We start from the raw sequence: 72,089 nt of genomic DNA on the forward strand, positions 1-72,089 counted from the left end.
AAAGGCTATTTTACTAAGTGTTTCATAGGGAGATGGAGGATGGGGGTTTCCTCTAGAATGTACAGCACTTCACCTCAAAATCCCTGTTGAGGGGCTTCCCTGGTGGCTCAGTGGTTGAGAGCCCGCCTGCCGATGCAGGGGACACGGGTTCGTGCCCCGGTCCAGGAAGATCCCACATGCCGCGGAGCGGCTGGGCCCGTGAGCCACGGCTGCTGAGCCTGCGCGTCCGGAGCCTGTGCTCCGCAACGGGAGAGGCCGCAACAGTGAGAGGCCCGCGTACCGCAAAAAAAAAAAAAAATCCCCGTTGAAAATCTGGCCCCTTCTCTCCCTCCCTGGCCACTTGCTGTGTATCTACCTTCCCCCGCTACCCCTCACACTTCATTCTTGTAGTTTCACTGGTGTTTGGACCTGGACCCTGCTTCGCACCTCATCCTTAGTTTTTTCATAGAAACCACTATTGCTTTTGCTAATCCTCTCTTTGTTTTCTATTTCCTTAATTTCCAGCCTTACCTTTATTATTTCTTTCCTTCTATTTTCTTCAAGTTTATTTTCTATTGTTTTACTAACTCTTGAGATAAAAGCTAAGAAAGGTTTAGCTTTTTGTTTTCCTTTCTACTATATGCTTTTTTCCTTCCATGCCCCCTAGCTTTTGCTTTTAAAAATATATACATTTATTTATTTTGGCTGTGCTGGGTCTTAGTTGCGGCACATGGGATATTTAGTGAGGCATGCGGGATCTTCATTGCCACATGCAGAATCCAGTTCCTTTACCAGGGATTGAACCTGGGCCCCTTGCATTGGGAGCACAGAGTCTTAACCACCAGACCACCAGGGAAGTCCCCTCTTTTACTTTTAAAGTCATATGTTTCTCCCAAGCATGGTTTTAGCTTCTTCCCATAAGCCTTGATATGTGGTATTTTTATTATTATTCAGTTCAAAATACTTTCTAATTTCTATTATAACATTTTCTTTGGTGTATGGAGTACTTACAATATTGCTTAATCTCCAAATAGACTTGTTTTTGTTATTGATTCTCAGCTTAGTTGCATTGTGTCAGATGAGGTACTCTGCATGATATTACTGCTTTGAAATCTGTTGTGACTTGTTTTATGACCCAGGATGTAATCAATTCTGGTAAATGTTCCACATGACCTTGAAAAGAATGTGTGGCTCTGCAGTTGTTGGGTACAGGGCTCTATGAATGTCCATTAGGTCAAGTTTACTAAACATAGTGTTTCTTAATCTTTACTAATTTTTTGTGTTAATTTGACCTATTAGTGCCTAAAAGGTATTCTGTAATATCTCAAAATGACTATAGATTTATCTATTTTCCCTTTTATCAGTTTTGACTTATATATTTTGAAATTATATTATTTGGTGTATACAAATTTCAAATTATTATATTTTCCTGGTGAATTGAGTCTTTTATCATTATGAAGTATTCCTCTTTATGGTTACTAATGCCATTTACGTTAAAGTCTACTTCATCTAATATTAAAAATCTATGTCAGCTTTCTTTTTGTTAGTATTTGCATGTTATATATCTTCCCATTCTTTTACTTTCAATTTTCAATCTTTGTATAGTCTTTTGTTTTACATGTGTTCTCAGTACAAAGCATATAATTGTTTAAAAAAATTGTCAGATAATTTACTTCACTTATATTTAATATGGTTTCTATGTGTCGTCCTACCTGTTCAGTTTCTTTTTCACTCTTTTCTGCCTTATTTTGAACTGATTATTTTTTGTTATCCCACTTTTCCCCCGTGTTAAATTGGAAATTACACACTTTTTTTTTTTTTTTTTTCCGGTACGCGGGCCTCTCACTGTTATGGCCTCTCCCGTTGCAGAGCAAAGGCTCCGGACGCGCAGGCCCAGCGGCTATGGCTCACGGGCCCAGCCGCTCGGCGGCATGTTGGGATCTTCCCGGACCGGGGCACGTACCCGTGTCCCCTGAATCGGCAGGCGGACTCTCAATCACTGTGCCACCAGGGAAGCCCATGGAAATTACACACTTTAAAAAATTATTCCGTTATTGGTTACCCTAGAGATTATAAAATAAATTCTAGATTTGCAAAAATCTAATATCAATTGGTAGTTTTACTCTCTTTTTGAGACAATACAAGCACCTTTGGAACAGTATTTCCCAAACTTTAATGTGCATGTGAATCACAGGGAAGCTTGTTAAAATGAAAATTATGATTTAGTAAGTCTGGGGAGAGGCCCAAGATTCTGCTTTCTAGTAAGTTCATGGGTCACTCTATGACTACAAAACCCTCATAACACTTAAACTTTATTTACTCTATTTATCTCCTCCCTACTTAAATGCCAACCATGTACTTTAATTCTATTTATAGTTAAATCCCTCAATACATTACTGTAGTTTTTTATGTAGACAATATTAGCCTAGATTCACCCATATATTTACATCCATATATTTTTGTTGTTCCTTATCCCTTCTTGCATCTTTGCTATCTCATCTGGAACTTTTTCTTTTTGCCTTGAGGACACTCTTTAGCATTTCCTTGAGTGGTGTTCTGTTGTTGAAAACTCCATGTTTTTGCCTGAAAATGTATCCATTTTTTTTTTTTTTTGCGGTACGCGGGCCTCTCACTGTTGTGGCCTCTCCCGTTGCGGAGCACAGGCTCCGGATGCGCAGGCCCAGTGGCCATGGCTCACGGGCCCAGCCGCTCAAAGGCATGTGGGATCTTCCCGGACCGGGGCACGAACCCGTGTTGCCTGCATTGGCAGGCAGACTCTCAACCACTGCGCCACCAGGGAAGCCCTATCCATTTTTTAAAAAAATAAAATTTTAAATTTTGGAACAATTTTAGATGTATGGAGATGGATAAAGTTTCCCATATATCCTTCACCTAGCTTCTCCTAATGTTAATGTCTAATATTACCATAATACATTTGTCAAAACAAAGAAACCAATATTGACACATACTGCTGACCACACTTCAGACTTTTATTTGGATTTTTCTGGTTTTCTCACAAATGTCCTCTTTCTGTTCCAGGATTCAATCCAGGAAGCCACACTGCATTCAGTCACCATGCCTTCCCTAGTTTCCTTCGGTCTATGATAATTTCTCAGATTTTATTTTTTTCCATGATTATGACAGTTTCGAGGAGTACTGGTCAGGTATTTCCTAGAATGTTCCTCAATTAGGGTTTGTCTGATATTTTCATATGGTTATAATGGGGTTATTAGTTTTGGAGAAAAATATCATGGAGCTGAAGTGCCCTTCTCAATTACAGTTGAGGCCGGCAGGGCAGTGGGAAAGCTTTATAATGGAAAAAAAGAGAAGGAGTCAGGTATGCTCCAATTGTAGGCTCTTGGCATGAGGAAGCTAGAGATGGGTTAACTAGAAATGGGGTATCTTATGTGACTGGTGTGAAGAATAGCTTTTTTGAATTTGTCCTGCTTTGGAGGTGGAGGCAAATTAAAGGGGTGCTTTTGGTGCTTGACCAAGTCCTGACTACTCTAGGATGATTGCTGCAGAGACTGTGGTTTGCCTTCCTGGGCTGGTTGCTGCAAGGTTTGGGGTCAGAGTTCTATAATCATATATGGTCTGGCTAGTGTTCCTTTGTATAGTCAGCTCCTTAGACCCTGCCCTTTTGGGTCATTTTCTCACTTGAAAGAGGTTGGCCAATGTAGGGAAGGCTAGATATCCAGATCTTCACCTCTTAGGGATTGCTCAGTTGCCTTCATAGTCAATTTTATTGTGAGATCTTCTTAAACTTTTTTTGGTTTTATTATTATGGTAATAATCTGATGAAAGAGTGAGTATTCAGAAGAATTTAAGACTCTACATAGAATGCAAAGACCAGCATCATGACCATTATGACAAAAAAGAGTAAAAGTTCCTTTAAGATGCTTTAGAACCGGAAACCCAATAGATCCAACTCAGGACAAGACAGCAAATCCTACAGGTCATGAGTATCAACTTAAGACAGCTAATTAGCTTTTTCCTTAAAACAATGTATAGCCTTTTCTATCTTGGATTTTTTTATTGATCTAAGTACAGCAAGAATTTTAGCAATGGCACAGATGCCACCATGACTAGCCAATAATAAACCTAGAAAAATGCATTTGTCCATTACTACTCATGCCAATGAATTGCAACTAATTTGTATTCCATCTAGAGCAGAAATGGGATCATTGAAAAATTCTGCTTTAGTTAGCAACAAGTTTCTTACAGTCTTTTCTCTTTGTATGATTCTCACCACTGGGGACCCTGCCTGAGCAATGAATCAGTAATCCTCCCAGGTAGAGAATAAGCAAGCAGATAAAAAACAAAACAGGAATAGGGCAGGGATCTTTGTTCAATATCTTGGGAGGAAGCTATCTACTATTTGAGGTCATCTGCTTTTGCTGAAGGTCTTGAGTCAGCTGTCAACTTCCAAAGATTGGCTTCTTCTAGAAGATCCCTGAGAATCTTCACTTTGAGCTGCCTTATTGGAGTAATCTTCTAATTGCATGGAATTCTGAATTGATTCTTTAGTTGTGAAACTTGAATCCCATGATTGACTCTCTGGAGTAACACTGTTGTACTTGTTGTTAGCAGTTCCTGATAAGGTCCTTACCAATGAGGTTCAAGAACAGTTTGTCTCTTATATCTCTTCCAATAGCTGAAATCTCCTGGCCGAAGATCACGAAGAGGCTGCTTAGGAAGATGTTGTGGGAATAATGGCAAAATAGGACGGGGTATAGTACATGAGTCCCTGCAATATTTTCTCATATCTGTGTGCAGCAGGACAGAGACTATTATTAGAGGTGAAATCCCTAAATGCTTGGGCCTTCCAGTTGCCAATTCATAGGGGAATAACTGATGTGATGTGTGATGTGTCCCCAAGGGGATGGACCATATGGTCATAAAGGCTAGTGGGCGTGGGATTACCTTTGGCCAAGTGATGGCAAACTTTTCTGAAAGTTTTGTTAATTTAAATTTAAGGATGCTATCGGTTCTTTCAACATTTCCAGAACACCGTGGGTGGTAAGGACAATGTAGTTTTTGAGTAAGGGGTAATGCATTACAGAATTCTTTTATAATGATTACCATAAAGTGTGTGCTTGGTCACTTGATGTACAAATTGGTATGCCCCAGGTTAGAAATAAAAATCAAGGAGATTTTTAGTAGCTGTGAAGCCTATAGCTTTTTGTCAAGGAAATGTTGCAGCTCGTCCTGAAAGTAGACATACAATCACTAAAAAATATTTAAAAATAGACATACAATAACTAAAAAAAATTTGAAGATGTTCAAAAGGCTATTGAGGCTTTGGTTCCAGGCTACGTCCCACCTTTATGGTTTTTTTCAGGATTGCGTTGTTGATTGGTGACACATGACCTGAAAATAACCTCAGCTAACCTTTTAGAGTTTCCTGATCAGTCCTGATTTAAGAGAGCAACTGATTTGTCTCTATCATGATAAGTAGTTTCATGGAGAAATTTAGCTAATTTCCATTTGAAGTCATCTGATGCCACCAAGCAGCCATCTTGGGAGTTCCAGAGACTATCTGAGTGAAAGGTACAACCAGAGTTTTTCCATTTTTATCTTTCAGAATCAGGGGTTAAACACTGATATTTATAATGGCCTCTTTGAATACCTCCATAGATTGATGCTTTGAGGTTTAGATAGGATCATAACATTGGTTAAGGCTGCTTATTTGGCACAATGATCTGCTAGAGCATTTTCTTTACCATATTATCCCTTTTTGCATGAGCCTCCATTTTCATAACAGCCACCTCTCTAAGATGTAGGAATGCACCTAAAGTTTCCTAACTCATCCATTTTTTAAATGAGATTTCCAGTATTGTTTTCAAAGTCATGTACTAGTCCCAAAGCATACATTCTATCTTTCTATACATGCTTACTCTCTGGTCTTTGGTTAATTGACTAGCTCCATTAAGTGCAATAAGTTCTGGCATCTGGGCTGATTTTTACCTTGGGCAGAGGACTGCATTCCAAAGGAGAGCTTAAATTAGTGATAGTATATCCTGCTTGATAACCTTCAGTTTTGAGGTATGAACCATCAACAAATAATATTAGTTTGTGGTTCTCAGTGACATTCTCTAAGACGTTTGAATGCGTACACAACATTCCCTAGCAAAGGTAAGACAACTGTGAGGCTCACGTTCCTCTGGCAAAGTGGCAAATTCAGTGTTGGAGTGGTGAATAGTTAGCAATGCGAGACTACGAGAGTAACAATGTCATAGGAGGTTAATCAGCTGGCTGAAAAGTGTTGCATGTTCTTAGCCAGTAGTAATGTCTGTCCTGTATGAGGAACCGTAACGTCAAGCAAGGAGCCTAGAACTAGCTCAGCAGAACCTCAGCAATTATTTATTTATTTATTTTTAGCAGCAGCTATTACTATAAGACACGGGGAATAGATCTTTGCAACCAGGTCAAGGGTCTGGCAATAGGTTTTTGATGGTTCCCATGAAGTTGAATTAAAATCCCAAGGGCTTGTCCAGATCACTCATGCACATATAGACAAAAGGGAATTTTATAATTAGGAATGCCCATGAATGAATCTACTGAAGAACTTTCTTCATATTACAGAAGGCCTGTTCCATATCTGGGTTCCCAGAAAAGAAGGTCTCTTACTGAGAACTTAGTCAACTCATAAAGAGGCATTGCAATCTTATAAAAATTTGTCTGCAATATCCAGTTAAACCTAGAAATCCTGTCATACTGTTATTTTGTGAGAGGTCTAAGGTAAGTTTGAATAGTCATTTGTCTATCAAGAGAGAGCATTTTCCCCTCCTTAGATATCCCATGACCTAAATAATGGACTGTGCTTTGTAAAAACTGCAGTTTATCTATTGAAACTTTGTCCCTTTTCTTCTAAGACTTAAAGCAAGTAAATGGAATCCTTTTTCAAGTTTTCTTAATCTTTGAGTAAAGTAAGGCATCATCTATATATTGTATCAGAACTTAATAACACGGGAAATTTAGATCTGTTAAGACTTGTTTGAGGAACTGAGAAAAATAGGAGGGGGCTTCAGTGAACCTCTGGGGCATGACTGTCTAGGAATACTGTTATCTTCTTCAGGTGACGGCTAAAAGGTATTGACTGTCCTAGATGTGATCTAGAGGCACATCAAAAAAAGACAAAGCAAAGGTCCACTACAGTAAAGCAAGTAGCTTCAGGTAGAATTGATGCCAAGATAGTATTTGCATTAGGTATCACTGGGAAGTGAGGGATAAAAGTTTTGTTGATTGTCCTGAGGTTTTGAAGAAATTGATATCCTTATCCATTTGATTTCTTTACTGAGTGTTACAAGGGCTAGTGAAGGACATAAGAAGACCTTTGGATATAAGGCATTCAACTACAGCTTTGAAACCCTCCTTTGTTTCTGGCTTCAAGGGATATTGGGGATATTTGGTAGGATCTATTTACTGCTCTAATTAGTTTTCTATGTCAGGAAACTTTTAAGGTCATAGAATGTCATGTATGATGTCAAGACCTTTATCTGGGGTATGCATCAAATATAATAAAGGCAAAGGTATATCCAGAACAGACACAACTTGATTATAAATAGAAGAGTCCTCTGGAACGTTAATAGTCATTCTGTTGTGTATTTAATATTACAATTCCATTTGCAAAGTAAGTTTCTCCCTATTAAATTTGCAGGGTGGTATCACAGAGCAGGAAGGAATGTTTTTTATTCAAGGGCTCAAGTGTTACAGCTGAGGGCTAGGAGATAGGAAATATCTGTGGGTTATTTGAAAGAATTGTCACTTGTGTGTATGGTTACTCTGAGGAAGAGGTTGAACAAAGATGGTGTTTAATGTAGTAAGAGTAGCATCCCTATCTACCAGGAATTGATGAGGTTGACCATCTATATTTATTCAACTTGAATGTTTAAGGGTAAGTCAGGATATTGAAAGTGTTTTCCTTTCTCAGAGCACCCCCATTGATCAGAATTGAGGGATTTTCTTCATCTTGGTTTTTCTTTTATAGGATGGGACATTCTTTTTTTCCAGTGTCCTTTCTGTTTACAATATCTACCTTGTCAAAAATAGCTGCTTGGGAAGTGGGCCACCTAGCTGTTGAGTCTGCATGATTATAGTTTATTTTGGATTCTGTTTTACTTTTATCTAAAGCTGTTCAAAATGTTCTGACAGGCGTTTTAGTTCAGGCAAAGGAGCTATTTCCCATTCTAATTTATACTTTTGAACTAGGCTTCTAGTTTCAGGTTTAACCCCATTGATAAAATGAGATGTAAGGACTACTTTTACAACTGGAACCTTCATTAACTCCTGAATGTTGTCAGAAGGTATTTTCTACTAGAAAATCATGGAAATCTCTGATATTTTCATCATTTTTCTGTTTGTATGGTTCAATTATGGTCCAATAAATTTTTATTGGAAATGTTTGGGGATACTACAGTACTTTTAGGAGACTTTGTCCTGCTTTTCAAATATATATATATATATATATATATATATATATATATATTTTTTTTTTTTAGATCCTTTTTTTTGGACAGGTTTATTGTAGATAGAGAGATTCTGTAGATGTCTTTCTGGGTCAATCCAATCAGCTTTGCCATCAAAGATTTAGCTGAGGTTCTGAGGTTCTGACCAACATGTGTACAAGTTGATATAGGTTAGGTAACCCTGAATCATATGCACCCAAACTAATTTAAAATTCTCCTATGAATAGTTGCTGGTCTTATATGGCAGCAGAGTTGCTTAATTATAGCTCTTAATTCATCTTGGGTCCAAAGTTTAAATTATGCAGTTGCCCATATATATGGCTCATAGGAGGGATGGATCTTTAGAGGCAACTGGCATTTTGTACTCTTAGGAGAGTTTCTGGGAGTAGGGAGGGGGTGTGGACAAGAGGAAGAGAAGGGAAGAGTTGATGAGATCACAAGGACAAGGAAGAAGAGGGACATCTGGATGTAGGGAGGCAACAAGGATGAGGAGGATTTACTAGGAAAGGAGTCTAGTTTCTTGTTGCTTAAGTTTGTTAAATTGGGACTTCCCTGGTGGCATAATGGCTAGGAATCGCCTGCCAATGCAGGGGACACGGGTTCGAGCTCTGGTCCATGAGGATCCCACATGCCGCAGAGCAACTAAGCCTGAGCGCCACAACTACGGAGCCTGCCTTCTAGAGCCCGCAAGTCACAACTACTGAGCCCATGTACCACAACTACTGAAGCCCGTGCACCTAGAGCCCATGCTCTGCAACAAGAGAAGCCACTGCAATGAGAAGCCTGTGCACTGCAACGAAGAGTGGCCCCCGCTCACTGCAACTAGAGAAAGTCCACGTGCAGCAACAGAGACCCAATGCAGCCAAAAATAAATACATAAATAAATAAATTTTTAAAAAAGATAAAATCTGAAAAGAAAAGTTTGTTAAATTGCTCATTGGCTTTGGCTACAGAATCTTTTAGTGAAATACTTTTCAAACCAGAATTTCTTTTGGAGGCTTCTGCATACTAATCAAACACAGTTGCCCACTGGGCCTGAGAAATCTTAATTCCCTTTCTTTTCTAAGGTGCCTATCAAATAAAATATGTATTCAAGTCAAATGTTCCCCAGAGTGGCCTCTGAAGGCCCAAATACCCACTGCTGACGTTACACCATTTAGAGAACTAGGCACCAGTATTAGGATTGTAATAAAACTACACATAAGCAGCAGACATTTTTCCCAGAGGAGGAGAGGTTTTAAGCTTTGATGACCTCAGGAGAGCTGGCAATGGCTGGTTAAAAGTGATGTTTGTTCTCTTCATGTTTCAAGACCCCTCTGAACACAGACCCAACAATCTGTGCCCCCTGGCAGGTGGAAAATTAGAGTGAACTCCCTCTTGATCAAAGGCAAGCTCTCAGAACAAAAAATCAAGAGGAAAGGAGAACCTCATACAGTTTTACTGATGACTTGCAACGAAGTTTGTCCAAATGTTTGCCGGTCTAGTAAGAACAACAGACGCATCAGTCTGTGAGGCTGGCTCAAACAACAGGCTTATAGGGCCTATGCCTGTGTTCTACCCCATGATTATTCTTCTTATAACCACACTTTCAGACAGCTCAATACAAAACAGAAGTACAAAAGAGAACCAAAAAGCATGAAAAGGAATGGTCTGATTCCACCAAGGATGTCAAACAAAATCGGAAGCAATAACAAAACCTGGGTACCAAACTTAGAATAAATAGCTGAGGAACTCAACACAAAAATAGTGGAGCTCAGATTCGGCACTGACTTACCATGTTGGCACAGACTTGACAGCAACAAGGAGCAAGGCACTATGGTCTCTGTGAGAACCTTATCTGGCTGAAGGCTGGGGTCCATGGTGATGGACAGTGCAGTCCGTGTCTCAGTGGAGTCTTCAGGAAAACTGTGGAAAGTAATGAAGACCATCCAAATAACAGAGACTATTTATTCAGAACTTGGTAGTGCAAGAGAGTTAGTTACTACCACTTGCATTTGGCAGACTCAGAGACAGGCAGGGGAGTGGAAAAGCTTTATGGTGAAAAAGAAGGGTTCAGGTGTGCTCTGATTGGAGGCTGTTGGCAAGGGGAAGCTGTTGAACATCTATTACATAGTGTTCCATGCTGTGCTTTGAACACAGATGTCAAATATAGTCCTTGTCAACCAGGAGCTCACAGTCTAGTTGAGGAAGACAAAAAATTAACAATTGAAATGGAATTTGACAAGCACTATGGCTGATAAATGGCAGGATGCCCTGGGAACATGCAGTAGGAATAGTGGTGAGTTGGTACATGTTAAACAACTGAGTCCTAGGGGAGTGGTGTATGGGGGGAAGGTAAGAGCCGGATTTGTACAGTTTGCTGATTTCCACGGTGTAAATACTCCTACCACAGCCAGTTTCAAGCTACCAACATGATGACACTAAAAAAGGGAGTTGGAAAGAGATGGGCAGTAGAATGCCAACATGTCTTATTTCCACTATTCAGGTACAACAGATGTAAATAATCTCAAGAGCAGAGATAATAGTAAAATGTAGTAAAATAATTAGGAAGTGATGACTTTGAGTATTTACTACTTTTGCTTTTAATACAATTGGCTTAATTGTACAATTACAACTAAGAGAAGCTGTAATTAAAAACCAGCCCACAAAATTACTGAACATTTTTTTAACAATCAGCTCTTGCAACCAAGTATGAACCAGTGCAAGTGGGCCCTAGCATACCGCTAGATAAGAGTGATTTCAGGAATTACTGTAGGCTAGGAGGAAATCAAAGGCAGGGAATCTGCCTTTTCATTTCTGTATCTCAGGCACCTAGTGCTGGGTTGTTGAATAGTGAAACTAATTCATTAATTCAGTATTAAAAAAATTTTTTTAAGCCCCTTCTATATTCTGGGCACTTTTCTAGGTGTTCGTGGAGTATAGCAGCAAACACCAAGGCCCTGCCTTTCAGAGAGTTTACATTCATAGGGGTGTGTGTGTGTGTGTGTGTGTGTGTGTGTGTGTGTGTGTGTGTGTAAACAAATGTCTGTTATATCAAGAGGTGAATGATAAGTGCTATGGCCAAAAATTCTGTAATGCAAAGGAGAAAAGCAGTGGGGCACCACTATTTCAAATGGGGTCGCCAGGGAATTGCCTGGCGGTCCAGTGGTTAGTACTCCACGCTTCCCCTGCAGGGGGCACTGGTTCAACCCCTGGTGGAGGAACTAAAATCCCCCATGCCGGGTGGTGCGGTCAAAAAAAAAAAGGGGGGGGGGTTGCCAGGCAACTGTAAATGTTGAGATGTATGAGGGTAAGGATGAACGGTTCAGGAATCTGAGAAACACGACCTGAGTAAGACTGAAGCACAAACTCCCAGAGCTCATCATTCAACAGGAGTGGAACACAGAGTAACTTCAGAAATGTTTTCTTCAGAGACGCCACGCACTTGTCCTTGACTCCTCAGCCCCTCCTCACAGAAGAAACGTCCTTCCTTCAAGACGGTCTCAGGCCCACTAGGGTTTAACTGGACCAATCAGATGCAGGGAGGCGGGGCTCGTTTTCTGTACGGCCTGAAGCCCGCCAAAGGCCCTGACACCTCTGCGCATGCTCAAATCCTTCCGCTCCTGGCACGCTATTTGGAGCGATTTGCGCATGTGCGAGAGCGAGACGTAGATGTTTGTCCCAAGGCCTTCCCGTACCGTCTAGGCGGCGAGTCGCGTCCTGGTTTCGGAGTGTGTCCGGTGTGAGTCAGTTGTTCTCCGGCAGCAGTCGCCACTGCGGATATGAACCGCGAGAGCTTCGCGGCGGGAGAGCGGCTGGTGTCGCCGGCTTACGTGCGGCAGGGCTGCGAGGCCCGCCGCTCACACGAGCACCTCATACGGCTGCTTCTGGAGAAGGTACCGAGCTTTCGGGTCCCTCCCCAGCTGCCGCGCCCCCCAGGCTCCGGCTCCGCCCAGCGCCCCTGTTAGTTCCAGGACCTGCCTCACCCGCTCGTATTTGCTGGTTGAGCCCTGTCCTCAGAGTCTTTCTCAGATGGGCATGCCAGATGCCGGCGTGCGCCGCTCAGCTTCTTCTCAGCCTCGCCAGTGCTGCAAAAACCCAGAGAGTGTTATTAGGGGATGTGGGGAGTTCGGAACTTCGAGCCCTTTTTTTTCTTTTTTTTCCTAACTTCTGGTTGGGGAAGCGAGGGGAAGGCCGGCATGATTTACTTTTTTGTTTGCGGATAGGGCAAAGTTCGTGTCTTCCATCTTTCCCTACTCCTGGGGAACACATGATATTTATAAACTACGATATACTAACTCGAAGCAGGTGTTGCTGAGGAACTTCACAGGTCTCGTTCTTGCCAGCATCCTGAATTTTAATGTCACTAAAGTTTGACAACCCTAGTTCTAACACGCTGGTGTGAAAAATCCTAGTTGAAGATAAGGTTTATTCGTTTTCAGTTACTTTTAACTGCAGCTTTAAACCTGAGTAATCTCATTGTATGTATTTGTCATCACTTCTCGCAGCATTGTGTGGATAATTGTAATATAGTGTAACACAAACATTTTGCCATAACACAAACATTTTGCCTATTCAAAGTTTCTTCAGAGTGCTCAATTGATGTCTGAGTTTTAGAAAACAAGGAGCATGGCAAAATGTGCATGGACAAGTTTTAAAGTTCATTGAAGTAGGGTTCTGGGGAATGATGGTTTCTTAAATATAGTCATAAGCCTTTTTTTGTTTTCTTTTTTCTTTTCTTAAGGGCAAGTGTCCAGAGGATGGTTGGGATGAAAGTACACTTGAACTCTTTTTACATGAACTTGCAATCATGGATAGCAATAATTTCCTGGGCAATTGTGGTGTGGGAGAAAGGGAAGGGAGAGTGGCATCTGCATTAGTTGCTCGGCGACATTACAGGTATGATTTTTTTAAGTACAAAGCATTTTCTTTTTTTCCTTTTTTTTGTAAAAACAATGGTGGCAGTATTAATCATATTTAATTATAAAATGTCCGTTTGTAACCTCCTTCTTGTTTAAATGGGCATGTGAACTAGATGCAACGGGGAAATGGAAACAATGTACCTGAGTAGGTGCTTTTCAGGACAATAGGGTAAAAGTTCTAATATGAGGTGGTTATACCCTGTCAGCTTCTGGGTGATTAAGGATACTGGCTGTACGTTCTATTAAGAATGTTTGTACTGTCTATACATTCTGTTAAGAGTATTTAACCTAATAAACCTATTTGGTTGTTAAGAGTTTAAAATAAAGGTTGTTTATAGTTTTCCATGTTTCTTTTCTAACATGGCAATGGTATATTTATAGAACTTTAACGTCATTCATCTGCATTTAAACTGAATCCCATTTTATAAATATCTTGCTTTGTTGCAGTAGATGTAGGAAAGGTATATTATAATTTTAGATTATTAAGTCACTTTTTTCTTTTGCATTATTCAGAAAGCTTTTCATCAATTCTGATAACCATTTAGTTGTTAGTGGTTCCAAATATGATAATTTCTCTGTTTTCCAACCTTTCTGCGAAATATAGGTAAACTCTTTAAAACTCCCGTCTTCCATGATTTTAAATCATGATGAAATTTTCCTAGAAATAGTAGAATTTTATTTCATCTGAAACTATTGCAGTCAAAACTAATGACAATGAATGTATGACCTGGATGAAAAACTAATGGTTAAAAATAAGGTGATAACATTGTTGATAATATATGTAAAAGAATGCTTTGTATGTGAGGTTGCAGTGGTAATAGAGTGTGACACATGTTCTGTGATAATTCCAGTGTGCAGAATTTCTGATCTAGGCAACTATAAATGACAAACAGATTTTTGATTTTGAAGTGTATTCAGAGGTATCTTTAAATAGTGTATAACATGATCAAATTTAAAATGAGTGGATTAGCACACAATTTTCAAGGAGCATGTACTTCTTCTAAACTTAAGGCTGTATTTGAAACATCAGCTCATCCCTGTTAGAAGTTAGCTCACCGCTCTGATTAGGGAAATGGGAAGAAAGAAGAGAATTTAATGTTGCATATATCCTGGTTTTCTATTGCTGTATAACAAACCACCTCAAAACATAGTGGCTTAAAACATTTATTGTTATCTCTGACAGGTTACCTGGACTCAGCAGGTGATTATTGCTTCAGGTCTCTCATGTAGTACAGTCAGGTGTTGGCTGAGAGTTTAGTCATCTGACGGTTCAACTGGGCAGTTTATCCAAGTTGAGTCACTCTGATGGCTGGGAGCTCAGATGGCCTCTCCAAGTGGCTTGGCTTGGGCTTTCCGCAGCATAGCAGCTGGCTTTGAAGAGAGGACCCCCTTGCCACCCACCTCCCCTTGAGCAAACCCTTCAAGAGGCCAGATAGAAGCTGTAAGGCTTCTTATGACCTAGCTCAGAAGTTCCAGACCATCACTTCTGCTAGATTCTTCCAGACCAAGCAAGTCACTAAGGGCAACCCAGATTCAGGTAGAGAGGAATTAGACCCCATCTCTTGGTGTGGCAGTGGCATATGGGCATAGGGAGAAAAGGAATTGATGGTGGCCATCATTAAGACTATCTACCACAGCATACTTGATGAATTTGTTTTGATTTAATTAGATATTTTCACATTATTAATAGTCAAGTATAGTGTTTATTTGGTTATTATATTTGTATACTTATACAGTGGATTACTTAGAACACTGAATATTTTTGTCCAGTTGTTGGCCATTTTTTGCTTAGGTTCATTCATGGAATTGGACGATCGGGTGATATTTCTGCTGTGCAACCCAAAGCTGCAGGTTCTAGCCTTTTGAACAAAATTACCAATTCTTTGGTCCTGGACATCATAAAGTTGGCTGGTATGTACTGTATGAATCATAATATTTTTGGCTGACCAGTCACACAAACCTTTGCCTAATTTCTTTTATTAATGCTTCTCTCCAAAAAGAGTATAAATGGCTTTTGAAAAGACAAATATATATATACATATACATATATACATATATATACATATATATGTATATATATACATATATATATTTTCTATCTTATTCTAAAAGTTATATCTATATACATATATGTGTATATATATGTATATATATATGTGTATATATATGTGTATATATATATGTATATATATATGTATATATATATAAAACTTTTAGAATAAGATAGAAAATCAGGGCCATAAGCCTGGCGGATGAATTTAGCAGTGAGCTTCCTGAGTGTGAGTATAGAAAAATAAGCACTAAGTCTGTTAACTCTTTTTATTTGATAGAAGTATATCATTTCTTTAAGAAGGATGCTGTTTTTTCAGTGGAATAACTAATTTCTGTTTGTTTCCTTATTTGTAGGTGTCCATACAGTGACCAACTGCTTTGTAGTTCCGATGGCAACTGGTATGAGTCTAACCCTGTGTTTCTTAACATTACGACACAAAAGACCAAAAGCAAAGTACATTATATGGCCACGAATAGACCAGAAGTCCTGCTTTAAATCCATGATCACAGCAGGTAAAAGAAGAGAAGTAATATATATGTTTTTCAATGTCACAGAAAATTCAGACTTTTTATATAGAGCTAGATAAATGAAAAAGAAACTAAACCTGTTCCTATTCCTTCTTTTTATTGTGGTAAAATATAAACAAAATTTACCCTTTTAACAAAACATTTTTAAATGTATAGTTCCTTGACATTAAGTACATTCCTCTTGTTGTGGACCATCACTGCTATCTCTCTACAGAACTTTTTCATCCTCTGAAACTGAAACTCTACCTATTAAACAATAACTCTCCCCTCCCCACCACCCTCAGTCCCTAGCAATCACTATTCTGCTTTCTGTCTCTATAAATTTGTCCTTTTGTGACTGGTTTATTTGACTTAGCATAATGTCTTTAGGGTTCATCCATGTTATAGCATGTGCCAGAATTTCTTTCCTTTTTTAAGACTCCCATTGTATATATATCCCACATTTTGTTTATTCATTCATTCACTGGTGCACACTTGGGTTGCTTCCACCTTTTGGCTGTGGTGAATAATGCTGCTATGAACATGGAGGTACAAATACCTGTTTGAGTCCCTGATTTGAATTCTTTTCAGTACACACTAAGAAATGGAAGTGCTATGTCATATGTCCCTATTCTTTAAAATGGGGATATGATTACCTGCCTCAGAAGACTTTTTTCAGAATTAAGTGGGATGACATATGAAATGCCCAACAATAATCCTGGAGCATAAGAGATGCTTCAGGAATGTTTGTTCCATATACATGAGTGGAATACACATAAATAATTACCATGAATCAGAGTACAAGGATACAGGCATCATTGAGTATAGATGAGACAAAAACTAAGTTGGTATTTTAGTATTTGGCTTGGTTAGGTCAAGTTGAATTTGAGAATTTAAAGTTATTTTTTGAATGGCCTCAGTCTGTTGTATGAAGTGAACATTATTGGGCTGTAATTAAACTGTATAAATAATCCTAAAGAAACTCATGTAAAGGGATTCATAATAAGGACATATAGCAGAAATGGGTAGACTTTTAAAAGGTTTATTTTAAGTGGCATAAAGCTGTCAAGTCTGTTAATTTGCAAACTATTAACCAAAGAACTGATAACCAAACTTATAGAAAGATTGGCATATTGAAAAACTAGAAACTTTTTCCAAATTATGTTATGACTTGGACTGTGTTATGTTCTTAGGAAGCAAGATGGTTGTATTCTTAAAAAAAACCAAAAACTTGCATCATAGTTGTTTGAAAGCAAAAACAGGGTTGAGTGTAGAGAATTTGAGAAATAATAGAGAATTAACTGTCCTTAGGAATTTACTTGTTTAAGTAAAGTTTTCTTTGTTTTAATAGCTGTATAGATATGAAACCTAGAGTTCTGTGGACCACCGTATATGAATTGATGATTTTATAGTGGCTGAAGTTTTATATTTCTGCATATAGAATGCGGACAACTTGATGTGGATTCTAAAACAGAAGACTGCTTTCCTGTAACTTTGCTTTAAATTTCTGTGTGACCTTGGGGAAGGCACTTACTCTTCCTTAACTTTGGCTCCCTTATCTTTTTTGTTTGTTTGTTTTGTTTTTTTTGTTTTTTTGGGTTTTTTTGTGGTACGAGGGCCTCTCACTGTTGTGGCCTCTCCCATTGCGGAGCACAGGCTCCGGACGCGCAGGCTCAGTGGCCATGGCTCACGGGCCCAGCCGCTCCGCGGCATGTGGGATCTTCCCAGACCGGGGCACGAACCCGTGTCCCCTGGATCGGCAGGCGGATTCTCAACCACTCCGCCACCAGGGAAGCCCGGCTCCCTTATCTTTGAAGTGAATGAGTTGAGCTAAATGGTTTCTGACTCCCTCATAGCTCTTAAATCCACAAATCTAGCCTGCTGCTAGATCTGGTATTTGAGAAAACTGAAGATGTGAGTACATAATAACTTGCGCGCAAAACAATTTTTATATTTAAATTATAGAAGGCTTTTGTAAGCTATGAGATGGATCTACTAAAATGTCTTGTATTTTTCTTTAGAGGTAAAACATTAAGTTGATGATTGTGATTTGTTTCAATACTTGAACTATTATTTTTGCTCATCTCTGAAATAAAGAGAAATTTAAAATAAAACTTCAATGTTGCCAGAGAATGAGTAGATTTACTTTTCTATGGACTGAAATTGAACAGGGCTAAGTGACCCTTTTTGTCATCAGTGACTCTTTTACTACTTTTGTAGGCATCTATTTAACATTTGCTTCCTTACTTCCCAGAATTAGTCTTTCGTGTCATATCAAAATGTTAAGTAGGGGCTTCCCTGGTGGCGCAGTGGTTGAGAATCCGCCTGCCGATGCAGGAGACACGGGTTCGTGCCCTGGTCCGGGAAGGTCCCACATGCCGCGGAGCGGCTGAGCCCGTGAGCCATGGCCGCTGGGCCTGCGTGTCCGGAGCCTGTGCTCCGCAACGGGAGAGGCCACAACAGTGAGAGGCCCGCATACCACAAAAAAAAAAAAAAAAAAAAAAAATGTTAAGTAGATTTGTGGTCCTAATTGTGGTCTAGATGTCCTTCACAGTATTTTGACCTGCCTTTGACTCATACTGGTATTAAGCCAGGTCTTTATTATTAGAGAAGGGTTCATTGACTAGAATAAATGTTTAAGAGTTTTTGTGTAGAATAGCACTGCTTCCTAGAGTCCACAATCACCCCTTATTTTAGTTTATACTAACATTTTGGTTTCTGGTTGGCTTGGTTAGGTTTTGAGCCTGCGGTGATAGAGAACGTTTTAGAAGGTGACGAGCTACGCACAGACCTGAAAGCAGTAGAGGCTAAAGTCCAGGAACTTGGGCCTGATTACGTTCTTTGTGTCCATTCTACTACATCCTGTTTTGCTCCAAGGGTGCCTGATAGGTAAATGATTTGTGAATATTGTCCTTCAGTGTTCATCAGTCTTTTACATAAAATGCACTTACACTAATTCTCAAAGATGCCTAAATAACATTTGGCAGTAAATACTATGTGAATGGACTGTTGAAGAAACAACATAATGGCTTGGGAAAATAAAAATTAGATATAGAAGAAGGAAAAACAACTAGTACCAAGTGGACATCCTTTTATCACCTGAGTAGATGAAGAGCATCTCTGTTTTCTTGCTCTTCTTTACGTTTCTGGGCATCTTGCATCTTTTTCCTTATTGTTTAGTAGAAATCTCTAAGCTAAATTTTGGATTTACATACTTGTTTTTATTGCCATCTCCACTTTGATCTTACAATTAGTTTTCATATATAAGAACTATCAGTATTAACAGATTTTACATAGAAAATTTTAGGATTATTGTCCTCTCGTTTTTTTGTAATTGCAAGACTAACCCAGATATACAGTTAGGTATATAATTGTCTTTGCATTTTGAGAAAAATGCAGATATTTAAGAAAATTATTTTTAAAAAGGCAAACGTTTGCTTTTCTGAAGGATGGCCACAAATTTTTATTCTGAAAATGTAGTAGGCTTAGGTATAGTAATACATAGTTTTAGTTTTGACAGCAACTGTTGGTTTCATTTTAACATTTTATACAGAAGTGCTAATAATTTGTAAAAAACCTATATTGACTTTGGACTATTTTCATAGCATCAAGTTATACTTTGATTTTAATTCATGGAATCATATAATTTGGCAGTAATGAATGCATGTTAGCTTTTACTATAGGCAGATTTTAAGAGACAATTTTATTTTATTTTTTATTTTTTTAAATATCTTTATTGGAGTATAACTGTTTTACAATGGTGTGTTAGTTTCTGCTTTACAACAAAGTGAATCAGTTATACATATACATATGTTCCCATATCTCTTCCCTCTTGCATCTCCCTCCCTCCCACCCTCCCTATCCCACCCCTCTAGGTGGTCACAAAGCACAGAACTGATCTCTCTGTGCTATGCGGCTGCTTCCCACTAGCTATCTATTTTACATTTGGTAGTGTATATATGTCCATGCCACTCTCTCACTTCATCACAGCTTACCCTTCCCCCTCCCCATATCCTCAAGTCCATGCTCTAGTAGGTAAGAGACAATTTTAAAACCCTGCTCTTGAAAATTTACCTTGCCTCATTCATGAGCCTGGATTCTATTTTCAGATCATGTTGCATATGCTTTGGTTGTTTATTCATTACTTATCAATCAAATTTTAAATTTGTATTTAAATATTAAATAAGCATCTTTAGTCTTCATTGATGTTTTTGCTATCTAGAAAAATTTTAATGTGATTTAAATAAATTACATTTCCAAAAACACCATATGGATATTTGTATTAGTTAAATTATTTATCCTTGAGGATATCTTTGTTTTTGTTTCATTTTGACTAACTTTTTTTTAATTGATGTATTTTTAATTGATGTATAGTTGATTTGCAGTGTTGTGTTAGTTTCTGGTGTACAGCAAAGTGATTCAGTTATACATATAGATATATATGTATATATCTATATGTATATGTAACATATATATATTATATTCTTTTTCATATCTTTTTCATTATGGTTTATTATAGGGTATTGAATATAGTTCCCTGTGCTATACAGTATGACCTTGTGGTTTGTTTATTTTATATACAGTAGTTTGCATCTGCTAATCCCAGACTCCTAATTTATCCCTCCCCTAGCCCCATTCCCTTTTGGTAACCATAAATTTGTTTTCTGTGTCTGTGAGTCTGTTTCTGTTTTGTAAGTTCATTTGTATCATATTTTATATTCCACATATAAGTGATATCAAATGGTATTTGTTTTTCTCTGTCTGACTTCACTTAGTATGGTAATCTCTAGGTCTGTCCATGTTGCTGCAAATGTCATTATTTCATTCTTTTTTATGGCTGAGTAGTATTCCATTATATATACAGACCACATCTTTATCCATTCATCTGTAGATGCACATTTAGGTTGCTTCCATATCTCGCTATTGTACCTAGTGCTGTTATGAATATAGGGATGCAGGTATATTTTCGAATTAGAATTTTGTCTGTGTATATGCCCAGGATTAAGATTGTTGGATCCTATGGCAACTCTGTTTTTAGTTTTTTTTAAGGAGCCTCCATAGTCTTTTCCATAGTAGCTGTACCAGTTTACATTCCCACCAACAGCGTAGGAGGGTTCCCTTTTCTCCACACCCTCTCCAGCATTTATTATTTGTAGACTTTTTAATGATGGCCATTCTGACTGGTGTGAGGTGATACCTCATTGTAGTTTTGATTTACATCTCTCTGATAATTAGCAATGTTGAGCATCTCTTCATGTGCCCATTGGCCATCTGTATCATTTTGAATAACTTTTGGAATGTTTACAGTATGCCTGGTATAATGCTAAGTACATTTTACGTGCATTGTCTCCTTGGGAAAAAATCAAAAAGTTTTTTTTCAGTCAGTAGAATTCTCATATACTATTTTTTGGTGGTGTTACATAATGAATGTTTCTGATTAGAGTGAACTTTAGGAAAATGGTGATGCTCAGTTATTAGTAATACATTTGAATTTCTGATTTTATTAAATTTAAAAATACATTTTGATTTCTTTGAGTTTAATTCCTTTATAGTTTTAATTTGAATGTATATATTGTCTTTATTAGTTAACTGGACAGAGAGTATTGTAGGGCAAAATCAAAGAAAATGTTAAAAAAAAGAAGAGTATCATTTCTTCAAATTGAGAAACACCTTAAATTGGCTTCTAAGTTAGAATACAGTCTGATTCACATGGAAAATATTTTTTCTGCTTCTCTTTGCCTTTCTCACACACACTGAAAATATTAGCAAATTTGATCAATTCATAATATTTAAAACTACTCAAGTGATTTTTTAAAAAAATAGTACTTTATGTTATTATAGTGCCTTACTCTCAAGGAAGCTTGTTATTAAGGAATACTTTCATTAGAACACAAACATGTGAAAGTGCCTTTTATGAAGAAGATACTTGTGTGTATCCAGAAGGTCCATTTTGTTAAAAACAAAATCTGATTAGTTTTCTGCCTTGATTTGTGAGGTTTATGAAAGTGAGTGATAAAATAAGTTTTTAATTCATAAAACTTTTAGGGAAGTAAATTGAAAACTTCTGACAGTTGAATAGAATAATGTTAATTCTGTTTGTAGTTTAAAAACATATTAATGCACAGCTACTATAAAAGGAAAATGTATTATGTGTTAGTTGATAATTAAACCACATAATATATATTTTTAGTACATTTATCTGAGAAATAATTTTTATTCTCAAAATGCTTCGCTTCCAAATTTTTTATATTGTAGAGAGAACATTTTTAAAAAATTAATTTTATCAAACCATAGTATTTAGTTTTAGCGTCATAGTGTGAAGACATTTCTGTTAGAGATGACTTCAGTCACAGGTATTATTTGGTTTTGCAAAGGAACATCATTTATTACACTCTAATTGAAATGTATTACCTTACTTTGCATAAAGTTAGACTCAGATTGTTTTAATATGGGGAGTGTCAAATGAAGGAGTACGAGTGAATTTAAAACCATCAGCTATTTAAAAGATTCTTTAGTATCCAAGTTGTTGGAAAATGTTATTTTGTTACTGAAATATTTTAATGTTCTGTATTTTTTAATACATTAAAGTCTATTTGAAAATGTATTTTTTACTTTATGAGATGCTTAATGTGAGATTTCTTAAGATTTCAAGATACGCTGATTATTTTGCAGATATTAGCTTAGGATGATAAGCAACCGAAAGCATTTAAAAATGAGCATATCAACCTTGTAAGAGGTCTTTGGAAATAATCTGCTTCTGGCTTTTTATATAGGAAATTTTCAAGTGATTTAAAAGCTACCATCTATGTAAGATTTTTCTAAATACACATTTTCTTATTTATTGGTGACATTAATTTAAAAGCTTTTTCAGGTTTATCCTTAAATGCCTGCTCTGCATTTCCAAGGTGCCAAACTATATGCTAAAATACTGCTGTAGAAATTTCAGTTTGTCTTTTTTTTCCCCTAGTATACTTTAAGGATAACTATTAAATTAAAAAACTTTTCTCGTAATTTATTAAGGCAGAGTATGAATATGTCTTTCTATTGAATATGTTTATAGATTAGAAGAGCTGGCTGTGATTTGTGCTAATTATGGCATTCCACATATAGTTAACAATGCTTATGGAGTGCAGTCTTCAAAGTGCATGCACCTCATTCAGCAGGTAAGAGTTTCAAAAGATATGTCAGGGAAAAATGGATTTTAACATATTTGGGATTATTACTTTGTTTTTCTTACAACCTAATACAGAAAAACAGTTAATCTAGCATCTTCTAATTCATGGAGCTTTAGAAATTTGCATCCAGTAGTCACTCAGTAAAAGTCATTATTCTTTGCTAGTGTCATTGGACTATAGTTTTGGTCTGCACCAACATGGAAATACTTTAGTAGCTTATTTTTTTAACTTTCTGAGAACGTTGCATTGCCAGTGTTTTCATTTTTCTAATATAGTGGATTATAGTGTTTTTAAAACTATATTGATTACTTATTCTATATTTAGTATTTAAGGAATCACTTTACCTTTATATCCTAGACTGAAAATGACTTCATTTATAAACATTCTAGTGTGTAACTATGGAGTTGGCAGGTTTTTAAAACCTGTGATTTTTTTTTTAAATTTTTATAAGCATCACCTAGATCCCAGTCATCTGTTTTAGATTCTTATTTTTAAAACATGTCTTAGCTTCCCATCCCACTCAGAGTAAGAGTCACAGCCGTGGCTCTGTGTCCTCAGGCGTCTGCAGCTTCTCTGATTTCATTTCCTGCTGCTCTCCCTTTTACCCACCCTCCTGGCACATTTGCCTCCTTTCTCTTCCTCTCTTGTGCTACCCGTGTGCACCCCACTCCTGCTCATACCTCTGTTAGGTTGCTTTCCTAGAGAGTTGCATGGCTTCTTACCTGACTTTCTTTAGGTTGATTAGACTTTCTCAGACATCTTATCTAAAATAACACCTTCTTCCTTGCCAGCATTTTCTATCCCTCTTTTTCTGTTTTGCCATATTCATTGATTTTATAGTACACATTTCCCATGTTATATCTCTGAAATTGAGGTGTCTTATAATGTTAATTGGCACAATGTTTATTCTTACCTAGTGTGGTATGTAAAGTAATGGTGCTTCTTGAAATTGATGGCCTCTTGCTCTTTTTCACCATAGCACTTGTCACCATTTGATATGATATTTGTTTACTGTCTACTTGTTGGTTGTGATTAGAATTAAGGTTCTGTTAGGGAAAGGACTTTGTTTTGTTCACTGTTATGTCCTCAATACTTAGGACAGTACCTGGTACATAATTGACACTCAGTAATTGGTTACTCAAACAATTGAATGAATAAATGATGTATTACATTTACTTACAGTGATTAATTATTCACACTATATCAGGGTATGGATAGATATTATCTAGGTATGATAAGAATTTTATGATTTGTGTACATAATGATGTTAGTAAATATTCAGTTTTGATACACATGTGATTTGTGTTATGTGGATAAGAGTTATTCACAGATTATCTGTCACCTTCTGCCATGTGGTGGTGAATGCTCCTTGGCCCTGTAGATCCTATCTCATAAATTTTTTTGTTTTATTTTTTGTTATTTTGAGTACTAGTATTATCTCTGATATAAATATGGTCCATACAATAGTATTAGCTGATTTGCTTAATTTCTTTACTCAAAGGTTGTACCAGTTAGAATGTAATTGACTGCAAGTAACAAAAAACCCAACCCAAATTAGCTTAATCAATAAGGAAATAGATTAGTTTATGTAACAAAAGAAGTCCAGAGGTGGAGTGGTTGTATGCATGGTATGCAAGGGTTTCTTAAAACCTTTGAGGAAGACCATTTACTGTTTCCTTGGTATCTTTTGCATTATTCCTTAACTTTTTAAGGCTTATCACAGTTTCAGACTAGATTATATCTAATTTGAATGGTAGCAGAGGAAGGTTATACAGTTATCTATGCTGGAAATCTTGAAAAACATACTATTTCAGTGATTCATTTTTATTCCTCCTCCTATTTTTCCTTTCTCCTCCTCTTTAATTTTTAGCAACCTTAATTCTTTTAAAGTCAGATATTCTAGCATTTCTGAAAGTTTAGAAAAGTGAGGAAGGGGTAGAAGATCACTCATAACCCTGTTACCCTAACAATTACCCTTAATAATTTGTGTATCCCTTTTTTCTCTTTCTTTAATACATACACGTATTGCTTTTTACATGGTTATAGCCATTGTGTACATTTAGTATTAACTTTTTAAAATGTAGTCAAAAGCATATTTAATTTTTAAACTTAAATATAAACTTAGATTATATTTCTATGCTCTCCACATGCTTATAACGTCTTCATAATGATCAGTTTAATGGCTCCTTAACATTTACCCAAATGTTATGTACTTAACTCAGCAGTGCTCATTGTTTTGGTGCTCATGACATATTTTTGAATACTAGAAAATTTGGTGGTGTAATTGAAGAGGTTAAGACTCTTAAATGAAAACAAACTCCAGGATACAATATGAAAGCTGCCCGTGGAGTTGTGCATCACGAATACCCTACTTTGTCATCACCTCTCTTCATTCATGAGGTGGTTTTACTAAAATTATAACCAGAAAATAACACTATAAGATGATGAAGGAAGTTTTATAAGGTAGCTGTTATATTGTTGCAGATACTGTATTACCTTCTAGAATCGACATTTCTTTAAAAAAAAAAAAAAAGCAGTACATAAACATTGGCCCTCACAAAAAGAGGTGGTGTCCCTATTGCTTTCAGCCAAATAAATACTTGGGTCTTATTCAGTGCTAGTTGTTTCATGACATTCTAAAAAATTAAAATTAGCTTTAATTTATCTCAGTAATTTTTATCAGTTATGCATACCATTTACTGAGTACCCACAGCCACCATGTGTCAGGCATCCTGCTAGACTTCTAAAGTTTATTAACTTAATGCTAACAGTTTAAGGTGTACTTCTCATTGTTTCCATTTTACAAGTGAGGAAACAAACTGGGAAGTATTAAGTGACTTGCCTAAGGTCCCAAGCTGCAAAATGGCCCATGTAGTTAAGTGTGACTCCAAATCCCTTTATCTTCCTCTAAAAAACAAAGTACTAAAACTGGGAAGCTTTCTTGAGAAGATAGTATTGTAATAATCAAGCAAACAATGAAGAAAGAGGTATAACTAAAATGTTTCAGAATTTTTTTTTTTTAGGGCAGTGTCCCAGAATGACTCAGTGCTGAGCATATAGAGCATTCTGATATGCATATGTAGTCCCCAGGAAATTAGCTTTGCAGAACCTATACTTCTAACATATACTAAACTGACTAATTTAGGAGACTCACGGAATATGGATGTGAGGACACATTAATAGAGAGGGTTGTAGTAGAGTCACAAAAATACATAGAGTTAAGGATTGTAAAGCTCCCGAAGTGTGGGAAGCAGCAACTTTGTTTATTGAGAATTTGAGAGAAGTAGGTGTGTTATACTAGTTATTCATAGACCTAATTGTCAGTTCATTCAACAGATATTTGCAGGGTTCCCACGAATGTGCCAGGCAGCAGGGTAGGCACTGGGGATGCAGTAATAAATACAACAAAATCTTTATCCTCATGGAACAGAAGCAGACAGTAAACAATAAGGATGACAAGTCTTGATACATGCTCTAGTATGTGTGGGGGAGAAGTATCAGTTGGTGTGATCCAGGAAGTCCTCTCTGAGAAGTAACATTTGAGCAGAGCCCCGAGTGTTACGAAGGCATGAGCTGGGCAGCTCTCTGGAGAGATTCCAGACAGAAGGTAACAGCAAGTACCAAGACATTGAGGCCGGAATGTGCTTGGAATGCATGAGGAATAGCAAAGAGGCCAGCGTAGCCAGACCAGGGCAAATGAGAGCAGCAGTGGTCCTAAAGAGATTTGAGGTGTGTTAAAGATTTGAGATTTTATTCTTGCTATGGTCATCAGCCATTGGAGGGTTTTGAGCAGGAGAGTGACGTGTGATGGCTGCGCTGTGGGGAATGGCCCATAGGAAGGCAAGCGGGGAACGCTGTTGCAGTAGCCCACATGAGATGCGTTGGTGGCATGGGCCAGGGTGGTGGCTGTTAAGGTGTTAAGAAATGGTTGGATTCAGATGTATTTTGAGAGTCGATCTTACACAGTATGCTGATGAACCAGATGCAAGGAACGAGGAAATGAGGATTCAGGGACTCCAAGACTTTTGGCCTGAGTTGCTGGAAGGATGGAAATGCCATAGGAATAATATTTTATTTTTTAAACATGGGCTCTTCATCCTGATTACCTAGGTTTTTGCCTGGGTGACTTTCAGTAAGGTGCTTTAACTGCCTGGATTTGAATCCCAGCTGTGCTCTTGACTACATTTCTGACCTTGGGCACGTCACTTTAATTTCACTGTGCCTTAATTTTCTCACCTGTAAAATAGCTATTATTGTGGCATCTGCCCAGGTAGCTATTGCATGGGTTAACTGAGTTAAGAATGTAAAGTGCTTAGAACAGTGCCTGATGCATAATAAGTTCTTAGTAAATTCTGGCTCTAATTATTATATGAACAATGATCTGTTTTATTCACTGCTGCTATGCCCAGAACCAGGAACAATGTTTGGCAGATGATAGGTGCCCAAATATTTGTTCCCTGAATAAATGAGTAAATGGATGAACTGATAAATGGCAACTGTTTACTTCATAGGACATGCTCCTGTGTTTCCTGTTTAAGCCCTTCCAGCCTTCTGGTGGTGTTCTCTCCTCCTCATTAATGGCCCCAGACTTTAGTGTGGAGAAAGGTCTATACACTGTTCCTAAGATTGGGTCCAGCCTGTTTGTTTTCTTGCCACAGAATTTGCTACCCTTTGAATGCTTTCTGTGTTTTAGTGATGAAGGGGTTCTAGCAAAGTCTGGTGCACTGATTGCTCTCTTAGTACTCCTCCTAATTTAGGTTCAGATTTCTCTCAGGAAACTTTGGGCACTACTTAAGTGTTAATAAAAAGGCAACTCTGACCGTTCCACTTTATTTTTATGTGCTACTTTGCATGGTTTTCAGTTATTTATTCAATTAGTCTCATATGCTTCTCTCCGTTTTCCTGTGATAAGGTGGGATTTTCTCTGATCATAGTTTATGAGGAAGTTAGAAAGGAGAATGACAAGGGAAGGTTAAGATTTAAACAGTCATGCGATAGCCTCCAAAGTTGTCTGTGCCCCTTCCCTTTTCTGCTTTTGTTGCTTCTACCTATTGCCTGGATTTGGCCTCTTAGTTTAGGCTACTTCTGTTCTCGTCTATCTGCTCCTTTTATTCTCCCTCTGCTATGGATGTGGATATAAAGTGGGAGGATGAAGGTCGAATATGGTTACAATATTAATAGGAATGTAGATTGTGAATACAGATTGAAAATCTGTGGCTACAGATAAAGAAACTCTCTTAGTTGAAATTTAGATAGTATCTCAGGTTTTTCTTCTTGTTGTTGTTGTTGTTTTTCTCGGTACACGGGCCTCTCACTCTTGTGGTCTCTCCCGTTGCGGAGCACAGGCTCCGGACGCACAGGCTCAGCGGCCATGGCTCACGGGCCCAGCCGCTCCGCGGCATGTGGGATCCTCCCGGACCGGGGCACGAACCCGTGTTCCCTGCATCGGCAGGTGGGCTCCCAACCACTGCGCCACCAGGGAAGCCCCAGTATCTCAGTTTTTAAGAGGAGGAAGTTGAAGCACATTAGGCAGAAGGTTATAGACTATGTCACATGGGACTAGAACTTAGTTTTACATTTCTAGCAAGTATTCCGTTTTTCACCAGAATACGAGATTTTCACTTGAAGTTCATTTGCAGTGGAATGAGATCATCTAAGATTATAACATTAGGAAACATAAGTTATGTAGAAACTCTTACATAGAAACTCTTATGCCAAGAGTGTACCAAAAAAATTCCATTAGTTGAAGTTAAAAATAAAATTTTACTTTTCTCCTTTATTATCCAAGTGGTGGTAGAAGCAGAGCTGGTTGCTTAAAGTGGTCACACAGGTTAGTAGATTATCCAAGCATCAAAGGGAGGCACTTAATGTATAAATTATTGATTGGCAGCATGGGTGGCTACAGTCCATTATCTTATGGTGGCCACTCATGAACTCACAGAGGCTGTTTAAAATTACTTAATAGTTGTAGGACCTACTGTTGTTATTTATTGTCAAATAGAAGATCACAGATGAAAGGCATGGGAGGAATTCACTCTTACCCAATTTTAAGGTGAAAAGTTCTGTTTCAGTGTAGTTCCCACCTGAACTGATACTGAAACTCTGCTTTCCTCACAGGCTTGGTGTGAAGATTAAATGATTTATGTGTGAAAGCAGCTTGTAACTATAAAGTGCTCTTCCACATATAAGGAGCAGCATTTAAAAACTCAGTTTAATGATTAAAAATATTTTACTGGCATCGGTACAAAGAAAATTAAAATCTTTCATCTGTTTTTTGTTTCTGTGCATTGTTTTAATGGTATTTATTAATAGCAGCTGCTGTCTCTTCTTCTAGAAACTAATATGTAATACTGCATCTTATTCCATTCTAGGGGGCTCGGGTTGGTAGAATAGACGCTTTCGTTCAGAGCTTGGACAAAAATTTTATGGTTCCAGTAGGTGGTGCTATAATTGCTGGCTTTAATGATTCCTTCATTCAGGAAATAAGCAAGATGTATCCAGGTAAATAAATCAGTTGCTCTTCAGAAAAAGTAACTAACAAACAAAAATCCATTTGTACATAGGCTACTGTAATAAATCTTAATTTACAAAGCTTTTTTCCCCTTCTGAATGTAACTTATCATCCTTATTTCAGGAAGAGCTTCAGCTTCACCTTCTTTAGATGTCCTTATTACTTTATTATCACTTGGATCAAATGGCTACAAGAAGCTATTAAAAGAAAGAAAGGTAAGCTTTCCCGTTAGGTGTAAACAATACTGTTGACTTAAACAGTACTCCAACGTATTGGTGTTTTTGTCTATTGGTTTATCACATTGAGATATAGATACCTAGCAAAGTCCTAGGGGATTTACTTTGATCTGGACCCTCCCTAGGAGGTTTTCAATTAATCATTGTTATCCTGTGTATTCAGATATCCTGAGGAATCTTGGAAAAGTGATTTTTGCTTTTGTGTTTGTTTTTGTCTTAAGAAACTCCTGCATCAGGGATTCTTATTATTTCAGTAAAATTTAATTCGTTTATCACTTATAGGTGGAGTCTCTTAAAAGACAAATGGACAAATTTTTTCTTTTTAGTTTTGGAAGCCTGAAGATTTGTTTAGGTGTGACGTGTCAGTTGCAGGAGGAAGAACCAGGTCAGATGTCGGCCAGCTTCTCATTCTAAAATAATAAGTCCATCCCTTGGCATTATTGGAATGCTGAACTCATTGATTATGTTGGTTATGAAAAGAAAAGTGACATTTGTGCTTAAAAATTGGACTTTGTCTCCAGCACTAAAAACTAGCTTAATTCAGGGGCAACTCCAAAATTGTAGACAGTGTTGGTAGAGAAGACCAGACTAAGATGTTTTATTCATCTCCCATCTGGGAGAGCTAGAGGCCCCTGGTGCAGTTGTTGTATCTGTATTACTTTCTAACACTTAGTAGCAATTACAGTCTCTTAGATTTATAATAGTAATTTACATATTTTAAAGTATTTTCATGTACGTTATCTGATGGATCCTCGCAGCAGCCTTATGAATATGTAACAAGTTTAACATTTTCTGTGCCCTGTTTTACCCTAGTCCTTTTCTCTCCACTAATTCAACGCATAGGAAAGTAATTATTTACTTTCCATTGTTAGGACATGTCTTAAGATTTACGTGATATGGGAAAAGATGCTTAACCTCAGTCATTAGGGGAATGCAGATTAAAACCACAGTGAGATACCACTACACACCTAGGAGAAGGGCTAATATTAAAAAATAAAAACAGACAACACTGACAAGGATCTCAAGCAAGTAGAACTCTCAGATGTTGCTGATAGGAATGCAAAATGGTACAGCAACTTTGGAAAACACTTTGGCAGTTTCTTATAAACATTTACTTACCACACAAACTAGCTGTCCCACTCTTAACTGTTTACTCAAGAGAAATGAAAATTTGTATCTATACAAAAACCTTTATGTGAATGTTCATGGTGATTTTATTCATAATTGCCAAAACCTGGAAGCAACTCAAATGACCATCATCTGGGGTATAAACAAACTGTGGTACGTACATACTCAGCAATAAAAAGGAACAAACTACTGATATATGCAATACCGTAAAAACTCTCAGATGCATTACACTAAATGAAATAAGCCAGGCTTGAAAGGCTACATATTATATGGTTTTATTTATATGCCATCCTGGAAAAGGCAAAAAAATATCAGGACAGAGAAAAGATCACTGGATGCTAGAGGCTTGGGTTGAGGGAGGGGACTATTAATGGTAGTGAAATGTTTTGTATCTTGATAGTGGGAGTAGTTTCATGACTGTATATGTTTGTCAAAATTCGTAAAAGTGGACACCTGAAATTGTACTACATGTAAATTATGCCTGAAAAGAAATTTTAAATGATTAGACTAACACTCCAGTTTGATAAACTCCAAGAAGTAATCATCTTATTCTGGCCAGGAGAAAACCTCAGCAGAATCTTTCAAGGGCCCTTCTCCATATGACAGATGAAGACTGTTTATAGATGCGGAAAGCCATCATTTCTCTGTATGAGAGTTGAGTTGTATCCGATGTCAGTGGGTCTTAGCTCTCCTATCACTAGTTGTTTCACTATGGAAAAGGTTCTTGAACTCACAGATTTTATTTCATTACTTGTGAAAGAAACAGTTGCTATCTCAGGCCACTTCTAGTTCTAAAAGATTGTAGAATATTTCCTGAAATAAAACAGCTACGGGCTTCCCTGGTGGCGCAGTGGTTGAGAGTCCTCCTGCCGATGCAGGGGACACGGGTTCGTGCCCCGGTCCGGGAGGATCCCACATGCTGCGGAGAGGCTGGGCCCGTGAGCCATGGCCGCTGAGCCTGCGCCTCCGGAGCCTGTGCTCCACAACGGGAGAGGCCACAACAGTGAGAGCCCCACGTACAGCAAAAAAAAAAAAAAATTCCAATTTCATGGGCTTCCCTGGTGGTGCAGTGGTTGCGAGTCCGCCTGCCGATGCAGGGGACGCGGGTTCGTGCCCCGGTCCGGGAAGATCCCGCATGCAGCAGAGCGGCTGGGCCCATAAAAAAAAAAAAAAAAAAACAGCTCCTTTCTGGGCCTTGAGCATTATAATCATGGGAACTGGCCTGTAATTTAGTAATCCAGCACAAATCATATGGGTAATTTATAAATCAAACTTTTTTAAGTTTGAAATTTTTAAGATGATGGTCTCTTCAGTTTCATGGTACCTCCTATCCATTTCCACCCCTATTAAGCTGTCTTGACCCCTCCCACCCCCCATCTGAACAATGAGAAGCCCATTTAAAATAGCATGGTCTACAGTATGGACTACTGTTTCTTTGAAACTCAAAGTAGATAAAGTTGAGTGTAGGATAAGTTTCATTGAGTAAATACTTAATTTACTAAATATCTGTTGAGCCTCTGTTATGTGTCAGGCACATAATATTGATAGAGCAATCAATAAAATAGACAAAGATACCTGCTCTTATGGAGCTTGCATTTCATATGGAGGACACCAGCAATAAACAAATCACATAAAATATAAATGTTTGTTTGATACATAAATTATAAAGATGAAAGTGCTGTGGAAGAAAAGAATAAAGTAAAACAAGGGAGGGTTGGGGATGATGTGTGGGGGGAAGTGGTGAGAATTGATTTTTTAAATGCAGTGGTTAATACAGGCCTCGTTGAGAACGTGACATTTGAGTTGACTTGAAGAAGTTTGAGGGAGTATACAAGTATGATGGAGAAGCGTGTTTCAGGCAAAAAGCCAGTACCAGGAATCAGGGTCGAGTCAGTGTGTTTGAGAAGCAGAGCAGAGTCCAGTATGGTTGGAGCAGCGTGATCAAGGAGAGTTGTGAGAGTTGAAGTCAGGATGGTAATGGGGGTGGGTCGGTCATGTAGGGCTTTCTAGGATCGTATAAGGTCTTTGCCTCATATTCTGAGTGAGATAGATAGAGAACCATTGGAGGGTTTTGAATAGAGGAGTAACGTGATCTGATTTATATCAGGAAGGATATAAAGGATCCTTGAAGGATCCTCTGGTTGAAGGATTGCTCTGGTTGCAGTGTTGAGAATCAATTAGGGGGGCAAGGGTAGAAGTTGAGCTTTTGCAGAAATCAAGAAGTGATGTTGACTTGGATCTAGATGGTGCCAGTAGAGGTGATGGAAGTGGTTGGATTCTAGCTCTCTTTTGAAGATTGAGCCAACAGGAATTCCAGATGAATGTATTGTGAGTGAAAGAGAGACATCAAGAATAATTCTGAGATTTTTGACCTGAGCAGTTGGAAGAATGGAAGAGCCATTAGCTGAGATGGGGAAGCCCATGGGTTAGAGGGGAAGGCCAAGAGTTCAGTTTCAGACAAAGTTGAAATCAGGATGTCCTCTGACGTCTAGGTAGAGATGTAGGTATAGAGCGTGATACGAGTCTAGTGTTAGAGAGCTGAGCTGGACATAAAAAATTAGGGGAGTTAAATGGCTGAGAGATTAGCTGAGATTTTAAGAGAATGAGTCTAAACAGAAAAGAAGTGCAAGGACTGAGCTCTGGGGCACTCCAATATTAAGAGGTCTGGGAGAAGGAAAGAGACCAGAAAAGGAGACTGAGAAGGAGGGAAAGCAAGAGCGTGGAGTCCTAGAAGCCAAGTGAAGGAAGTGTATCAAGGAGGGAAGTGTAATTGCTCATTGCCACTGATAGGTCAGGTAGAGTGAGCACTAAGGTTTGACTACTGGGTAGAAAAGTTTCATGTAAAATCATTCTTAATATAGTCTTTCAATGCAGGGCTTGTGTTATCTAGCAGATACCATATATGTGTAGATACACTTATGTATATATATGAAGTTATAACAACCCCTAATACTGAGCACTTACCATGTGGCAGGCTCTCCTGGAAGCACTTTGTCATGTATTCATTTAATCCTCACAGCAGCCCTGTGAAGTGTTATCCTCATTTTCACAGGAAACGTAGTGACAGAAGTAATATGTATGAGGTAAATTGTGGGACATGGATTTAAATCTAGGCAGTTGGGCTTCTGATCCTCTCTCTTAAAACCTCTAAACTGTACTTTTTAAAAAAAATATAGGTAAATAATCTAGTTTGGTAGCGATGTAGATACTTTAAATAGCTATAAATCTGAAGACCTAGGTCTACTAATATCCAGAGGATGCAAAAACAATAATACATTTAGCAGCTTTGGCCAAAAAAGCTCAGTTGTATTTTAGATATACACTATTTGCTTGTGCAGAACCACTGTTGCTGGGAAATTCCCCCTCTGACTCCAGGTGGTCATGGTGAGACTGTCAATCACAGGGTCCATTCTCCTCTTTCTTAGGGGTGGGCGTGTGATCTGGCTAGCCTCGTTCGTAGGTGGACATGTGGAGATAGAGTCCTTCCAGCAGATTTGATAGTTCATTTAGAGATGTTGTGTCTGTTGCTTTGCAGATAGTGAAGGATAGTAAGGATGTAATCTTATGACTCTCAGCTGCCATATTTCTGGCCATGCCAAGAAAGCCTTCTTTAGAGTAGAGAACATAAGAGGAAAAACAGAACTGAGAGTCATTTGAGTCTCTGGATCCAGCCTTACCTGCTTGTAGAACTGGCTGTTAGAGACCAATAAATTACCTCTTTCGTTTTAAACTGGATTTCTAATGCTGATACTTCTTTTTTTTTTTTTTTCCATTGAAGTATAGTTAACTTACAATGTTATATTAGTTTCTGATGTACAGCAAAGTGATTCAGTTATACATACATTCTTTTTCATATTTTTTTCCATTATGGTTTATTACAGGATATTGAATATAGTTCCTTGTGCTATACAATAGGACTTTGTTGTTTATCCATTCTGTATATAATAGTTTGTCTAATGCTGATACTTTCGATTCCTCTTATACCCTTCATAATGTTTCAAACATTCATTTCTTTTTTTCCATTGTCCCTGCCACGACTCCCTAACTAAAGCCCTTACCATATCTCACCTGGGTGGTTACAATAACTTACTAACTCTTCTGATCCCCAGTCTTGGTCTGCTCTAATCTGTCATGTTGTAGAGCAGTGCCAGATTATATTCTAAAAATGGGGAAGTCCCTTTTGGTCCAGTGGTTAAGACTGTGCGACTGTGCACTTTCACTGCTGAGGGCGTGCATTCAATCCCAGGTCAGGGAACTAAGATCCCACAAGCCGCTTAGTGTGATCAAAAAAAAAAAAAAAAGATGATATTCTAAAAATGCACCTTTCTTCAAGTTATTCCGCTTTGGGTTTTGGTTGCCTGTAAGACAAAGTCCAAACTCCTTAGCCTCCCATTATTATCCATCATGATCCTTTGTGGTCTGGTCCCACCTTACCTGAGCAGCATTGGCCCCTGCTCGTTCATTCATTCAAGCAAAGAAATGTTTATGCATAGGCCCTAAGGTTAAATTTACAAACAATACTGACACAGTTGTTACCTTTAAGGAAATTGTAGTCAGGGAAATCTACATATTAAATAAATAATTACAAGTCTGATGAGAGTTATGAAAGAACAAGCAGAGTATATGAGAGCATATATCACCTAACCCAGCTGGGGCACCTCACCCAGCTCTCACAGGGTCAAGTGTCACTAGAAGAAGTGACATCTATTCTATGAAAATGCAACTCGTGCACTTATTAAGTGACCCCCATGGTTTAATTGTAGGCTAGAATTGATGACTAGCATTAAGTGTAGAATTCTTAAAGGGTATTTTAGACTGAGTCTGGAAAGCAAAGTATTGTGCAATTATTGGAGATTTTGTGATTTAGATTGCTTTCCTTTAGGGTAAGTTCAGATTTAGTAGGTCTGGAGTGGGGCTTAGACACTGCATTTTAACCAAACTTCCCTGATAAATCTGATGCACACCCAAGTTTAAAACCCATTATTTTGGGGCACACAGGTCACTTGTATCTGTAACAGAAACTTGGAGAGGAATATATCATAGCATTTTAATATATATACATAGATAATATTTCATGGAGTTTGATGTGAACTGCACAAATATCGCAAATATCAAAGCTTGAAAATATAACTTGTTAGTTTTCTATTTATTTCTGGTATTTTTAGTTGTCATAGTTATAATCTTTTCTTATACCGTAGCTACTTTTTACCTTATATTGATCAGTCTGCAGGTTTGGCTAAAATTTCTTTTTTAAACTAAATAAATAGAATATGTTGTAGCTCAGACAATAAAACCATTACACAGAGTTTTAAGTTAGACATTTTAAAACTATACTTTATTATATAGATACAATTTTTTTACATTTTTATATGCTGTTATTATAATATCAAATAAACATACTATTTAGTTTTTCCTGTTTTTGTTCTTCTTGAATTGAAACTGTAAATAATAATAGCTAATAATATTAAATATTTGCTATGTAAACTAATATGTCTTGAGTAATTTTATAGTAAACTTATTTAATTAGCAAATTAAACTGACTGAATGTACATCCCTAAAAAAATTACCATCAGGTGTCTGAAGTGAAACTTGGTCCTTGACTTTGGGTAGTCTAGTAGATTACTGCCTACTTTGGAGTTTGCCAATTGATCCCTCCATTCTTAGCATCCTTTGCTTGTTATATAGTAGACGCTCATCAGATGTTTATAGAATGAACTAATGCAGGGCATTTGGGAACACATAGGTCCACTGTTGTACAGTCTTTTCTTGTTTTACACAAATAAGTATCTTTCTATAAAATTAGGCAGAAAGCAAATAACATTTTGATACTGACTTCCATTGTGACTTAGATGTTCTTATAGAGACATTTCTCCATATGGATATAGTTGAAAACTTGTGAAAAGGAGTAAGCTAAAATGGTGATTACCTGTTGTATGTAACAGGCACTGTACTTCTGGGAGTAGGGCTTCCTCCCTAGTGGATACTCCTCTTCCAAAAGTACTTTTCTTACCCCTAAGGATTTTGGAATTGTTGATATTAGGGGTGTTCTGTCATCTTTTTGGAATCTAAGAATTTCTTTCATGCCATGCTTCTTCTGACCATTGACATTTAGGATTTGACTTAAAAATTTTCAGCTACTTTTAGGTGATACCAAAGGCCAATGCAGGTGTACATTTTGCTTAGCAAGAATGAAAATCCACCTTCTTTGAGACTGACCTGCAGCAATATGTAGCTCAGCTGGTGAATGGATCCAGTAGGCAGCCCAGCTCTGCTTTTCATTGTGACTTTGTCCTTTATTAATCATCAGGTAAATATTTTGTGGGGAAATTTTATGTTTTTAGTGTTATGAATTGAATGACTCCATTTTAGATGCCAAGTGGTAACTCGCTTTGTAACATCTAGAACTTTGTTCTTTTCCTTTATCTAGATAGTGTAGAGTGGAATGAACAGAGACAGGACAATAATAGGATTATAGCTGCAGGGTATTAGCATGTGTCTGTAGGAGTCCTGCTAGCTAATGTTAGTTATTTCAACCTGAAAACTATTTTAGGCTAAGGGAAAAGTAGGTGGGTAGGAAACTAATATTTTTATGAATGTCTGCTGTATGCCAGGAATTCCGCTAGGTTCATTATATTCATTATAATGAATTCATTATTCATCAGAGCAAGTTTCTGAGGTAGGTATTATCCCCATTTTACAGATGAAATTGAGGCTAGAACAAGTATACTTACCCAAGGAGCACGTATAAGTGCCAGAACCCAAGTCTAGGTGATGTGAAGTCTCTGCACTTTCTGTCTTCCCACTGCTTCCAGTCACCCATCCACTGTTGTGGAAGTGTTTACCTGCTATGTGCTAAGCATTTGAGCCATAAAAATGATAATCTCCTGACCTCTATTCTAATCTAGTGGAGGTGTGTAAAACCCCAAAGGCTCTAATGTATTCATTGGTTTTATTTAAGATTCTTTGTATAGAATTTACTTAGAACAGAGACTATCTATAGTAGTAATTGTCAGAGTATTTGAGAACTTTGAGAACTCTATCATTGTAAGAGCATAAAGTTTGCTTTTTAACAACTTCATTCAACAGGAAAGTCTTTTTTTTGAAAAATGTGGATGTCCTCCATAAACCATAATTGCATATATGTAGCATAAATATTGTTTTTAATTGGATTTGTTGCAGAAGTAAAGGCCTCTTTTGTTTAAATGGACTTGCTTTTGAACTGTGAAAATTTAATCGTGATAGTTTATTGGTTTAGCTCTGGAGAAGCTGAGGCAAAGCTATTTTGCTCCAACCAGAGCTATTTATATACCATCACTGAGAGCTCCTTTTTATATTATTGGTGTTATTGCCTACTAAAAAAGGAGTGTTAAAAGACAACTTAGGATTTTTTTTATTCCTTGCCCTTATTCATCACAATGATATTTTTAGTTTATTTCATCTAGCTCTACATCTTCCAAAAAGGCTTTATCTTTTTCACAGTAGAGGCAGGTAAGAACTCAGCTTGAAGCCATTCCTTCTCAAGCCTTTTTTTTTGAAGGGTGGAAGGATCAAAGAGAGTGGAACTCTGGGTGTGAATTGAACCTCTTTGCCCTTAGCCCCTTCCTGATCAACACGTCTGCTTCATTGAGGGGAGAAGTGACCAGGAAGTTTAACTGAAGAGGCCTTTAAGAAAAGGGGTGAAAATTGAAGAAACTATTTCTTTGAGTTGCTCTATACAGAAGGAAAGATCAGTCTTAGACGTTCATCCTTCACATTTGGTTCTGGAGAAGATCATTATAATTCTGCTTAGCTTTACTTTTAGAAGAGTGCTTTGCTGAACAGGGCAGGCAGATAATCATTCATTGTTGCAAATATCTGCTGAATTGGACAAGCACAGAAGAGGAATGACAGAGGACTGGCTGCTCCTGTGGCTGGAATTTGTTAGCTGAAACTTAGAGAACATAAGACATACAGCTTCAAACAATGTCCTATAATAAAGCTAAGTTTGGGAACTTAGAAGATTTGCAGCCCTGAAAGTAGAGTAGTTGAATCTCAACAAAAGTGTCAGATTTCAGGCCTGGATATGGGGCTTCAACAGAAGAGTTGGAAAGCAGTGCTTTAGCCTGTGATGCAAGGAGTATGCCTGGACACTGTGGCCTGGCCACAGTCATAGATAGCAGCATCCCTCATTTAGTACCGTTGTCTTCACTTAAGGACATCTGTGTGTGTGGATACGTACCAACAGTACGTTGTCCATCCAACCTTCCATGTTATCAATGAAATACCAGACTACTTGTTATGTTTCCTTTTTTTTGTATTACCCACCTTATGAGGCATATTATAATAATATGTGAAGTTCTCTTTTATCCTGTAATATGAAGCAATATAAGCATAAGACCTTTTTCTTTAAAATTTAGTGAATTATGCACATCTTTGGGTTATGGGAAGGGATAAGCTAGATGCTGGGCTTCACAACTGCAAATCAATTTGCAAAAGACTGTACGAAAGATAATGCTTAATATAATTCAACTTCTCTTCCATTAACATCTTGAATTATGGTGTAAAGTTTTGTATTTTTATTCTAGAAATGTAGCTGACATTAGCATTCAGGTATATAGTTCAGTTTATCTCTAGTGAAGAGTCTTTTAAAATTAAGTTAAATACAGCACAAGAGACATAGAAAATCGATAATATTTCATTTCTTTTAAATAAGATCTTTCTGTATACATTTGCTTGGGGTGCTTATAAATTTCTCCCTTTATGGAAGTATTTTATAATAAATGTCAGTTATAGATCTAACTGTAGCAAAAAATAGTGCAGGTTCTGGAGTACCTTTGATATATCAGATAAAAACTGCTTAGCTAAGTATTAGTGTAGGAAATAGTGGTACAGTCTCTTAAATGATATTTTTTAAATGTAGTGATATCAATGGGAGAGCATTTAGGACCTTAATATGAGAAATACTGTAGGATTCAGTACATTGAGCTTTAAGATATTGTAAACTGCTTTGCTTATTGGATTACCTATCATAACCCTTTATATGGAGTAGAGATACTAAAAATATTTGCAGATGGATGTGAACTTGACTCACTAATATATATTTTTGTTTAATTACTCCCATACTAGTGATATGTAATTGAGTTGGTATTATGTTTATAGTCTGAAGATTTTTATCCTAACGTTAGTTATAGTTGTAGTGGCATTAGCAAGTCATTGATAGAATTGAGAATTGGTTAGAACTAATTTGTTAAATATTAGAAATTGAACATTGGGAAAATTTGTTTTTTAATAGCCACGTATGCATTAGTAAATTTAAAAGCACCCTCTAGGGGTGTTACTAAGGAAACATTTCTTTCTTTCTTTTTTTTTTTTTTTTTTTAAGAAATAGCTAAGTAAAAATTAAGGACAAATTAACCACTCATCCGGTTCCTTTCACACTACAAATGTAACTGCATTGGTGATTACTGTGGCAGCCATGACTAGATAGAATAATATTATTCTAAATTGGCCCTCACAATTGAAATAAGTTTTTTTGTTGTTAGAGGGGAAAATGTAGGAGTCTGTAAAAGGCACTTCCTGGCTATCAGATTTGTTTCTGCTTATGTGAGGTTAATGAATTTGAGAGTAAGAGAGAATTAGATGCAGATTAAGACTTTGGTATATAATATAATGAAGAAGAATCAACAGTTAATATCTAAATTAAAATATGTGACTCCTTTTTTCTTTTTTAAACAACGCTGAGCATTTCTTTTCTTTTCTTTCTTTTTGGCCTCGCCACGCGGCTTGTGGGATCTTAGATCTCCGACCAGATTGAACCCGGGCCTTCGGCAGTGAGTGCCAAGTCCTAACCACTGGACTGCCAAGGAATTCCCAACACTGAGCATTTAAATTATGACCTAGTTACTTCATAGTAGATGAAAATATATAAATGAAACCTAGGAATTCTACTCTTCATTAACTCTGGTGTTGGTACTAAAAGATTATGAATTGTTTCAGTTGTAGGAAAAACTCTTGATTTTTAAATTTCATTTGATATTCTTATTGTTTCACCTTCTGAAGTGAACATCAATATTAGTTTAAGAAGGAGGGGCCAGGAAATCTTTATATGTCTAAGAAAGGGTGCCTACTCTTTTTCCTGTTTCTGCAAATGGTGATAACATATACATCCCTAAGTATTTCTATACACTTTCTTTAATGACAAAAGAGAAAGACTTATTACATATAACAGTATGTTTACTTATAGCTTCATTCAGTATGACAGATGTGGGCGTTAACTTTTTGAATATAAAAAGAATCAGTACATTTTAGTGATCTAAGATTTCATCATTCTGGCATGCTGAGAATTGATCTTATAAAATATCCTAAAAATTTAAGAATGACTATTAAAGTTTTTTTAGTTCAGAATATAAAACATACTGTGTTGACAAGGATAAAAATGTTTGTGGTCTTAAGGAGACTCATTAATAATTCATAAACCTGGTAAGAATTTTCCTTTTTTAAATCTTTACCTAACAAAAGATGGAGTTAGTCATCTACTACGTACTTTAGACATGAAAAAGCTACTATGGGTCTCAGTGTGGGATCAGACTATCCAACCCTCACCTTAGAGAAAACTGAAGCCGCTGATGTGGCTTTTTTGTTTTTTGCGGTACGCGGGCCTCTCGCTGTTGTGGCCTCTCCCGTTGTGGAGCACAGGCTCCGGAGACACAGGCTCAGCGTCCATGGCTCACGGGCCTAGCCGCTCTGCGGCATGTGGGATCTTCCCAAACCAGGGCACGAACCCGTGTCCCCTGCATTGGCAGGTGGACTCTCAACCACTGCACTACCAAGGAAGCCCTTATGTGGCCTTTGAAGTTGAAGTATCATTTTCTCCTGTCTCCACTTGGGTACTCTGTTGGCCCTTGGCTCTTTGGTGCATCATTAGAGTTTATATGTTTTGACTGTGGCTGGAGGAGGTCAGTGCAAATGGGTTTTGTTCAGCTGCAGACTCACTTGGGCAGATTTTCATTTCAACACTTTTTAAAGTGCTTACTAGGAGAAGAAAATACAATTTTAGGTCAAACAGTTGCCAACTTAATATTTATTTGTAGCTTTATTAAATTCTCACATACATGAGATTTTGTATTTGTAAAATATATGTATTTTTATTTTTTACTACTGGGTATACACTATTTTTCAGAGTAGGATCAAGAATACAATTTTTAGTTTTTAGATGCTGTATTCTTTTAATTGAGTTAAGGGAATTGTTAATTTTAAGTTTATAATATTTAAAGGAAATACATTTTTAAACTGCCTCTTCCTAAGTCTGGCACATACTAAAAGTCTGTCATGTTTTTCTTGCTGTTGGGAAAGCAGTGATGAAGATAGAAAGTCCCTGCTTTCAAGGAGTTTTTCCATTCTAATAGGTAGTCATAGGCAATATTTATTTAAGCAAATAAAAGAGAAATTTCAGACTGTGATAAGTATAGTGAAGGAACCAAAATAGGTAATCGTGTTGGAGGGAGATTGGGAGTTGGGGGTGGGCAGAGTCGGAGAGCTACTTTATCAGGGAAGTAATAAAGAAAGGTCTTACATTGTGATAAAAGGGACCACTCATGGACTCATCTGGGAGAAGAGCTTTCCAAGTCCAGGGGAAGCAGGCAGAAAGGTTCTGACATGTTGAGGGATTGGAAAGGAGGCTGATGTGGCTAGCATGTAGTGAGTGGAGGAAATGACTGTCACTGAGTTGAGTGTGTTGGCTGGGGTGTATCACGTGGATGAAGAGTTTGGTTTTTTTTTAACACAGGAGGAAGTCGTTAGGAGGGACATGATCTGATTCATGTTTTTGAGAGACCACTGTGGCCTCTGTCTGGAGGGGTGGGAAAGTAGGCAGAGAAGTCATTTAGAATCTATTGCTGTGGTCCAGGGGAGAGGTTGATGGCTGCTTGGACTAGAGTGGTAGCCCTGGAGGTTCTGAAAAGAGGAAGGATTTGTGATAGATATGTGATAGCCCCAGAGCAGAAAATGTGCTGGTTCTTTACCTTTAAATCCTGTGGTTTCTGATAATTCTGGCAGCTTTAAATCTTTCTATATTGTGGCAAAGGAAAAGAATTGCTCCTAGGGCATATGAAGGAGTTAATTTACCTCATAGACTATACACCAATCAGGATTGTTTTATTAAATCTAGCAAGTTGCAGTGAGTATTTATATGATTTTCTTTAAATGTAACATTTTGTTGTTGCAGGAAATGTTTTCGTATTTGTCCAACCAACTAAAGAAGCTGTCAGAAGCCTACAATGAAAGAGTGTTGCATACACCTCACAATCCCATATCTTTAGGTAACTTTTTTTCTTTAAAAAAAAAATAGTACATCTGAACCATCCCCAGTGGGAAGCTGGTGTTTCTAGAAAGAGTATGAATTCTTTCTGGTTACAGTGATGTTTCTAATTTCATTACAGTGCTAATTTTTAAATTTTAAAAGTTTAGTCAGCCTTTATAAATGCCGTAATGTATTTCTAAGATAAAACCTATATGCTGAAAGAATTCAAATCTATGTTAAGTGTTATACTGAATATATGGAAAATAATACTTTTAACTCTTGCTTCTCACCAAAATAACTTGGTCACTGATAAGGACTCTATATAAATATTTTAAAATTTCTACCAGTTAACAAAACACCATAACATTAAAGATATTCTTATAATTTTTAATGCTGTTGTTATTTATTTTCTTGAGTATGCCTGTGTTAGAAAAATCTGTATTTATGATCGTTTCATTTTGTCATGTAGTACAAGAGCTACTAAACAGGATAAAAAGAATGTTGACTTTTATGCATTTAACTAACTTTTAAACTTCATGATTACCCCTTTTAATTTGTGAATATATATAGTATAATATGGTCCATATTTCATGTATATCTGAGGAAAGTAAGGAAATAATTTGTAATTGAAGCCTTTTTCAGGAATGGGCTTCCTTGGGAAACCATTTGGCCACTGGTAGATAATAAAGTCACCCCAATCAGTCCTTTGTTGTTTTATAATCTATGTAGATATTATAGAAGGTGATACAGTATGATTTGAATCCCAGTTCTGCCATGTACTAGCCTCTAACTTCCTTTTCCCTGTCTATAAGTAGAGATAATGATCCCTCACATACAAAGTTGTTAAAAATGGTTGAGATTATATTTGTAAAGTATCTAGTATGGTAAGTCATATTATCCATGTCATTGTTCCATTTATTTAATTGGAAAATTCACTTTTTGGAAGGGTGATATGGAAATTCTCTTCTGATTCTGAGCATGTTTATGTTAACATATTTTTATCTGATATGGAAACAAATCCTTACTATAATTTATTAAATGCATTAAAGTGATATGGTGCCATGTGACAATGAATAAAAATGGTATCTCCATGAAATAAGACAGTCACAAAAAGACAAATGCTGTATGATTCCACCTATATGAGGTACTTAAGAGTACTCAAAATCATAGAAAGTGTAATGCTGGTTGCCAGGGGGAGGGGAGAATGGGAAATTGTTGTTTAATAGGTATAGAGTATCAGTTTTATAAGATAAAGTTATGGGGGTGGATGGTGGTGATCGTTGTGTAACAAGATTGAATGTATTTAATAGCACTAAACTGTATACCTAAAATTGGGTAAGATGGTAAATTTTATGTTATATGTTTATTAGCACAATAAAAAAAGTGATATCTCTGTAATTATTTGTTTCTTAAGTGGTTTTGTGCTGGTGAACCAAGGCTCACTGGAATACTTTTTTCTTTTTCAGCTATGACACTTAAAACACTAGATAAACACTGTGACAAAGCTGTCACTCAGCTTGGCTCCATGCTTTTTACCAGACAGGTTTCTGGAGCCAGGTAAGTATGTTTAAAAGAGGATTGGATTTATTTCACTTTTCAAAATTAACTCTAATAAAGCACCTTACGGGCTTCCCTGGTGGCGCAGTGGTTAAGAGTCCGCCTGCCGATGCAGGGGATACGGGTTCATGCCCCAGTCCGGGAAGATCCCACATGCCGCAGAGCGGCTGGGCCCGTGAGCCATGGCCGCTGAGCCTGCGTGTCCGGAGCCTGTGCTCCGCAACGGGAGAGGCCACTACGGTGAGAGGCCTGCGTACCGCAAAAAAAAAAAAAAAAAAAAAAAAAAAAGCACCTTTCTTTAACAGTAAGTCCCCCAAGTATGTGCTGCACTGCACCTGAGAATTCATCATGGAGGAAAAGAATGTTGAGGTAGAGAATCTGTAAGGCTGTCACACAGTCAGTCACCTGTGGAACGTGAAATAGTCACAGGAAAGATATGAATCTTGTTTGCTTTAATAGACATACAAAAACAAAGTTCATTACCCCTTTGTACAAATTTTTTTTTTTTTTGGTACAAATTTTTGTCTTTATTTTCCTTTGTTAGATTATCTTCAGTGGTGTCACATTATGGTGTTAGGGAAAAGTCCATTACCTAAACTGAAAACGCTGTGCAATTCTTGTCTAAGTACTGCCTTTGAAAAATCTACTTTTTGCTTTTATATGTACATAGCTTCAGGTGAATTTCACTTTTCATTTTATGTTTGATGAGGTCAGAGAAAAATGACTTAAAAAGTACCTTGCTCTAAGTACTCTTCTTTATGTGCTTCTGCTAAAGAATTTCTCTCTGACTACCAGAGGTTAGAGATTTCACATCAAAGAACAACTTTTTAAAAGGAAAAAATTCTTAGATTAATTCACCTTTTACCTTGATGAGCTATATCTATATGCAGCATAGTTTTGACACTTCTGACATGGTTTTCTTGGCCTTACTTTTTAGTGTTGCCACTATTTTTCTTTATGTTTAGGTTGATCTTAATTGAGTTCTTAAAAAAAAAAAGTACTGTGAGAAATCTGCTTATATCAAGTATGACAGTGAAATCAAGCTTTAAAAATGCATGTACCATTGCTGAATATTACTGATTGCTGACCATCAACCCACTGTAAGCAGTTATGTAATTTCTGCTGGATCCTGGCTTTAAAACCCTCCATTGCATAACATGATCAGATAGGTGTAATTCTAGTCTATTGATTACTTGAGGCTATACACGGCAGTTAATCAAAGTGGTTTGATTTACAAACTTAAATATTCCATTAAAGTGTGTATATGTGAAGTCAGATTCTGGTTATCTGATACAAAAACAGAAATAACTTTCTTTTTACCTTTTTGAAGATGGAAAGGTGTTTTTGATTCCTACGGCTTGTAGCTCTTTAATAGAAGATAAGTAAATGGTGAGCATCAGGTAGTACTTTCCTATGTGAAGTGCATTGTATAATTTTATTTTAAGGCTGCAGTCTGTTTTCATAGGCTACGATTTATGGCTGTTATTAAACTTCTTACTAAGTAGGTGTAAGGCTTAGTAACCCAGCTTTCTTTTGTTTATGGGTGATATTCTGTTAACATCACCAGACATACTGAATTGGTAAATCTTTTCCCTTTCAGGGTTGTGCCTCTTGGGTCTGTGCAGACTGTGAGTGGCTACACTTTCAGAGGCTTTATGTCACATACAAATAATTACCCTTGTGCTTACCTCAATGCCGCATCAGCCATCGGTATGAAGACACAGGATGTGGATTTGTTCATAAATAGACTTGACAAGTGTTTAAAGACAGTAAGAAAAGAACAATAAAGAGTGATGTATCTGGAGTTGACAATTATGATAAAACTGAAGATGTGGTTATAGAAGAAATGGCTTTAAAATTAAATAATGTACTTCTTGGCACATGCCAGGATTCTTCCTGACGTCATATGAAGGGTTTCTTTGTGATAATTTTTAAAAAGTGATGAGGCTACAATATAACCTAGCAGTTTAAAGACAAGACGAGATTTTTGAATTGAGAATTTCATGGAGAATATTTGGTCAAGGAATAGAACATGGTCTGAGCTAGCCATTGACGATTGTTACATTTGTTGTTCTTAGACTGCCTAAGTCATTATCCTTAACAGGTTATAATGTACAATTCGCATTTTTCTAATTGTTAAATATTTGCCAAATATTATGGTTCAGATAATTCTTACTAATATAATGATAGTAAAATTCACATTACTCTAATTCTCTTTGAAATGTGTAGACTGCTTTCTTCTGACCATTCTCTATCATTCACAAATTACTTATGTTTCTGACTACACAGAATTTAGAAAGATCGCTAATGCTACTAATTAGTAGATGTTTGTTGATGTGTGTAAGTCACAGTATGCCTGTAAAATGGACATTTCCCAGGAAAGCAGAGTCAAGGTCAAGGTGTAAGCTTTAATTTTTGCTCAACAGTAATGGATCTCAACTGGGGGTGATTGGCTTCTTATATCTAAGTCACATCTGGAGATTTTTTTGGTTTTGTTTTGTTTGTTTTTTTCAGCCATGCCACATGGCTTGTGGGATCTTACTTAGTTCCTCGATCAGGGATTGAACCCTCGCCCTCAGCAGTGAAAGCGTGGAGTCCTAACCATTGGACCACTGGGGAATTCTCTGGGGACCTTTTTTGATTGTCAAACCTAGTAGGATGCTATTGACATCTAGTGAGGGGAGGGCCAGGGGTGCTGTTCAACATCCTACAATGGACAAGACAACTTCTCAAAACAAAGATTTATCCAGCCCAAAATGTCAGTAGTGCTGAGGTTGATAAAAACTTCTCTAAAGTAAAAGAACTCCTCAGTAAAGAGAAGTTTTCTATAGTAACTTTAATTATTCAGTAGTACTTCAAAGAAGATAGCTCTATAAATGTTACCAACTACACAGCATATAGGTTCTTTTTTTTTTTGTTAACGTCTTTATTGGAGTATAATTGCTTTACAGTGTTGTGTTAGTTTCTGCTGTATCACAAAGTGAATCAGCTTTATGTATACATATATCCCCATATCCCCTCCCTCTTGTGTCTCCCTCCCACCCTCCCTATCCCACCCCTCTAGGTGGTCACAGAGCACCAAGCTGATCTCCCTGTGCTATGCCGCTGCTTCCCACTAGCTATCTATTTTATGTTTGGTAGTGTACATATGTCAGTGCTACTCTCTCACTTCGTCCCAGCTTACCCTTCCCCCTCCCCATGTCCTCAAGTCCATTCTCTACATTTGTGTCTTTATTCCTATCCTGACCCTAGGTTCATGAGAACCATTTATTTTTTATTTTTTAGATTCCATATATATGTGTTAGCATACAGTATTTGTTTTTCTTTCTGACTTACTTCACTCTGTATGACAGACTCTAGGTCCATCCACCTCACTACAGATAGTTCAATTTTGTTTCTTTTTATGGTTGAGTAATATTCCCTTGTATATATGTGCCACATCTTCTTTATCCATTCATCTGTCAGTGGACACTTAGGTTGCTTCCACAGCATATAGATTCTTAAGTGAAAACCGAGGTTACCATTTCTAAATATGTTGTTAATATATGGCATGTGTGCATTTTTCCATTTGGGAAAGTGAAAACTTTATTCCATTGTTTTGCTTCAAGGAGTCTGTATATTTGGTTGGTTTGTTCAGGTGTTTTGCACAGCTGTCATTAAGAGTGGTTAACATGGGGATTCTAAACATATTTTTGCTGGGGAGGTGAAAATGATGAAGTATGAAGAACAGGTGTATTCCTTTCTCATTGCCCATATGCTTACTTTCTGAGTCTGAAATTCCAGACTTACTGGCTATAACTGTTAGTTTGTTGTTAATTTTAAGAAATAGACTGATGTCTCGTAGCCTAAGGAGTTAGTGAAGCCTCTGAATGCACCAAAATGTCAAAGCTGTATTTCTCAAGACTTGCTCTGTGGAGCATTTATTCCTAAGAGATGCTCATGGTTATAAAAGGTTCCACAGACAAATAAGTTGGGGACTTTGCAAACCTGCCTATTGGCATATTAAAGTTTCTAAGAATTCCTTCTATTCCAGTTTGAATGTATCCTTATCTAAAGATGGAACCCTTTTTTAAATTAAATGCTTACCGACATCCCATTGAACGTACTTTTGAAAACACATGGCTTTCTGGATGGTGTTTTTCTCTATTGTTTTGGCATTGTAAACTATGTTAAATGTGAGCTCAGCTGCCACTCCCACTGGTAAGTTAGAATATTTTGGACACTGGCTTGACAACCTTGGAAGTCAACTGTGTTGAGATAAAGTACTTAATTACCAATATTGTAAAGATTACTTTAAAATTATTATATCTTTGGGGTTCAGATATCTGAAGTGTCTGGGTTCTTTAAATAGCTATAATAACTTCTTTCAAAGGAGTAAATCCTGGATTAAAAAATGGTATAATTTTTTAATGTGAATTTGAGACTGAATTGTAGAACTAATAAAGCTGAAGAGTTGCTATAGACCCTCTCGAATCTGTGAAAGGGATTGAAGTGATGTTGCAGATGTAGATGCTGGCAGTGCAGCGTACCGTCCACGTAAGCCAAGATTGTTTTATAGAACGAGTGATCTATATTGTGTGATCATCATTTAGTTTAAGAAAGGCCAGAGCCGAGAGACCAGCAAATGTTTTCTCATCTGCAGTGTATCAGCAGTTCTTGGGCTTCAGCTGCTGAATAGATAATAATTCTAATTGAAGATAAATTACATGAATCCACATGTGAATGATAGATATGTTATAACATTTCATTGCTGGTGCATAAAAATCAGCTGCAGTTCTTTTTATTAGTACTTTCTTTTCAGAGGTTTTGGAATTCCAGCTCTATTCCTGCTGGTTTCAATTTGACCTTGAGGTCGGAGAAGTCACAAGAAGTTTTGAAGGGATGTTGTAGGTTCTGCATATTGAGGCTTTCCTTTGCCACCACCCCAGTGTCCTTTGACTTGCTGTCTCTCATCTCCACATATAAGTATAAAAAAGCATTTACGTACAGTTACTTATTTTAACCTGCTAGTAATGATTGGTAAGCCTCATAATTGGCCTGAATTATTCACGTACTGGGGCAGAGGGGCAACGGATGATATATTTTCCAGTCAGTGACTAAGATGTCTTTTTCTGTCTTTATGATCCAACTGCCCTTAATAAGACTATTAAGACTATCCAAAATTCAGGTAGAATTTTGGAGTTTGGTTTTTAAAGTCATTGGGCTGTGGTAGTCTGCCCAGGAAAGAAAATTGAATAACATGAAATATTCTTTAGGTCACCGAACATATTACTAATTATACACACAGCAGGGAAAGGTATTTTAAATCCAATTCTCAATTTGGCTCTTAAGTTCTCTGCTGACAAATTCTCCCTCTATGTGATACTAGCCTTAGGAACTCTGTGTTCAACTATAAATCTTTTTATTTAGCTTTTTGCATTAGTTGACAAGTTGACCGAATATGAACTGTTGAATACAGTTATGTTCAGCCAATAGGCACTTGATATGCAGAATGATAACTTTTATCTAATATTTTGCCATAGCACATACCTCTATTGTGGTTCTGTTTCTCTAACCACTATAATATGAACTGTAATTGAGGTGTAAGCTACGGGATGTGCTTTTATTTTTAGACTATATGGCTATGATACATTTTAGTAAAATTAAAACAAAGATAATTTTTTAAACCAGCAATGTTACTTTAATATTGAATTAGTAGCTCATCATGAGTTAAATTCTTGTGTTCTTTCATAGAGGAAAATAGCCAACAATTGACAACAATGTCAAACCCTGATGAGTCTCATTGATAATACACTCAGAGAAATTTTTTTGAATACATCCACATTCGGTGCATATGAAAGTTGGGTTTTCTTTCCCACTGTCTAAGATGTACTAATTTCTGCCAAGCCCTTAAATGGTTTTGTTATGTTTTGCATTCATGAGGCTGACCTTATTTTGTAACTGAGTTTGTGTACACAGAAGTTTGATCATTTCAAAAGTTTGATACTCTCTGAATAATCTGATAAAAACAATTGAATATGCTGTTAACATAACATAAAGAATTCCAGTGAACAGTTTTTTTCCTTGTCTGTCAAATTGTGTTGATTATTCGTCTCTTGTGGCTACTCAGTGTACAGGTCTAAGACTTACCCGCTGCTTCCTTTTGTGCCTTCCTTTTTACATGCATGCTCTTTGTTGGCCATTATGGGAATATACACATGTAAGATGATGAGTTCAAGGCTAATGAATATATCTTTATAATTTTCCACCTAATATTCTATAGTTCAATCTAAGACCTTAAGCAAAATCTGGAAATGTTTATATGGTCTTGTTTTTATCAAGTGGTATCAACTTGAACTTTTAGAGAAATGTGAGGAAAGGCCGTGTTCTTCATATTTATACATATAAATGTATAATTAGGGGGGATTTTAGCTTTTAGAATTGAAGCTGGTGTCAGCCTGCTAACCTGTATGTTATACTAAAAGAAAAAGATGTTTCCAAAAATATTTTTGGTGTAGACTATGTATAAATAAAACTAAATTGTATAATTTATTACATGAAATAAATTTTTAATAAATCATTGATAGTGCATTATATTATTTTACCTAATCACTGCTCCAGATACAACTTGAAAGTACAGATAACTAACATTAAATTACTTGCCCATTTTTTGATTCAGTCAACAGTATCAACTTGCCCAGAAATCAGCAAGAAAAGGCATACTTTATAATGAGAATCATGAGTCACGGGTGTGGAGGCTAGATTATTTAAAAAAAAAAAACAACCCAGCAACCATTTCCCAAAGGATCTATTGACTATAGAAAGTTGGAGGCTTAGAAGTATTGAATCTTTTCTAAAGGAAACACCTTAATTAAAAATAAAATAATGTCACTTCCTTCTTCAGCAAATTTCACTTTTAAATTGTACTATCTGAATTTTACATGTAGTTCTCATTTGATTTGGAATTAGATCTCTGCACTGGTACTTACCATGTGAGTTCACATATTTAACCTCTCTGAACCTCAGTCTCATCATATGTGAAATGGGTACAATCCTATAGGATTGAGAGTTAAATGAGGTAACAAGTAAAGTGATTAACTCAGTGCCTAAAACATAGTACTTGCCATTAATAACTGCTATGGTGGTCTGCATAAAGCTATAATGTACCAATTTGTACTAGATTTAAATTAAATTTCAAAAATTAAAATTAGTTTATTAGTAGAATGTTTTTTGAGAGGGAATCATCAATGAATTTTGTTTATCTCCAGTGGAAATTAAAAAGTATGTACTTAGGCTTCCCTGGTGGCGCAGTGGTTGAGAGTCTACCTGCTGATGCAGGGGATACGAGTTTGTGCCCCAGTCCGGGAAGATACCACATGCTGTGGAGCGGCTGGGCCCATGAGCCATGGCTGCTGAGCCTGCACATCTGGAACCTGTACTCCGCAATGGGAGAGGCCACAACAGTGAGAGGCCCATGTACTGCAAAAAAAATAAATAAATAAAAAATAAAAAGTGTGTACTTGATTTTAGATGACGATCTTTTTTTTTCTTTTTCCAGAATTTTTCTACTTTCATTTTTATGAGTTTCTTTTTGTTTTGTGTTTACACCTGAGTATTTTTTTAAGAAACATTTAAAGTGCATTACCTATTTTATGTACCTGAAATTTCAGATCACAACCCAGCAAAAATGTACAGAGAAAGTTCATTCATTGTGACTTCCACATCAATTGTATTATCTGACCAAAGTTTCTGGTATTAGTCAGCAGACCTGCAAGCATAGCAGTTTATTATATTTAACCCTATTCTTAAATGACTATAGTAGAATGACTGATCATGGCTCCCAAGTTTACATCTTTAGCAGACCTCTTTCCTGAACTCCACACATTGGAATTCTCTTTTCCTCTCTTTCTCACATCCTACATCTGATCCGTCAAGAAATCATGTTGGAGCTGTGTTAAAATGTTATCTAGGGCCTTCCCTGGTGGCGCAGTGGTTGAGAATCTGCCTGCTAATGCAGGGGACGTGGGTTCGAGCCCTGGTCTGGGAAGATCCCACATGCTGCAGAGCAGCTAGGGCCGTGAGCCACAACTACTGAGCCTGCGCATCTGGGGCTTGTGCTCCGCAACAAGAGAGGCCCGTGCACCGCGATGAAAAGCGGCCCCCGCTTGCCACAACTAGAGAAAGCCCTCGCACAGAAACAAAGACCCAACACGACCAAAAGTAAAGTAAAATAAATAAAGAAATGCATTTCCATTAAAAAAAAAAAGTTATCTAGGATCAAACTGTTTCTCACCTCCTCCACTGCTACCAGCCAAGTCTCAACCACCAATGTTTCTTGTCTGGGTTATTTTGGTACTTCACCTCCACCCCCCCCACAAGAAGTCTCCCTGCTTTCTCCTCATGCCCCATTACAGTCTATTCTCAACACAACAGCCAGGGTGATCCTTTTAAGGTATGTATTGTGGTCTCTTATCTGCTCAAACTCTTGCAGTGACTTCTCATATCACTGAGTATAAGCCAAAGTCCTTCCTATGTCTCCAGAGGCCCTACAGCATCTGGCTATCCTACTCCCACCCCCTTTACCTGACTCTTTTCTTCCTTCTCTTCACCCTTGCCTCCTCCAGCCAAACTGGACATCCTGCTGTTCCTCAAACACGCTATAGCCACACTTGGCCTCGGAGCCTTGGTTCCAGTTATTCCCTCTCCCTGGGAACATCTCAACCCAGATGCTTGGTTAACTCACCTCTTTTATGGTTTTAATCGAAGTTACCCTTTCAGATGAGGCCTGCCCAGACTACCCTCCCTTTTTCATACTGGTAGTTATCTCCCCCACTTTAACATTGTTTAAAATGTTTCTTAAAGTTGAAAGTGGAGCCTCAATTTTACTGTGCCTAAGAATCACATGGGGTTCTTGTTAAAATGCAGATTTGAGTTCAGTAGATCTGGGATGAGGCTGGCATTTATAGCCAACCCACAGGTTTTACAGATACTATTGGCCCATGGACCACACAGAAGAGTGAAGATCTAGCATACTATGTAACTTACATATTTATTACGTTCAACTGTTTGTGTCTCTCCCTCTGGCTAGAACATAAGCTCCCTCAGGGTAGGATCTTTGGCCACACACGTATTCCCAAGTACCTACGTGGCACCTGGCACATGACAGATGATATTTTTTGTATGAATGAGTAGGCATTATTAAATATATAACTATGTATGAAATCCCATCATGTCTGATTGAATCTATTCAGTGGTTTTCCATTGCTTCTAGTACAAACTCCCAGAATCCTCCTTGGTGTGGCAGTCACAAAGAGGTCCTGCTCCAATCTCCCCGTCAAGAAAAGATTTGCTACCCAGCTGCAGGAGTGTGCTTAGCAAACAGCCTCCCTGCTGTTTGCTCCTTCAAGTTTAGCTCTAACCTCAGTTTTTGAGACAAAGTCACACCCTTTGGACAATTTCTGAGCAAGGCGGTAAGCACAAGGACCTGGCTATTTCCACCCAATCAGGACTCCTCTAAAAGCCAGTCTTTGTTTCAGGGCCCACGACGGGACTGGCTGAACTTTGTGGTGTCTGCATCACAGCCTGATGGCTCCCCTGCCCCAGGCTGCTTCCTTCCTTTTCTTTTACAAGCGTTACTTCCTCGTAAACCTTGTGAACCCTTAACCTCATCTCAGCGTCTGCTTCCCGGAGAATCTAGCCTATGACACTCGTGGCCTACAAGGTGGGCTGCACTCCCCTGCCTACCTTTCTAGTCTCCTTTATCTCCCACTCCTCTTCTCCCTTGCTCCAAACAGACCCGCCAAACCCCACTTATTACTATTTAAATAATAATGTTTAAATCTAATTTATAGTTGCTCATTAGCCTAATAAATCTTTCATTTGTTGGCCATCAGAGATTATGATGTGGTTTTAGTCTGGCATAGATTTTTAGCATTTCAGAATTTAAAATACTAGTTACTAAATTTTAAATACGGGGCAAGACAATGATTTAGCACACCTTCGATAAGTGGTTCATATACTGTGAGAGAAGTAAATCATCCACTAACTTTTAAGAAGAGTTCTGTTCTAGGTACTATAGTGACCGTGACGTAATTAAGAGGCCAGACTTCCACCTGAGCTGAGTGACAGTACACAAGTTACTTTTGACTCATTTGTAAAATGGGAATAATAATAGCTAAAAAAGTTGAAATAAAGATCAAATGTAATCATGTGTGTGAAGTACCTAGCAAGGAATCTGATAAACAGCAAGGGCTTTTGATAGTAGCTATTGCTACATGGCAGTTAGCAACAACAAAAAAAATGGAGAAGACTTTCAATAAAGTAGCTCCAGAAATAGTCTTTTAAAAATATAGCTGTGTTAAACAGAGACAACAAACTTATGGTTATTAAAGGGGAAGGGGGGGGATAAATTAGGAGTTTGGGATTAACATACATACTACTATAAAAACCAACAAGGACCTACTGTACAACACAGGGAACTATGCTCAATGTTTTGAGTATAGGGAAAAGAATCTGAAAAAGAATATATATATTATATAAAACTGAATCACTTTGTTGTATACCTGAAAGTAACACAACATTGTAAATCAACTATACTTCAATTTAAAAAACTGTAGCTGTGTTTATTGCCCTGATCTTGATTAAATCCTGTTAGGTCAGATGAAAACAAGAAAATTGAGACTGGAACTGTATTCAGAGTTCTTGGTTCGAGTGGCTGTTTTCCCTGTGGCCCCTTCCCTCCCTCCTCTCCCCTTTGCTCCCGTCTTATTTGCCACTGTTGGATTCATTTCTTTGTCTTAAGTCTTTCTTTCTCCTTTTAAAATGTAAATACATCAGGAAATAGATAACTGCTATTTATCCTTATCAGTTAGTGACATCTTAGTTTGTATGAGTTTATCAGATGTTTCCCTAAGAGTGGGTTATTAAAGAAAACTTATTATAGAAATTTTCATACATATACAAAAGTAGAGCAAACCATATAATGAGGCCCAGTATTCATCACTCATCTTTGGCACTTGTCAAATCCAATTTCACGTCACCTCTACCACCCTCTTATTTGAAAGCAAATCTCAGGCATTTCAAGGTGTAGTTCACACTTCAATATGGATCTCCTAAGTAAAGGACTCATTTTTTTAAAAGTCACAATACTATTATCACCCCCCCAAATTAACATAATATCTTGATATCCTCAAATATGCTATCATTATTCACTTCTCTAATTACCTTTTTTTTTTTTTTTTTTTAACATTTGAGTCATGATCCAAATAAGTTCCCCTAAGGGTAGATTTTAGTGGAAAAGGGAGAAGAGGTGAGAAACAGATGGCTTGAGGAACCAGAGAAAATTAGACAAGTACAGAGAGAAGAAGCCTTGAGACGGTGTTTTTCTAACGACTTTCTCATGGATTAATAATACTGGATTTATGAAGGATGTACTCCAAATGGGCTCCTAAAGATCTTCCAGGATGCTGGAGAAATTCCCATTTGACCTGCTCCAGGTTTCACTGGTTATCATAAGAAATGGACTTCAGTCCATAGTCGTGTATAACAATTCAATTTCAATGCCAACTTCCTTAACATAAGGCTGTGAATTAGAACCCCAAATTAGATTAAGCCTATAAGGCAGTGGGGGTAATCATTCTAGATATATAGAGGGAACCCTTATTCTAAATAAATGTGTTGATGGCTAATTGAGTCATTGTGTTGGGCTCCAGCCAGCCAGCCAGGTTTAATGAGCAGTGGAAGGTTGAGTACCATCTCAAAACCAGTTTTCAGAGGAGAAGGGAGGCAGGCAGGGCCCCCCTCCAGGGTGGATCAGAAGAGCTGAGTGTGGTGCTCAATGGGGAGAATGTCTGATGTATCTCATGGACCACTTTAGAGAGACAGGAACTTTTAGAAAGTACTTGGGGCTTTTGACCAGATAAAAAGCTGAGAGAGTATTTTTTCCACACTCCCCCATCCAAAAAATGTGTTCATAGGCAGTAAATTGGTCTTTTACACCGTAAAGGCAGAAAGTACTTTTAGCTAGAAAGCTGTCAAAAAGCAAAAACAAAAAGAGAACAGAACAAAACAAAGCAAAACCTCTCCTTGAAGGAGTTAACCTGGAAATGAAGCTCCCCCTTTTAAGCTTTCCCCAGTAAGAACGCAGGTTCCGAGAATGGCTGACTACCCAAAGTCACACAGCTAATTAAGGTCAGAACTGAGACAGGAGACACCTACCGGCCTATGACAGGGCAGGGGCAGGTCTGAAGGAGGTGAAGAAACCCTTTGCAAGATAAAAAGTTGATCCAGAAAACATTGTCACGGCTTTTGGGTAAACTTTCTTTTTTTTTCCCATGTAAAGTGCATCAGTTTCTCTTTGTGCCTTCCATTTCCCATGCCTGCTCTCACCATGTTCAATTTATGCCCTGTTTGTCATCACCTGGTGACTCAAACCTTCTGGGGTGGAAGTGGTGGCAGGTGGGAGATAGGAGCCTTTTGCACAGTGACCCCTGCTAAGTTTTCTTGAAAGCCAGTAAAAATACTCATTAGTTTTAATCTACTAATTATAAGCAAATGGACATTTTAACATTAGGAAATTCAGCATTTTTGTTTGCATTTATGATTATTGTCTATTTTCCATTTATTCCCATCTATTTGCAATAAGTGCATTTTGGGGCCAACTTGGTTTATGCTGTTCCCCAGGAAACAAAAAGAAAACCCACAACCAACCAAACTGCTTGTATAGCCATTCCCATGGAGCCCAGTGCTTCCTAGGCATGAAATTGACTGACATACAAAGGCAGCAGGTGCGGGGCCACATGCCACTTGCCGCTTTTTTTTTTTTTTTTTTAGTGTGTGTTTATAATCAGTAAATGGCTGTGGATGTTTAAATGGTTCCCTAATACTGATGGAGAGCGGATGCCATTATAACTTGAACTTGTATTGCCACGCAGATGGTGGAAATAAACATCCAATTCTGCACACAGTTTTGTTTGCCTCTTACTTTTAAAAGATCGGCTGAGCATCAGGCATCCTCGGTGCCAGCAGGGACTCTTGGGCGGGTCGGGGTATAGGCGTGCAGGGCTGCTGTCGGGTTCCAGATTGGCTTTTTTTTTTGCGGTACGCGGGCCTCTCCGTGTTGCGGCCTCTCCTGTTGCGGAGCACAGGCTCTGGACGCACAGGCTCAGCGGCCATGGCTCACGGGCCCAGCCGCTCCGCGGCACGTGCGATCCTCCCAGACCCGGGCACGAACCCGCGTCCCCTGCATCTGCAGGCGGACTCTCAACCACTGCGCCACGAGGGAAGCCCCAGATCCGCTTTTGTGTTGAGTGCCCCGAGGACAGCAGGTTTCCTGTAAGTGGCTGAGGGGGTTCATTGCAGCCGTGGACCCCACCCCTGAACTACCAGGCGGCAGCTCCAAATATCCCTTCCTACTCGAGACGTGCCTCACACCTTTAATCTTCTCTATTAGACAAAACTGTTCTCTATCTCAGGAACTCTCGCGGTACCTTCCTCTCCACCTTTCACTTTCTTAGACACTTTGAAAAATGGAGTTGGTTCAGTACTGTGGTGATGGCACCAGCTTTAATTTCACCCTCCTAGCTTCCCCTGCTGGTCCCTCAAATTGCCTCTTTCCTGGGGGTCATCGATCTACGTACTATATTTTCCTCCCTTGGCACGTTGGAGGACCTTAGTAAATATCTGTTGGTCCAGTGATCAACTAACTTGTTCACACTATAGAAAAAACCAGTAGGGTTTAACGGCAGCCTATTCCAGAAATATTTAAACAAATGTTTTAAAGAGTTTGGAATAAAGATAGAAATGAATCTCTGTGATCTTTTGCAAATCAGTGGAGCAGAAAGCACAGGGCGGATGTGGGGAGAGGGAAGTCTTCCTAGCACCTTGAGATTCCCCGGGGAGGGAGCCCACTCCTTGGAAAGTGGCTCAAACCTGGGAAGGCTAGGGAAGCCACTTCTCTGGGGCAGAGGCACTGGCCAAATAGGAATATGAATGCTTGAGGGATGATTCCTCTCTGCAGGGCCAAAGAAACTGCTAGATGAGCAAGGGGCACAGGGTTTACACTAAAGGCCTTTTCTAGCAGGTTTGGTCTGTTTCATTAACAAATCATGCAAAAGCAAAGCAGAACTCCTCCTCCCCCAAACTGGCTTATTTTCCTCATGCCAACCTCCTTTCTTTCCATCAAATAATTTAGTAATCCTTCCCATTTCTATAGAGTGCTTTCCAGATTACAAAATGCTTTCACATACACTATTTTGTTCTCATCTGCTGTCAGTCTCTGGAGCTGGACAGGGCGTGATGATGATGTGTATTTTGCATTTAAGCCCCAGAGAGGTTTGGTGATTTAGATGGCTTGTCTGGCCTCATTCCAAGGGGTAGGAGGGTCTAGAGACCCTGGCACTCAGGGCTCTGGTGCTGGCCTTGGAGCTTTCTTGGAAACGTTGGAACAAGGATTAAGATCCTGTGCTTTGGAGGAGGGATAGGCAAACTTGTCCTGGAAAGAGCCAGGTAGTAAATATTTTAGGCTTTGTGAGCCACAAGGCCTGTGTTGCAACTACTCAAAATCTGCGGCAGACAATATGTAAATGAATGGGCATGGCTGTGTTCCATTAACACTTTATTTATGGACACTGAAATTTGAATTTCGTATAATTTTAAGAGTTGTGAAATATTCGCCTTTTGATTTTTTTTTTTTAATCATTAAAAGTGTGAAAACTATTCTTAGCTCATGGGCCACACAAAAATAGGAGGCTGGTTGGGTTTTGCTCGTGGGCCATGGTGGGCTGACCCTCTTTTAGAGCTGGTTCTGCCATTTATTAAGCATGTAATTTCGGGCAGATTACCTAGGTAAGCCTCAGAGTCCTCAATGACAAGATTAGAAAAGTCGTAATGATTTCCACCTGCAGGGACTAGAGGATGAAATGCAATGATTGTAAAGTGTTTAGCAAATCACTTACACAGTTAGCCCTCAGTGGATGGGAGGTGTCATAATTTGATGATGCTACATTCTAGGGAACCATTTGTCCTCCCAAAATATACTGATACGGGATTCTGCTCTCTCTCAAACAACCTCAGCCTTTTCCACATCTGGTCCTAATGAAAATTTGTGTATTAAATGGAAATCCAGATATGTCCACAGGACAGAAATACTTCTTTTTTAAGCCAAAGATAAACCTTTAAAAAATAATTACTTGTGGTGACAAGAAAGGCCCAAACGAAATGAAAACAGGCTGCATGTTTGGCCTGCTGACAAAAATCAGGATAAGGAGCTTCTGCTTTCCGGCCTTAGTTTCTTCATCTGTAAAATAGGGATAATAACAATGGTCTCTACCTCATAGGATGGAGGAGAAGATGAAATAGGATAATAGGTGTCAAGGGCATAGCACGGTGCTTAGCCCAGGGTCAGCACTCCTCCAGGGCAGGTGGACTTCATGTTCTGCGCCCCCCTCCAAGCTCAGGTTCTAAAGAGACCGATGTTGATGCTGATGGTGGTGGGGGAGGTGGGGAGGGAATTGCCTATTAGCTGAATATGCACCTTTTATTCCTGAGCATTAAAGAAACTGAGATCTTTGGCAAACCTTTGCTCCGGGCACCTAGAGGATTCAGCCCCAGGACTAGGGTCATGGTTCTGTGGGGCCCCGGCATCGCCACGGGAGGCTGGTGGGGGCAGCAGAAAGAAGAAGCTTGCGAGCACAGAAAGCAGCTGAGGAGCTGAATCCAGGAAAAAATGCCGAGTCTGTCCGCTCAGCATGTGCCAACCTGGCCTAGATTTGCCCAGACCTGGCTCTCTGCTCTCCCTCTTCAGAAGCAGAAGCTTGTGACTTGGCACCTGCTTCTGGAAGCCTCCATAGACAGACCTTCTCAGATGATGCTACACACCTGAGGCAGGAAGGATAGATCTGGAGACGAGAGCAGGGCTCTCGAGACCCAAGAGGCCGAGTAGGGTGTCTGCCCTCTTGGGCCTGAAGTTCCCTGCTCGTCAGTGGGAATCTCGGCCTGCACCCAGAGGACTCCTGACATTTGCACTGACCGTGCTGCTAGGTGACCTTTTGCATCCTGCGGTGGCAGATGGTGAGGACCATTGGTAACCAAGCAGATGAAGTCCTGGCAGGTACAGATGAGGAAGTTCAGCCCTGTCCTCGGCTGTCCCTTCAGACAGCTTCATTGATGGCCAGTCATGCCTTCTGGCCCAGAGGCTGCACTGGCAGTGATTCAGGGCCTGCATAGGGGAAGGCGTGTGGTGCTGCAGACTGAAGAGGAGCTGCTTTTGCCTGGCCCATCCATCTCTCCAGAGCCAGCCTCCCACCTTCCCACTCAGTCAGTCTTACATAGGCAGGGCTGGCAAAACTTACAGATCAACTGGCCTTTCAGTTCAGTGGGACTCCCCATGGCACAGTCAGAAAGGGCAGAGGCCCTTTCTGGACCATTTGTCTGTCTGAGATTTACTGAGCCCTGCTAGTTTCTTCTCAGTATTCCTACCTCTCCCCTAGAACCCTGACTTTAACTGGGAATAACGGCACCTTTCCAATGGATTAAATTTCCCAGCTTGCCTTGGAGTTAAGTGTAGCCACCTAGTAAGGTCAGGCCAATGAAATGTAAGCTGAGTTATTGTGTGGGACTGCTGGAAAGTTTCCTTAAGGGAAGAGTAATACACATGTCTGTGCTTTCTTGTTCTGAATGCAGAATTCAGACGTCATAGCTGGATGGAGCTCAAGCAACCGTCTTCGACCATGAAGTAGACACACTAAACCTAGTGGAGTAGCTAGGTAGAAGGAGTTTGAGCCTCTGATGATGACAGTACCACAAAACTTTCCCTACGTTGCACACCTGCAGACATTTTTCATGAGAGGTAGATAAACTTCTACCTTTTAAAACTCTTATTATCATGAGTTCATTTGTTACGTGCAGCTAAACTGATACAAGACCCTGCTGTGTGCCAGATACTCTTTCAGATGATGGTGACACAGCAGTGAGGATGGTACATGTGGTTCCTGCCCTGTATACTCCCATTTTAGTGGAGAGAGAACCACAAATTATGAAACACAATAATTCCAGGAAATAATCAGTGCTATGAAGTACAGAAAACAAGGTAATATTGAGTGAAACATGATTCTAAGCCTGTCACATGTATTAGCCAAATTAATTTTCATGCCAATTCTATGAGGTAGGGGCTATTAATATTCCCATTGTACAGTGGCCTGTGTAAGGACACACAGCCAGTGAGTGGACGAAGCAGCATGTGAATCCCAGCACTTAGCCTCCAGAGCCGACACCATTTAACGGTGGGCCCTGCTGCCCTCTGAGAGGCTAAAGAGAGAAAGCCACTCAGCTGGCATTTGGGCCCTCTTATTCCCGTCCAATGGTCTTTATAGCAATACTGTTTTCAGCATGGTGGTCCTGGGGTGTGAGACTTCTTAAGAACCAGCATCCTTAGAGTACCATCTGGAAGCTGCATGACCTTTCTGACCTGAGTCATGCTGTCTCTCTTCCATTGCATGTTATTGATTACAGGTGAGTCACAAATACTGGCCCAAATTTAGACCTCTACCTTTCTATATAGGAGTGTCATAGAATCTGTGGACATGTTTAAAACCACCACACATATCAGTAAGGCATGCACTCAGTAATGGCCACTCTGGTTGGGGAAGTCCCTGGGAAGAAAGGAGAGCACAGATGTGATGACTGGAACTCAAGCAGCCATCTTGGGCCATGAAGACTCCACAGAGAGACACCAGGAGCCAAGAGCACAGCACAGACAATAGGGACTGTGTGCAGTCAGTCTTTCCAGACTTAACCTAACATGGCTAGGTTCTGGAATCTGGGATGCTGAGGAGGCCTCTGTGCTGCCCCAGGCATCCATTCCAGTGATCAGTGCTGGCTGAATTCCCCTCACTCTCCTGAGGGCCCTGTGAACTGCCAACCAATGCACCACCTGACTTGGGAATAACAGGGGCTGTGTCCAATTTAGATGTGCCCAGGTGCAGGGGAGTGTCCGTACCAGGGCAGGGCCAGATAAGCAAGACCATTTATAGATGAGCTGGTGGGACCATCAATGGACTGTTTTGAATCATTGACATCTTGGAAGTGGTGGTTTTGAAATCAACCTGTCTTTACAGGAATCAGCCTCACATCCAGGACAACCTTCCAAGATAAGTCCCTGGAGAGTCCCCAAAGCTGTGGAATTGCCTGAGGTTTGGGCAATATGGACCAGTGCAGGAGAAGCTTGGGATCCTGCTCCAAAAGTCTTCCAACCTCCCACCCCATCACCTCCACCTCCCTCATATCACCTCGGAGACAGTGAGCCACTGGCCCCAAGAAGTGTCACTAGATGGTTCATAGAATAGCAAACATAGGAATGAATATATATTATCATATATTATATCATATATTACACATTATATATGTATTATATATATTATCATGTATTACAAAAATATATTATCATATGTTATCTGGCTTAATATTCACTGCAACCCTGCAAGAGACGATCATTATCCCCCTTCTACAGAGGGGGATACTGATATTCAGAAAGAAGTAAGTCACATGCCTAGGGTCAAAGAAGCAAGCGGCAAGGACAAGACGGAAAGTCAAACCTGCTTGATTTTGAGTCTTATTTTTCTTCCTCTGCCTTATTCTAACCCTCACATGTTGATGAGACAGAGGGAAAATTAGGCTTGGACGAGATTGAGATCCTTAAGTGACAGTGGATTTAGCTCTGCAGCTGCCTTGAGTTATTCAAGAGTAAGTTTGGCCTGGTCAAGGACACGTCCTACAGGAGGGGAAAATTCTCCTTGCTCAGCAGGTCACAGGTGTTGCCCTGGAGGCCCCACGGATCTGGTTCCACCCAGACACTGCCCAGACCATCTGCACCTTGGGAGAGCAGGGCTCTGGGCAGCTGGGGAGATGCCTATAGAACTAGTCCCAGAAAAGGAGAACAAAGGAAAATGTGGCTTATTAGTGGGGAAAAGGTGGAAAGGAGTCTGGAACTAAGGAAGGATTTGAGTTTCAATGAGAGGACTTCTCTCCCTACCTCTCATTCTCCAACTGGCTTTGACTGAGGACAAAGCATCATCTTTTCACATGTTGAACAAATGGTTTGTTCCCAACAGTTCTTGGGAACCCGCACCCCAAACTCACCCTGGCTGTGACCTTAGAACACAACGGCTGGGGAAAGGCTCTCTGTCTGAATACTTCCCTTCCTAGAAATGAGACTGGTGAGCAGAGATTTGCGTCTCAGCTTGGCTTTGCTCCATCACAGAGCCACATTCCGTTAACATTACCCTCAACCCCAAAACCCTGGAAAACCTAAAGCTGAAAAAAATCTGACTTGAACTATGTGGAGCTCTTCTTAATCTTCCTTTATCCCACTTTGTGTGACTAGTCATCTACTTTTGCTGCAGAAATGTCAGTGTGTTTTTGTACAGGATGCTGCCCCAATACGACTATGCCCCATCGTAACTTTCTTAAGACCCCCCCAGAATCCCAAATATGGAAAAACTCTGGTTGCAGGAGGATCAGGTAAGAAACTGTGGAGCCGCCTGAGAAATCTCATCCTTCTCTCCTATCTCTGTCCTCCTCCCTCCTCTTTCCCGGCTCTTACAACCCTCCCTTAACAAAATCCCGCCTTTAAAGATACTCTGTTTCTTCTTTTCCTTGCCTTCCTACCTTTGCGTCTTCTTAGCTGTTTGGCTCTCTGTGCGCCCAGGTTCCCATCCATCCACTGACAGAAATGCATTGTGGGCCAAGCCCGCAGTTGATGGTACAGATACAATGGTGACCACATGGACGGGGGTCCTGCTTCAGTCCAGAAGTGAGGACAGGGGAAGGGTAAGGAGCAACTCACCCGGACTGGGGTGGGGGCAGGATGGAGCCTGGTAAGCCACTTTATTCCCTCCCAGCTTCACAATCCTTCCACCCAAAAGCACCACAAGTAAAGGTACTTATAGCACAATAGTCTCTCAACCCCATCCCCTAGCCATCCTCTCTTCTGTAGACCACTGTCAGGGGATCTGTGAAGGCTTCTTGAGAGAGGGACATCTAAGTGGGGAGTCGGAGGCTCTCATAGCTGGGATGGCCACGTTTCCTCTCTATTATTTGATATCCAATGTATTCACTGCCTAGGGCTACTGTAACAAAGTACCGCACACTGGGTGGCTTCCACAACAGAAATTTACTGTCTCCCAATTCTGCAGGCTAGAAGTCCCAGATCAAAGTGTCAGCTGGGTTGGTTCCTTCTGAGGGCTTTGAGGAAGACTGTTCCATGACCCTCCCCCAGCCTCTGGTGGTCTGCCGGCAGTGTTTTGTCTCCCTTGGCTTCTGTTGCATCACCCTGATCGCTGCCTTCATGATCACGCCTCCTTACAGCATTCTTCCTGTGTGTCTGTGTCCAAATTTTCTCTTCGTATAAGCACACCAGTCACAGTCTATTAGAGCCCACAGTACTCCAGTACGACTTCATCTTAACTAATTACATCTGAAATGACCCTGTTTCCTGATAAAGTCACATTCTGAGGCACTGGAGGTTAGGACTTCAACATAGGGACTTGGATGATACAATTCCACCCATAACACTAAGGCTTTCCTTGTGGATGATGCTTCCAGAGAAGAGATTTCCGTCTCTATCATCATCTTAGTCTGGGCTTATGACTCCTGAAAAAACTGATGGGGAATGAATCAGGAGGCAGGAAAGGAGCCTGACTGGCTTTCCTGGTGAAGGATGGAGAAGGGCAGCAGCCTTGCCTGTGATGAGCTGAAATGGGCAAAGCAGGGATGGGGCTTTGGCCAGGAGGACCTCAGAAGAGTCAGGGAAACCAGGGGGCTGGTGGGAGGAAGGCTAAGTTTCCATAAAGTCAGGACCAAACAGTGGTGCTAGAGTGACCTAAATGGGCTTTAAAAACAACTACTCATCTGATGCAAAAAATATTAACAGAAAACTGAAAATAATCTCCCATATTCCATAATGTTCCAAAGGGTCTTTAAAGTTAAGTTCAGAAAAAGTGACAAAGAATGGACAGATCAGTGTAGCACAGTGGTTCAGGATATGGGTTTGAATGCCAGCTCTGCCACTTAGCTGTGTGACCTTGGAGAAATTACTCACCCTTTCTGTGCTTCAGTTTTCTCATCCACACGAGGTGGTTAATAGCTACTTCATCGAGTTGTTCCAAGAATCACTCTGAGTCTGAGAGTAAAGCCCTTGGAACAATGTTGAACACACAGTATGTTCTTCAGTAAATGTAGCTGTTATTATATAGAATGTTAGCATGTGTGGGAGCCCTGAACAGACCATGACCATACTTAATTTACTTCTAGCTTCTTCGGAAAGGCTCAGCTTTAAACAACTGTTCAGGAAAGGAGTGAAAGGATCCTTACAAGCAGGAGGACAGAGAGAGTATATTGAGCTACTTTAGATTAGTGCCATTCCCAAGGCTCAATTAAATTGCACCCCATGACACTAAAAAACTTGCCGACACGGCCATAAGACTGATAGGGGAGAGAGCCAGGGATGAAGAGAATTTTTCTTCTTCTTTTTTAAGGACAAAGGGGTGAATTGTAGCAACTCCAGACTAGTGTGACAACTATCACTTATAAAATTATTAGACAGGACTTCCCTGGTGGCGCAGTGGTTGAGAATCCGCCTGCCGATGCAGGGGACATGGGTTCGTGCCCTGATCTGGGAAGATCCCACATGCCGCGGAGCGGCTGGGCCCGTGAGCCATGGCCGCTGAGCCTGCGCGTCCGGAGCCTGCTCTGCAATGGGAGAGGCCACAACAGTGAGAGGCCCGCGTACCGAAAAAAAAAAAAAAAAAAAAAAATTAAAATTATTAGACAGTTTGGGCATGCTTATAGAAGAAAAGAGTGATCCCCCAGTACTATTATGGGTTCCCTATGCCAAACCACTTCATATCTTTTAAGAATGGGTTAATATGGATTTAGGAAATGCTAAATCCCTGGTGGACCTTGATCTTGTGCAATATTTATCAAAAGCATCCACGATAGCTTTTTGGACAAGAAGGTGAAATGTGTTCTGGCTATATAGCCCAAACAGGTTGATTCATCTTTGGTTAAAGCCAAAGGATGCTGATTAATAACCAGTTTGAGAGGAAAGTCTTAAAAGCTGACTCCTGGGCCCAAACATCCTTCTGTTGTCTTTCAGAAAGAGATACCATTCTCCCCAGCACTATTCCTATTATTGTGATTTTTTTTCCCTCTGAATATAGTTTTAAGGTGTTTTGTTTGTTTGTAGAAGCACATTATGAGACTAACAGCAAACTTGGGATAGTTTTGTATTTGCATTCTTTTCTTAAATTCTCCCTCCCCCATAATGAAATGTTTCATCCAGATTCGAAAGTTCGATAATCATTTCACGTTTCATGTAATACCAAAGTCCCTGCAGTGTCTTGCTGTTGAAGAAGGAATGAATCTAGTTGATCAGTTAGCATTCTTTTCTGCTTTTGTTCCTTCAAAATAATTTTTTTTTTTTTTTTTTTTTGCTTAATACCAACTATGTGCCAGGCACTGTGCTAGAAATGAGAGAATCACAGGATCATAAAATCAGAAGGCACCTGGAGATTTTTTAGAGCAAGTGCAAAAGGCATTTTCCTGATAACGTAGGAGTTACAGAAGCATTTTAATGCAAGCCCGTGCTACACAGTCATCCTCAAAGGGTTTGCAAGCTTCCTTACCCTTTGTGCTGGGGTTTTACTTTTGAAAGAAAAGCTGATCTCATGGGAGAGGCCATAAAGGCAAAATTGCAGTCCAGGCATCTTTTTTTTTTTTTTTTTTAAAGCAAGAAGAATGTTCAGAAAGGAAGTCCTAAATGATTACATTTGGCCAACCCTGGAAAAGAAGCAAACAAGTCCCTACCTCCCCCTTGCCGCGCCCCCCTCTCCCGGCCCAACAACTCAAAAACCAAACAGTCCCTAGATATGGAGCACAGGCTAGTGCCCTGCCTTAGCCAGTCCTTTTCCTAGCCCTCACTGTGGTGTGTGTGTGTGTGCTGGGTTCAGCTGTGTATAGTGTTCCCTGAACATCACAGGGACATTTGTGCTTATAAGAGGAGTGGAACAGAGCATGAATCATGGTTGGGACAAGCTGGGAGCGAATATCTCTGAGTTCTTCTCATTGCGGCTCCTGTAAAGCGTGTTCTCTAAAAATGACAGGCCACATTAAAAAAGGAAAGGAGCATTCTCTTCTCTCACCTCACTCATCCCCTCCACCCCTCATTTGCAGCCTTTAGGTCAGATAGCAGTTCTGTCACTCAGGGGTGACTGGATCGTGTAATCCAAATGGCGATGTTTAGTCAAGCTGAGGGTTGCCCTGAGTTGCTGGGAATTTGGGAGGTCACATGCTTTTGTGCAAGTGGCTGAAGGTACTTTACAGAAATAGGAACTGCGTCTCCATGATCTCATGCAATAGTTCTTCCTCCCAGCTGCCCATTAGGAGTAAGTACCACGGGAGCGTTGAAAAAATATCAATGCCCGGGGCCCACTCCAGACCAAGTGATGCAAATCTTTAGGGATTGGCTTAGGTTTCTGGAATTTCTTAAAATCTTCCCAGGGGTTTCTGAACCACAAAGGTGCCAAGAGCTTGGGGTTCAACCTCAGGGAGACCTGCATTTGAAACTCGATTTTACTGCTACCTTTAGAGGGGTGTCCTTAAGGAAGTTTCTGAAACTCTTTGAGGCTGTTTTCTCAGCTATAAAATGGGTAATAATAGTAACTACCTTTCAGGGTTTAGTGGATAAATAAGACAAAATGTTAGTATTTGATTCATGGTTAAGTGCTCAGTAAGTGGTTGTTAATATTCTTATCAGGGTTTTTAATCATCACCAGATACTTATGGACCCTGAACTCACACTCTTGTCTCTCAGTAGCCTCCTCCATGTTCTGTGGGCTGTATTTGAAAGTACAAGGACCCATCTTCTCTCCCTTCTGTGCTCTGCCTACCAATTTGTGGTCTTCGGGCTCAGACTCCATGGGGATGTTAGTTCTACTTCTATCACCTCATATTCATGGTGAGAGTAAAAGAGTGAAAATCCAGTTCACAGAGTATGACTGGCCCCAGTGGTGTCACATGTTCACTCCTAACCAGTCACCCTAGCCCTGAGAGTGTGAGGCTCTGATTGGCTCAGAACTGGGTCACATGGTCCATCTCAAAGCCAGTGGTAGAGTTCAAACTGAAGAGTATGGGCTGGAGATCTGCGGGGGAGTGAGCGGTTGCCCCGAGAGTAGCCATGGGTAGGGTTTACTGGATGCTGGGGCAAACACGGGAGATGCTTGCCTTCCACAGCCTGTCATGCTCATGGCCAACCATAACTGTGCAGAGAAATAAGTCAGACCACAGTGAACAGGAAGGTGGAATGGGACAAGAGAGAACACTTTCAAACAGAGTGCAATGAGCTTCATCTATTCGGTTGATTGTCTTATCACTTGTTAATTCTTTGCACAACTACAGTCAATTCCTGGCTGCTTCCTGAACAGATTCTAATATCTCTCTTTGTTCATGCTCTCCCACCTACTTAGTGTCAGGATCCTTCCTCCATATACACCCATCCAAATTCTTCAAGATCCCACCTTCCATTTCTCCTCCTCCAGGAAGGCTTCTGTGAACTCTTTGCTCTTTTACCTCCTTCCCATGGTCAAAGGAATTATATTTCGATTTCTAGCACTGTTATCCATGTCTCTTTTATAGCATGTATTGCTTTCTATTTTATACTACTATTCTAGCACGTACTATTGCTTCCCTACTAGTCTTTGATCTTCTTGAGGGCTGGGCTTCTTCAGCTCAGTGTCTCCATTACTATGATACTTAATTTTAAGTCAACTTTCTGTGTCAACTTGCCTGGGCCAGTGCCCAGACATTTGATCAAACAGAATTTTGGATGTTTCTGTGAGGAGTTTTTTTGATGAGATTAACTAAATCGGGGGGGGGGGGGGGGGGGCGACAGTGATTAAAGTGGATTGTCTTCCATAATGTGGCTGAGCTTCATCCAATCAGTTGAAGGCCTGAATAGAACAAAAGACTCACCTCTCCTGAGCAAAAGGAAATTCTGTGAGCAGGTGGTCTTTGGACTTGAACTACAGCATTAGCTCTTCTGGGTCTCCAGCCTGCTGGTACACCATGCAGATTTTGTACTAGCCAGCCTCCATAATCATGAGTAGAGTCCTTAAAATAAGTATCTCCCTTTATATATGAATATCCTGTAAGTTCCACTTCTTTGGAGTACCCTGGCTAATACGATTACCTAGGAGAGAGCTCAGTACATGTTTGTCAGTAAATGAATGAATGAATGAATGAATGGATCGATGGTCATTGGGTGCTTTGCATCTAAGGGAAAAACTGTCTTTTCAACTGAAGCTAATAGGATTATATATGGAAACGTGCTTTGTAAAGGGCAAAGTTCTACACAAATGTTTGTTATTATTATAATTGTTATTTCTCTCACCACTGTGGCTACTGCTTCTAGGACTTGTATCAATGCTGTCCTTAAGTGGTCTGCAGCTCTTATCCTCATGGACCACCAGATACCTCATTCCAAATAATCACCCCTCCTCTCTCTCCCCAGCTGCCTAGTACTGAGTTGATTAGTGGTGTTTGATTTCCAGGTCCCTCTCACATCGGCGCCATGTTGTTTGAAGTTGTGTCTCAATCGATGGAAGGAAGCTATGGGGAGGGGCCACTCACTGTCCTGTTTTCCTTCTCAGGAGCGAAATCATACAGCCATGGAATAACCAAACTATGTTAGACTGAGGGGCCTTTTTTGGCCAGTATATCTGTTGGTAGGAGAAAGCCAGTTTTCCAAATTCATGATATGATGTTGCCAAGATGTGTTACTGGCTCCACTGAAAAGCCTTTGCTGAAACTGTGGAGACAAAATGATCAGTGGTTGCCAGGGGTGGTGGTGGGCTGGGGGGAGATGAATAAACAGAGCACCAAAGATGTTTAGGGCAATGAAAATACTCTGTATGATACTATAATGATGGATACATGTCATTAGACACTTGTCCAAACCCACAGAATGTACAACAGCAAGAGTGAACACTTAAGTAATCTTCGGACTTTGGGTGGTTATAATGTCAATGTAGGTTCTTCCTTGGTACAAAGTGGACCATTCTGATAAAAGATGTTGATCACGGGGGAGGCTATGCGTGGGTGGGGGGCAGGGGGATGTATGGGAAATCTCTGCACCTTCCTCTCAATTTTATTGTAAACCTAAAACTACTCTAAAAAATTGTGTTAAAAAGGCCTTTGCTGAACGAGAACAGTTTCTGAAACCAATGACAAGCCCCAGATGAAAAATCACCCCTATTTATTGCAGGTCCAAACAGGTTGGCTCTGATGAGGGGCTGGCACGGCATCTGAAGAACAGCTGTGAGATCAATTTGGATATGGGTTTATTAGCCATGATTCAGTCTTGGAAGGGTATCTTTGGGGAAAAGGGGGCAGGGGACGCAAGCTACTGTGAATAATACTGACAGCACATGCATTGCTGGGGAAGATTTAACGGCCTCAGCTGTGCCCGGTCAGTTGGCCAGTTCCACGGAGCCTCCGCAGATAAGAAACAACAGCCCAGGGCCAGGGCCAGCGGGCCAGCTCCCAGCCCGACGTCGGGCCTGGATTGATTTCACTTATGGGCTGACAACCGCTTCAGCTTCTGAGTTGGAAGAGGCCTGGGAAGGTCACAGAGTCCAGCAGTTGTCAAATGAGAGGAGACCCGTGCAGCTTTCCTGGGGGAGAGTGTTTCACCTTGGGACACAGCAGGAGGGTAGCAGCCGCACAACTACACAGACGGTTGCTGGACACCTGCCCTGTGCCAGCCCCAGTCCCTACCCTCCAGGAGCTCAGATCCTCACCAGGAGAGTAGAAGAGAGTACCAGGCCTTCTGGGAAGGCTATTTTGCCTTCCCCAGAAGTTAGTTTCTTGCGGAACTCTGATGTTACGTTGCTTTTACCCCATTCATTCATTCATTCACTCATTCTGTTTACAAAGATAATATTTGCATTCTGTATACATGCTCCTGTAGGAAATGTAAATACAGAAGGGTAGAAAGAACGCAAAACACTCCATCAACCAGAAACAAATCCTTTGAACACTCTGACGTTTGGCAGTGAAGTTTTTGACACTTTTTTCTATGTATGTACTTGTGTAGGCATTTATGTGTCACTCAACACAGTGAGACTTTTTCCTGTTTCCCAATTTGCTTTTCTTCACTCGATGTCACCGAGAGCTTCCCCCAATGATTATAGACACACAGCAACGTTTTAAAAGGCTGCTTAGAATTCAGTTATCTGGCTGTAGGACAATGTACTCTCAGCCCTCCTTG

General features: G+C 39.2%; 1 protein-coding gene across 1 annotated transcript; it reads left to right on the top strand.

Moving 5' to 3' along the window:
• The first annotated feature begins 12,088 nt into the window (after positions 1–12,088).
• On the top strand, positions 12,089–51,352 carry SEPSECS (Sep (O-phosphoserine) tRNA:Sec (selenocysteine) tRNA synthase). Its single transcript, XM_059066447.2, has 11 exons — positions 12,089–12,322; positions 13,171–13,325; positions 15,141–15,259; positions 15,755–15,913; positions 18,643–18,796; positions 22,968–23,070; positions 29,454–29,583; positions 29,717–29,808; positions 43,160–43,253; positions 44,701–44,791; positions 46,392–51,352. The coding sequence occupies exons 1-11, from the start codon at positions 12,209–12,211 to the stop codon at positions 46,576–46,578; spliced, it is 1,398 nt and encodes a 465-aa protein (XP_058922430.1). The 5' UTR covers positions 12,089–12,208; the 3' UTR covers positions 46,579–51,352.
• Positions 51,353–72,089: the final 20,737 nt, after the last annotated feature.

Source organism: Kogia breviceps, chromosome 6, assembly GCF_026419965.1.
Source record: "Kogia breviceps isolate mKogBre1 chromosome 6, mKogBre1 haplotype 1, whole genome shotgun sequence".
Taxonomy (NCBI): Eukaryota; Metazoa; Chordata; class Mammalia; order Artiodactyla; family Physeteridae; genus Kogia; species Kogia breviceps.

Coding starts and splice junctions, on each gene's coding strand:
- SEPSECS (XM_059066447.2), top strand. CDS start 12,209: ATGAACCGCGAGAGCTTCGCGGCGGGAGAGCGGCTGGTGTCGCCGGCT. Junction 12,323..13,170: donor TACGGCTGCTTCTGGAGAAG/GTACCGAGCTTT, acceptor TCTTTTCTTAAG/GGCAAGTGTCCAGAGGATGG. Junction 15,914..18,642: donor TAAATCCATGATCACAGCAG/GTAAAAGAAGAG, acceptor TGGCTTGGTTAG/GTTTTGAGCCTGCGGTGATA.